The 72089-nt window shown below is 46.3% G+C and overlaps 1 protein-coding gene across 2 annotated transcripts; it reads left to right on the forward strand.

Annotated features, from left to right (window-relative positions):
* The first annotated feature begins 3075 nt into the window (after positions 1–3075).
* On the forward strand, positions 3076–46795 carry LOC141121844 (C-C motif chemokine 21a-like). 2 transcript variants are annotated; one of them, XM_073611594.1, is made up of 4 exons: positions 3076–3237; positions 36757–36883; positions 41890–41977; positions 46090–46795. In XM_073611594.1, the coding sequence occupies exons 1-4, from the start codon at positions 3171–3173 to the stop codon at positions 46099–46101; spliced, it is 294 nt and encodes a 97-aa protein (XP_073467695.1). In that variant the 5' UTR covers positions 3076–3170; the 3' UTR covers positions 46102–46795. The 2 variants fall into 2 exon arrangements, with proteins under 2 accessions (XP_073467695.1, XP_073467687.1); XM_073611586.1 differs by lacking the exon at positions 3076–3237 and adding an exon at positions 19992–20115.
* Positions 46796–72089: the final 25294 nt, after the last annotated feature.

A 72089-nucleotide genomic window follows, 5' to 3' on the forward strand; every position in this document is an offset into this window, starting at 1 on the left:
TACTTTCTAGATTGCCACTGCCTCAACCCTTGCCTGGACTGGACTACTCCCTAGATTGCCACCTACCTCACTCCCTGCCTGGATTGCTGCCTACACATTGCCAACCTCTGCTCATCTCTGGCTTTGATCCTGCTTGTAATTTGGTGCCTTCCTGCTTGTGATCTGGCTCTGCTCTCTACTGGACTTGGTGAATTCCCTCACCGCTTTCTTTACGCTTACCTGACACCGGCGCTTCCAAGTCCAAGTCTTCAGTTTTCGCTTTCTGGCACCTGCTGTTACCATAGCAGCCCTTGTACCAAAACTTCCAGGGGCACTTGCATGGGAATTGTGCAAGAGGCCACCCTCACCATCTAGCGCTTGGAGATGACACCATTGAAAAGAGCACGGTCTCATCAGTGACTTTTGTCATTGCTGTCATCTCCATAACATTCTGTAGCCTTCTGTGAATGTTGGACAACCTGCACCCCAACTCAATGATGCTTATAGGTGGGGTGTAGAATGGTGCAGCGGCAATAATTCACACTGACAGGTGCAAAAGAAAAATGTTATTGAAGTAATGCAGCAACAGTTCACAACAAACCCGGTGGAAGGCCGCCCAACTGGGTGCACTCATGGCTTCCAGCAATGTGAAGAGAACAGGTTTCAGCTGGGTTGTCATTGCCTGTTAACAGGGCAGAATGTGGCCTGGTGGTCTTGCCTAAGGAGGAAGGTGTCCAGAGGAGGTCCGACCCTACAATTTCCTTGCTCATCAGGATCCTTTCTCTACCGCTAGTACTGTCCCTAACCAATGTGGTACCTATCTCTACTCTACCAAGCCTTAAATAGGCTGTGCCTGACCCAAAATGGCTGCCAGAGTCACATGGGGGGGTGGGGGGCAACATCCAATCAGATTGCTACTCCAGTGACCCAAAAAACCACAGAGGAACTGTGTTCCTCTTGACTTTTTCTACACTACCCACACGCATAAAGAACACCAAGCCTGAACCAGGGCCTAAAATGGCTACCAGAATCACATGGAGCGGCAGCAGACAACCGGATTTCTTCCCCAGTGACCCAGGAAACCATAGAGAAACTATGTTCCTCTTGACTTCCTGTCCAGGTACAGGGCCACTGCTGATGAGCGCCACCTGCAGTGGAGAAAGTAGACTGCCCCTGCCTACATGTTTGGAATCCATTATTTACCTGCAATGGAAAAGAAGAAGAGTCACCACTTACGACTCATGTAAGTTAATAAAAAAAGTATGCCCACTTTTGCCCTCACATTTTACCGAAATAGTAGTTGATGCTTGGAACAGACTTCCAGTAGAAATACTGAGTCAGTCATCAAAAGTGAATTTAACCACGTTCAGGATGAACATACAGTCAGGTCCATAAATATTGGGACATTGACACAATTCTAATCTTTTTGGCTCTATACACCACCACAATGGATTTGAAATGAAACAAGATGTGCTTTAACTGCAGACTTTCAGCTTTAATTTGAGGGTATTTACATCCAAATCAGGTGAACAGTGCAGGAATTACAACAGTGTTTATATATGTGCCTCCCACTTTTTAAGGGACCAAAAGTAATGGGGCAATAGGCTGCTCAGCTGTTCCATGGCCAGGTGTTTGTTATTTCCTCATTATCCCATTTACAAGGAGCAGATAAAAGGTCCAGAGTTCATTTCAAGTGTGCTATTTGCATTTGGAATCTGTTGCTGTCAACTCTCAACATGAGATCCAAAGAGCTGTCACTATCAGTGAAGCAAGCCATCATTAGGCTGAAAAAACAAAACAAACCCATCAGAGAGATAGCAAAAACATTAGGTGTGGCCAAATCAACTGTTTGAAACATCCTTAAAAAGAAAGAATGCACCGATGAGCTCAGCAACACCAAAAGACCCGGAAGACCACTGAAAACAACTGTGGTGGATGACCGAAGAATTCTTTCCCTGGTGAAGAAAACACCCTTCACAACAATGTGTGTCAAAGTCAACAATCAAGAGAAGACTTCGCCAGAGTGAATACAGAGGGTTCACCACAAGATGTAAACCATTGGTAAGCCTCAAAAACAGGAAGGCCAGATTTGAGTTTGCCAAACAACATCTAAAAAAGGTCTTCACAGTTCTGGAACAACATCCTATGGACAGATGAGACCAAGATCAACTTGTACCAGAGTGATGGGAAGAGAAGAGTATGGAGAAGGAAAGGAACTGCTCATGATCCAAAGCATACCACCTCATCAGTGAAGCATGGTGGTGGTAGTGTCATGGCGTGGGCATGTATGGCTCCCAGTGGAACTGGTTCTCTTATATTTATTGATGATGTGACTGCTGACAAAAGCAGCAGAATGAATTCTGAAGTGTTTCGGGCAATATTATCTGCTCATATTCAGCAAAATGCTTCAGAACTCATTGGACGGCTCTTCACAGTGCAGATGAACAATGACCCGAAGCATACTGCGAAAGCAACCAAAGAGTTCTTTAAGGGAAAGAAGTGGAATGTTATGCAATGGCCAAGTCAATCACCTGACCTAAATCCGATTGAGCATGCATTTCACTTACTGAAGACAAAACTGAAGGGAAAATGCCCCAAGAACAAGCAGGAACTGAAGACAGTTGCAGTAGAGGCCTGGCAGAGCATCACCAGGGATGAAACCCAGCGTCCGGTGATGTCTATGCGTTCCAGACTTCAGGCTGTAATTGACTGCAAAGGATTTGCAACCAAGTATTAAAAAGTGAAAGTTTGATGGATGATTGTTAATCTGTCCCATTACTTTTGGTCCCTTAAAAAGTGGGAGGCACGTATATAAACTGTTGTAATTCCTACACCGTTCACCTGATTTGGATGTAAATACCCTCAAATTAAAGCTGAAAGTCTGCAGTTAAAGTACATCTTGTTTCATTTCAAATCCATTGTGGTGGTGTATATAGCCAAGAAGATTAGAATTGTGTCGATGTCCCAATATTTATGGACCTGACTGTAGATCTGTGCAAAAAAAAGGTTAAAAAGGGGCAGACTTGAGACTTGGTCTGTTCCTGCTGTCTCTTTTCTAAGTTTCAACTCCCCACCTTTTGGCCTGGGGACAAAAATCTTATAGGGTGGGTCTACTCCAGACACAGATAAAATATCAAATTCTTCCAGAAGAGTAGAGAAACATTATATTGAATCTCTTCCGACCCAGAGCGATGTCTCCTCTGAAACTCCTCGCCCTCGTAGCTCTTGGCATGGTGCTAATCTTGGCCCTTGGTCAAGGTAAGAACATTGGAGATTGTCAGACCGACTGCTTCAAGCTTCAGTGTTTTCCAAGGCTGGCCATAGATGCTTTGGGTTTTTTTTTTTTTGATCAGCCATTAAGGCTGATGAACGAATTCCCCCATCCACACGTGCAAGGAGGATGTAGGAACCCTCTCAGTTATTGCTATTGTCGATTGTTGGGTTCACTACTATTGAGTGGCAACGGCCATAGTTGGATCCTGCTGAACTGGCTGAATTTCAATCCATCTATGACCAGCTTAAAATATAAAATTGTGCAAATAAACAATCTTTCCTCATAAATTTAGGTCAAAATGTATTCTGCTACATTTCTTTGGTGAAAAAAACCCAAATCAGTGTATATAATTTAGTCTGTAGGAAAGTTATAGAGTCCACAAACTATGGGATATACGATATATAGCTAATTTCTTGAGGTCTGAAATCGCCAGGAAAGTACGAATATCCCCTAAATGACACCTTTTGGAAAGTAGACTGTCCAAGGTATTTAGTAAGAGGCATTGCGAGGTTTTTTTTTTGTCAGAATTTTTTGGAAAATGAAGACTTTTTTTTTTTAACTTACACCACTTGTCACCAGTGCAGTACAGCTTTATCATATGACTGGTGTGTCGGTTATCAGGGACACTGACTGGTGACAGTATGTAAACAAAAAAACAAAACAAAATGAATACATTTTTTAATTTTTTTTTTTCTTTTTTTTCTTTTTTATCATAATTGTTTCTTTTTTTCTGATTTTTTTTTTAACCACTTAAAGACCGGAAGGATTTACCCACAGCCTGACCGGGCCATTTTTTGCGACACGGCACTGCGTCACTTTGACAATTGCGCGGTCATGCGACCTTGTACACAAACAAAATGTATGTCCTTTTTTTCCCACAAATAGAGCTTTCTTTTGGTGGTATTTGATCACCTCTGCAATGTTTATATTTTGCGCTATAAACAAATACAGAGTGACAATCTTGCAAAAAAAAAAAAACCAATATTTTTTACTTTTTGCTATAATAAATATCCCCCCCAAAAAAAAATCAAAATCAAAATTTCTTCATCAGTTTAGGCTGATATATATTCTGCCACATAATTACATTTACAATTACATTTTTTGGTAAAAAAATAAGCGTATATTGATTGGTTTGCGCAAAAGTTATAGCGTCTACAAAATAAGAGCTAAAAATAGCCACTGATTACTGTATAAATTTCACTGGCAGGAAAGGGGGCGATCAAGAGGTTAAATGTTCCCTAGGGAGGTGTTTCTAACTGTGGGGGGGAGGGGACTGACTGGAGGAGGAGAGAGAGATTGCTGGGAACAGAAGATCTCTCTCCACTCCCCTGTCAGAACGGGGATCTGTTTGTTTACATACACAGATCCCCGTTCTGGCTCTCTGTGGAGCGATCGCGGGTGGCCGGTGGATATCGTGGCCGCCGGCCATGGGCATCAGCTCCAGCGTCGCGCCATTAAGCTTTAACAGGAAGACAATTATTTTAATTTTTTATTTTCTTTTTTTTTATTTTTTATTTTTTTCTTGTGTTTTTTGTGTTGTTTTTTTTCTCCCTCAATACACTGCTCATTATAAGTCATTTGTGTATCTGCTTCCATATTTATGCAGATGTGTGAATATTGATACATGTAATCTTATTTAATTTTACTTATTTTTTTTTTTTTGTATTAATTTTTATTTTTATATTTTACTATTATATACAGTTTATTACCTAACTGGTATGTGCCTACTCACCCTTACTAATTATCGAGGCCTTGCAATCACATACATCTATGAATAACTAATGGTAATTCTGTATTAATTCAATATATAATTTCATAATGAGGCAAGTATATTCAGATGGACTTTCTAAGCTCATCTGAATAATGGTACTACACTGACATCTACTGTCGTAACATGGCACTAGAAGCCTTAAATATCTTTCCTGACAGAATCCATGGCAGCCTACGTATGGGTTAATCCCGCCTCTCCTACCACATAGGACCCCACTCCCATAAATCTTTGCAACTAGACAGAGACCGTTCCTTTTTTGTCCTCCTCCTAGGACCAAGGTAGTCTTACCTTAAGATATTGTCGGTCCAGTCCTGGTGGTTTGCACGCGAAGATGATGGTTCTGGCGGTGTCCTTTTCTGGAGTCCATTTACCTTAGCTATTAGCAGGGTGGACGTGGGCAGTTAATGCAATGCCTTGAAGAGCTTAATAGCCAGCCATTGGCAGGCAAGCGGCAACATGGCCATTCGTCCCAGCTATTAGCGGGAGGCCCTTTCATTAAAATGCCCTGGTCGTGCAGTATGAGCAATGGCTCCCAGTCCCAGGCCGGATCGAATCGGTGGTGGTAATGTATATTGTTTTCTTTTACATGGCAGCTGTGTTTGTTTGTTGTTTGTCCCCTCTAGCTCCGTTCTCTTCCTGGTCATGGCGGCTGGGACGCATCTGCGTTCCAGTTCGCCGCTTCTTAGCCCTTCTGCGCATGCGCGAGCCGCAATTGAAATCGAGGCTTGGTTGCGCGTGCGCGGTCCGGGCAAGATGGCGGCGGTCGCGCATGCGCGCGGTGTCTATGGGGTGGCGTTGAACACAGCGTAGGTTCGCTGTGAGCGCGATGACATCATCATGGGCGGCAGATTCAAATAGCTGTCAGATTCAGCTATTCCTTGGAATGCTTTTCATGCTTCAGCAGCTGATTCCCCGTGCACATATCTTGGCTGTTCAAGGTAGGAGTTATGCTGCACGGCCTGCCTATGGTTTTTTCCTAACTGCTAAACCATCAGTTTCTTATATGCTGTCTTGATTGCTTTCAGTGTCTTTCTGGTCATTTATTTGCTATGGATGTGTCACCGCCCCCCCAGTGGCCAACCCTTACTCTGCAGGTAGGATGGAATTAATTTTCCCTCTGCCTGTTTTTGTTTTGGGTTTTATTATCAGGTGCATGTTAACTCTGTTTTTTCCCTCAGCCCTTCTAGGTCTGAACACCGTTCTTCGGCACCCGAAGCTAGTGACAAATCTAGATCACAAAACCGTCACTCTACGTCAAGCTCTAGACGTCCTAGATCATCCTCCAGGCGGTCCACGTCTAGTCGTCATTCTCACCGCCATTCCAGCCGCTCTGATAAGAAAGCATGCTGGGGATGTAGAGCTCAGGTCCCAGAGGGTAAATCTCTCTGTGAGTTATGCTATGCTCGAGCTGTTAAAGATCGAGGAGCTGGAGACCAACAGGTGGAGGCTCTGGTTAGAAGAGTGGTTCAAGAGTCTTTGAACAGGACAGATCCCGTTCGTACATCCAGCCCTCCTGCTGCTCCACCACCAGTTCCTGACAGGGTTGACCCTGAGATTCCAGTTCCCTCTCGACGAAGTCTCTCCTTGAGTGGTTCCTCGGACAGCGAAGCGGATGTGGAAGACTCCAGTACAGGCTTTGATTTTTCCTTGATTCCACAGATGGTTAAAGCGGTTAAAGACGCATTGAGATGGGAGGAGCCAGTAGAAGGACCCTCTAAGCAGAGGAAGTACTTCAAACAGCTCAGGAAAGAACGCCCAAATTTCCCCTTCCTGGGTGAACTTGGGGAAATTATTTCAGATGAATGGAGTAAAGTTGAGAGGAAGAACTCGCTGATTTCCAAGATAGCGAAAATGTACCCATTCAAAAGTGAGGAGGTAAAGCATCTGGAAGCTGCACCCCTCATTGATGCGGCTTTAATGAGGTTAGTGAAACATGTCACGCTTCCTCTGGAAGACACCGTTTCTTTTAAAGATGGTTTGGAGAGGAAGATCGACACTGACCTCAAACGCATTTATATTACGGCAGGCATGGCTTGTAAACCAGCCCTGGATCTTGCAGCTTTGTCTAAAGCTATGGAAGCATGGACGGATGATATGGATGCAGTATTGGGAAAGATCCCTGAGGAGTTGCTCAAGAACTCACCAGTACATGAGCTGAAGCTGGCATCAGCCTTTCTGGGGGAAGCATCCCTTGATATTATCCGCCTTGTGGCACGTGTCATGCTTTCTTCAGTAACGGCAAAGCGCACCTTGTGGTTGCGCCCGTGGGTTGCGGATCCTGCCTCTAAACAGGCATGGTGTAAAATTCCCTTTGAGGGTTCCTCCCTCTTTGGGAATAAACTGGATTCTGCCATTACCCGTGCTACAGGGGGAAAATCAGGGTTCTTACCCCAGGATCGCCGTCCCTTTGGTCAGAGAAAAACTTATCCCAGACAAGATCAGGAGCGTGCGAGGGATGCACGCCGCTACAGACCTGGCCGTGATTTCAGAAAAAACTGGAGGAGAAATCAACCTTCAGCGCAGAAGTCCTCAAACTCAGCCTCTTCTGGGGGACGTGAGGCTGCGAAGTCCTTTTGATATAGAGCCTGTCCAGACGGAGTGAGTCGGGGCTTGTTTACTCTGTTTCCAGCATGTCTGGGCAGCCTCGATTCGGGATTTCTGGACCGTCAAAACGGTCTTTTCAGGTCATACGTGGGTGTTCAGCAGTCCACCCACACACCGGTTTGTTCCTGCAGCTCTTCCACACTTAGAAGAGAAGAAACAGGTTCTTCTGTCATATACGGATTCACTAGTAGCCCAAGGGGCCGCCATTCAAGTTCCAACAGAAGAGAGATTTCTAGGGGTGTACTCCCCCCTTTTCATGGTCCTCAAAAAGAATGGGTCCTGGAGGCCGGTAATCGACTTGACTTATCTGAACTCCTTCATCAAGAAGGAAAAATTCAAGATGGAGACTCTGCTAACAATACGCCAGACGATACAACCGGGAGATTGGCTTGTCTCCATAGACCTGAAAGATGCCTACTTTTATGTGCCGATTGCAAAGGAATTCCAGGTGTATCTCCAATTCGCAGTAGATCTGAGGCATCTCCAATTCACATGTCTCCCGTTCGGGCTTACAACATCGCCTCGAGTGTTTTCAAAGCTCTTATTGGCTGTGGTAGCGTTAATCAGGGTCAAAGGTATCCGGTTACACCATTATTTGGACGGCCTACTTCTGCTTTCACAAGACAGGGGTCAGCTGTTGACACATCGAAATCAGGTCATCTCTACCCTAACAGAGTTCGGTTGGCTGTTGAACAAGGAGAAGAGTCATCTAGATCCATCGCAGTCTCTAATATTCCTTGGAACCCAATTCAACACCGTGGAGAGCACCATCTCTCTGCCTCTGGAGAAAATTCCGGTAATTCGGGAAAGAACTCATCTAGCATTATCATCACCTCTTCTCAGAGCCTCGCAATGTCTAAAGATAATCGGCACCATGGTAGCCACAGCCCCCATGGTGAGGTGGGCACAATGGAAGATGCGGCCCTTTCAGAAGAGGTTTCTCCAACAGTGGGATCCAGGGTCCCGAGACCATCTTGTACGGGTAACCACCTCCATGCGGGAGAGCCTCCCCTGGTGGCTGCAATGGAAGAATCTTCTCAATTGCCATTCCATAGCACCTGTCTCCTGGATCACGGTGACAACGGATGCAAGCAACAGAGGTTAGGGCGCTCTCTGTCTGACGGAGGTAGCCCAAGGCAGATGGGACTTCCCATCCCAAGGGATAGTCTCGAATATCCTGGAGCTTCGAGCTGCCTTCAGTGCGCTTCAAGCCTTTTCCCACCTGACATCAGGGGCCTCAGTCCTCCTGAGACTGGATACGACTGCAGTGTCTTACATCAAGAGGCAGGGCGGCACCCGCAGTCTCTCTTTACTGAAAGAAGTAAGTCCGATCATGTCCTGGGCCCAGGCGAATTTGACGAATTTATCGGCTGTTTATCTCCCCGGAATTCAGAATGTCCAAGCGGACTTCCTTTCAAGGGTCACCCTGGACAACAACGAATGGTCTCTCCACACCGAAGTGTTCAACTGGGTCTTGGCTCTGGAAACGATGCCGGAAATAGATCTGTTTGCATCCCCTTGCAACTCCAAACTGCAGAAATATTACACGAGGTGTCGTTGTCCCCAAGCCTTCGGAGTGGATGCCCTGACGGACCAGTGGAGATTCCACAAGGCCTATGCCTTTCCCCCGGTATCAGTCATTCTCCGATTTCTATCGAGGCTCAGATGGGAAGAAGTCGAAGTGGTGGAGATTGTTCCTTTCTGGCCCAACAGGCCATGGTTTCCTCTCCTGGTTCAGCTCAGTTAACAGGATCCGGTCCCTCTCCCGTCCAGATCAGATCTCCTGTCGCAAGGAACGTCTCTTCACCCATGCCCATCTCATCTCCATCTGATGGCTTGGTGGTTGAGGAGGGAAGGCTGGAAGCACTAGGATGTCCAAGTTCAGCGATTGCTACATTGTTGAATGCCAGAAGAGCGGGCACCAACAGAGTCTATCAAAGAATTTGGTCAGACTATGTGGCCTCCACTAATGGTTCCTGTATTGACCCAAAGATACAGGATATTCTGGGTTTTCTGCAGACAGGCCTGGACCTGTCTTTATCAGTTAGCTCCTTACGAGTCCAAGTTTCGGCAATCTCCGCCTTCACAGGTGTATCATGGGCCAGGCACCCCCTTACTAGACAGTTCTTCAGGGGAGCAATAAGACTTAGACCTCAAAGGAGACCAAGATTTTCTAAATGGGATCTTCCTCTTGTCCTGGACTTCTTCGCAGGAAGAGAAATACGTCATGTGGACCAGTCATCTATTAGGGAACTTTCCCTCAAAGTGGTCTTTTTAGTAGCCATAACATCGGCTAAGGGAGTTTCCGAAATTAGTTCCTTAGGATTCAAAGAACCATTCCTTACGTTCTTCCCTGATCGAGTGGTCCTGATTCCTATGTTAGGTTCAAATCCCAAAGTAACAACTGTCTTCCATGAAAATCAGGAAATTGTTTTTCCTACGTTCAAGTCTTCTGAGGACTCTAATATTCATCCTCTAGATGTCGGAGAAGTTCTAAAGCAATACTTGGAAGCCACAGCTTCTTTTCGCCAATCTGATCACCTGTTTGTCCTCTTCCACGGTAAAAACAAGGGAAAGCGTGCTTCCTCTAGAACCATTGCAGCATGGATTGTTCAGGCCATTCAGTGGACTTACAAGTCTTATGCCCCGTACACACGGTCGGATTTTCCGATGGAAAATGTCCGATCGGAGCGTGTTGTCAGAAATTCCAACCGTGTGTGGGCTCCATCGGACATTTTCCATCGGATTTTCCGACACACAAAGTTGGAGAGCAGGAGATAAAATTTTCTGACAACAAAATCCGTTGTCGGAAATTCCGATCGTGTGTACACAAATCCGACGGACAAAGTGCCCCGTTTATAGTCCCGACGTACGTGTTTTTCGTCACCGCGTTTAGAACGATCGGATTTTCCGACAACTTTGTGCGACCGTGTGTAGACAAAACAAGTTTGAGCCAACATCCGTCGGAAAAAATCCTAGGATTTTGTTGTCGGAATGTCCGAACAAAGTCCGACCGTGTGTACGCCCTATAAGGGTTTGGCTCCTACGGAGGCAGTGACCGCTCATTCTACCAGGAGCGTTTCTACATCGTGGGCAGCATCCCGGGATGTATCTCCGGAAGTGATCTGTAAAGAGGCCTCATGGTCATCAATTAACACCTTTATGACGCACTATTGTGTAGAACCGGCTTCCTTGTCTTCGGTGAATTTTGGTTTGCACGTATTATGTGTTAATGGTGCCAATTAAACCTTCTTTTCTTTAACCAGCAATTGCCCACCCGGGCGTGTATGGCTAGTTATTTCCCATACGTAGGCTGCCATGGAGTCTGTCAGGAAAACCGAAAATTTCTATCAAATACTTACCGTAATTTTCCTTTCCTGATGGACTCCATGGCAGCAGGAGTTCCCTCCCATTTGCTGGAGTAGGCTAAGTTACGGAACACGGTCTCTGTCTAGTTGCAAAGATTTATGGGAGTGGGGTCCTATGAGGTATGAGAGGCGGGATTAACCCATACGTAGGCTGCCATGGAGTCTGTCAGGAAAGGAAAATTACAGTAAGTATTTGATATAAATTTTCCGTTTTCTCTACACAGGCTTTTATTAGTCTCAATGCAGTTTTTTTAATATATTATACCATACCACAACAGTGCCATCTTGTGGCATATATTGGAAAGGCATACCAATGAAAAGTACCAGACCATAGACACCTTTTGCTCTCTTACAGGTATGCTTCTCACAATCCTCACTAGACATGCGCCCATGCAGCAACAGGGTTTGCATCTCTTAAACTAATCAACAGTTTGGCCTGGCCATCAGTAGATCAATATACCTATTGGGTATAACAGTTAATACTACAATTACACGCTTCATTCTCTGGTATGGTAGTAGTAATGCATATTATTCACTACGTATTAGTAAACAACCGTACAATAGATCTAAAGTTTGATCTGTATGTGTGTGCTCTTCAACATCACTAGACTTTTAGATCTATTTTTAGTTTGTTTTTTTTCTTAGCTTCCTTTTGCACAGTTATTAAAGCGGAGTTCCACACAAAAATGGAACTTCCGCTTTTCGGAACCCTCCCCCCCTCCGGTGTCACATTTGGCACCTTTCAGGGGGGAGGGGGGTGCAGATACCTGTCTAAGACAGGTATTTGCACCCACTTCCGGCATAGACTCCCATGGGAGTCTATGCCTCTTCTCGTCCCCACCGCGCTGTCTCCTGGGAACACACAGCTCCCAGGAGAGAGCGGGGACCACTTGGGACGCGCAGCGCGACTCGCGCATGCGCAGTAGGGAACCGGGAAGTGAAGCCGCAACGCTTCACTTCCTGATTCCCTCACCTAGGATGGCGGCGGCAGCTGCCGAGAACCGAGCGATTCATCCGCGTCCCCTGCCGACATCGCTGGACCCTGGGACAGGTAAGTGGCCATGTATTAAAAGTCAGCAGCTGCAGTATTTGTAGCTGCTGGCTTTTAATATTTTTTTTTTTTTGGCGGTGTGGGTGAACCCCCGCTTTAATAATAGATACATTTACACCGTCTTTAAACTCTAGTATACTAGATATAAGCTGCACAGTTATACTTTTCTATGACATCAGAGGTGGCGTCCCGCCTATGCCGACATGATTGATCCCCTCTCAGTCTCTACATATTTTCTCACTAGAGAAATGTTTTCTATTTTTCCTAAAAGATTATTGATGTATCTTTTTATGTTCTTATTAATGTTATCTCTTTTTAGACGCAAAAATTTTGTCTCATACTCAAAGATTGAGTTTAAATTCGATGGTTCGATTTAACTTTCTCGGTCGGTTGGAAAATTACCCTCTTTCCAACCCCATACAGTTTGTTCACTACAAATTTGGTTTACTCTTAATTAATGTTATGTCCCTTTTCGACACTATACAGAAAAATTATGGTACAATTTTTTTGTTATGCCTCAAGCTTCACTTGATTGTAAAGATTATTCACTGGATTAAATCCTCGTACGCCTGTTTTACCGTATCTATCTCTAATACAATTGGTCAATTATACACCATATTTCCCTTATTTTATCAAACCTTATTACTTCCTGATGAACCCCCAAAATTTTGTCTAACCACATGTCTATAACAATCTTATCTCACAATGTCCAAGGATTTAATTCACCACACAATAGGAAAAAAAGCTTTTTTCAATATAAAAAACGAAAGTATTATTGTTACAAGAAACACATTTCATGAAAGATGGACACCCCACATATTTCCATAAAACTTTTAATAAATCCTTTTATACCACATCCACCTCCAAAACAAAAGGTGTGGCAATTTTTATCCACCACCAGTGGCGTCGCTAGGGGGTGGCTTTTGGGGCTATAGCCCCGAATCTGGAGTCCATAGCCCCGAGTCTCTGCAGGGGTCCCCAAGGGGAGGGGAGGCTCTCTGGGGACCCTGATGTTAGTGGGGGGGGTCTCTGGGGACCCTGATGTTAGTGGGGGGGGTCTCTGGGGACCCTGATGCAAGGGGGAGGCTCTCTGGGGACCCTGATGTAAGAGGGGGGCTCTCTGGGGACCCTAATGTAAGTGGGACTCTCTGGGAACCCTGTTGTAAGTGGGGGGCTCTCTGGGGACCCTGATACAAGGGGGAGGCTCTCTGGGGGACCCTGATGTAAGGGGGGGATCTCTAGGGACCCTGATGTGAGGGGGGCTCTCTGGGGACCCTGATGTAAGTGGGGGGCTCTCTGGGGATATATATACACACACACACGTATATTACTGTATATACATCTGTATGCCCGCCCAAGCGTATGACTTTCTTTACTACGCTGCTATGGGCTCTAGCCCCAGATCTTTTGTAGACCTAGCAACACCCCTGTCCACCACTCTTTTCCATTGGAGGTTTAACAGGTTTACAAGGATCAAGATAGTAGGTACATCATCATAAAAGGAATGTTATCCGGTAGAGAACTAACAATTGCTAATGTATATGCACCAAATGATTCACAAACTACTTTTTTCACAAATTTCTTTAATATACTACAACAATACCACTCACCACATATTATTTTAGGTGGTGATTTTAGATCGGCCTGCCAACGTAACTTAGACCGCAGCAAACAAAATCAAAATTCCAAAACATTTTCAAAAACAACCATAATGCACATAAATAGTTTACAACTAATTGATACATGGAGATCATTGAATTTAGGTGCTCGTGAGTATACCTTTTACTCTCACCCACACGATTCATACTCACGTATTGATTACATTTTTTGCACTCCAATAATCCTTATCAATTCCCACGATGCCTCAATACACCCATGTGCTTGGTCAGACCATCAAATCACAACGTTTAACACTCAATTTATAGGCCTCACTTCTACTCCATATTCACGGAGAATTAACGAATCAATTCTAACAGACCCCATACACAACCAGGAGATCGCTTTAGAAATAAAAGACTAGTTCAATCTAAATTCTACCCCAGAGATCTCTCCAACTTCATTATGGTTAGCACATAAGGCTGTTTTGAGAGGCCTTCTCATCAAAAGAGCAGCAAGATGTAATAAACTAAAATGGGAAAAAATTCATACCCTTACCAAAGATCTTCACAACCTATACAAAATTCATACCAACAGGCACTACCCAAACATATATTTATTAATATCCCCAAAACGTAATGAATTAGACTCATTACTCACATATAAAGCAAAAAAGTCCCTTAGATGGTCAAAAGCAAATTTTTTCCTGTCTAGTAATGCATATTCGTCAATGTTTGCTCACAATATTAACCAATCTATAAAGCCCACCCATGTATATAAACTTAAAAATAACTCAAACCAACTAGTCACTCATCCACAAGAAATATTATCTATTTTTAAAAAATTCTACTCTGACCTACTTTCAGCCCCTAACTCATCGATCCCGCCCACAGCAATGTCCTGGTTGGAGAAAATCCCTTTCCCAAAGCTAACCCAAACACAAATAGATGCTTTAAACGCCCCATGCACAGAGGAGGAAATACATCATATAATAAAATCCCCTAAAAAAAACTCAGCCCTGGGCCCAGGTGGATTCACCTCATTCTTTTATAAACAATATCAACAATTATTAACACCAAATTTAGCAAAATTATATAACAACATTCTTAAAGGAGATATAAAAAAATTCTGCGCTATAAATAGAAACATAAAAAAGAGCTGCGACTAAAAGTGTTATACTACACCAAACACATGTAAAGATAGAGCAAAAAGTCGCGCTAATCAATGAATAATACAAAAATGAAAAGCAAAAAAATTGAACGTGAATATCAAACAACCCATATCATAAATGAATATTAATGCATGAAAATATCCAAAAATTGAAATTGGTGTATCTAACAACCCATATCGTGATTGTGCACCAGATGTGCAAGTGGCAAAGGTAAATAAAATAAAAATTAAAATGACAAAAATCCATAAGAATCAGTCCATAAATAAACAGAGTCTGTATGAGTAAGCATCAGAAAATCCAATAGTGAAGGTAAGTCCACAGTGATGAGTAGTGAAGGTTCACACCGAAGTGACAAGTGCAATATGAGAATCTCCTCCACCACTGAGAAATACTGCCGCTTACCAGAAGGAGAACAGTTCCCAGAAGAAATGCTTCTTGCAAATATGTCTCTTATCCCAAAAACCAAACAAAGACCACACATTGCCACAAAACTACAGACCAATTTCTGTAATAAACAATGGCCTTAAGATATTCTGTAGACTATTAGCCAAAAGACTTGCATTAATAATTCCCTCACTAATCTCCCCCTACCAATCAGGTTTCATACCAGGGCGACAATTTACAGACAACATTAGATTAGTCACTAACATAATATAAGACGCAAATATCAACTCCAAATCTGTTTTACTTCTTAGTCTCGATATCAATAAAGCATTCGATAGTGTATCCTGGGATTTCCTTGACTTAGTTCTGAACCCATCTACTAGGATTAGATTACCAGGCTGTAATTCAGACTTTTTCAGACTAGGCAGAGGAACGAGACAGGGTTGTCCCCTATCTCCCTTATTATTCGCATTAGGGCTTGAACCCTTAGCTACAGCAATACTGCACAACCCAGATATAAAAGGTTATAAGTCTAACAATAATACCTATAAATTGAGTACCGTATATACTCGAGTATAAGTCGTTCCGAGTATAAGTCGAGGCCCTAATTTACCACAAAAAAATGGGAAAAACTTATTGAGATGCAGACAAGCAAAGAAAGTGTTTCCACCGCTCAGGCTGACACTGACCCAGGTGTAAGTAGAAGTTTCAGAGCAGAAGAGCTCCAAGTGCTGGCTGAATGCTAGGCAAAGCAGGCTTGAATGGAGGAGAAGATTTGGATGCCGCACACTGGATGTAGTCAAAAAACTTCACTTTATTGAAAAAATGGGATCATCAAAACAACAAGACTGTCATGCAGAAAGTACAGGTAAGCTGACGCGTTTCGCACTCAGGGCTGAGTGCTTACTCAGAGCTATGAGTAAGCACTCAGTCCTGAGTGCGAAACGCGTCAGCTTACCTGTACTTTCTGCATGACAGTCTTGTTGTTTTGATGATCCCATTTTTTCAATAAAGTGAAGTTTTTTGACTACATCCAGTGTGCGGCATCCAAATATTCTCCTCCATTCAAGCCTGAAAAACTTATTGACCCGAGTATAAGACGAGGGTGAGAAATGCACAGCTACTGTAAGTGGAAAAGAGGGTCAACAATGCCCATTTGCAGCCTCACTGTGCCCATTTGCAGCCATAGGTCCCCCAAACTTCAAACTCAGTAGTTAAGGGTTCCTAGATGCCCCCTAGCTGCAGCCAAAATTTGGGGTCTCTGAACACAAAGGGTCCCGAAATGACATTACTGCAGATGGACACAGTTGACCGACTTTGGGGCCCCGTATCTCGGGGTCACTTAGTGCTAGGAATCCCAAATTTGGTGTACAAACCCAGTGGAACTAGCACCATAAACTAGCCAAAGCTGGGGTTCCTAGCACCAAGTGGTCCTGAAATACGGGGCCCCAAAGTCGGTTCAAAAAATGTCAAGCACTTTTCTGCAGCAGAGAATGACATTTTCCGAACCGATTTTGGGGCCCCGTATCTTGGGGCCACTTGGTGCTAGGAACTCAAGCTTTGGATATATTGTGGTACCAGTTCCTCTGGGTTTGCACACCAAATCTGGGATTCCTAGCACCAAGTGGCCCTGAGATATGGAGCCCCAAATTCGGTTCGGAAAATGACATTTTTTGCTGCAGAAAAGTGCTTGACTCAAGTATAAGTCGAGGGGGCACTTTCAGCACAAAAAAATGTGCTGAAAAACTCGACTTATACTCGAGTATATACGGTATGTATGCGGACAACATGGTATTATTCCTCACACAACCCAATATTGCTTTACCAAATTTACTACATACTCTTAAAACTTTCGCCTCACTATCTGTCCTAACAGTGAATGTCACCAAATCTATAGGAATGCCAATTAACATCCCATCATCCCAATTAGACTCCTTACGTTCCTCATTCAATTTCTCATGGTCAATGGATTCTCTCCCTTATCTTGGTATATATCTTACACCAAATATTAATGACCATTCCTTAAAAAACTACACCCCATTAATACAAAAAATGAGATTGACGCTCAAATTATGGAAATCTTTTAAAATATCGTTTCTTGGCCGAATTACAGCGATTAAGATGACAATCTTACCAAAAATGTTATACCTATTTAGAGCTCTCCCAATCAGATTAAATAAAGTAACTATTACTAAATTCCAAACAGAAATCAATAAATTTATCTGGTCAGACTCCCGTCCACGTCTATCTAGATCAGTATTACACAATCCACAGAAAAACGGTGGTCTGGGTCTCCCAGACTTCTGGCTTTATTACGTAGCCGCCAGATGGTCACAAATAGCACAATGGCACATTCCCAACCCCAAAGTCCCATGGGTTAGATAAAAGACTCCATCCAACCATATTCTATCTCAAGTATATTATGGGGTAATAAAGTATCAACTCACATCCTAGACAACCTTAATCAATTAGTCTCACATTCATATCAATTATGGAAACTACATAACAAAAAATATAACTTAACCTCTAACACACCTCCACTTGCATCCTTTATTGGTGACCCAAAATTCCCCCCTTCCTCAAATGAGAGAGGAGACTTTTCATGGTGGACAAATAATAACCTAATATCCCTCTTTAATTTTTTAGAAAACAACAACTTCACTTCATTCTCTTCATTGAAATCTAGACATCACATCCCCAATACTGAGTTTAATAAATTTCTCCAAATTAGACATTTTTTTAGTACATATTTCCAAACAGTAAACTCACTCCCACCATCATTTTTTGAAAACATTTGTCTAAAAACACCTAGGAGAGCAGGTCTGATATCTGAAATCTACTCTAATCTAGTCAATAATGCAGAACAATCCAAACTTCCCTATATGCTTAAGTGGGAACAAGAATGTGATTTCTCATTTACAATGGAAAATTGGGACAAATGTATCTCTAACTTACACAAATGCACAAGATCAATCACGATCAAAGAAACTGCAATCAAACTTTTCACAAGGTGGTATTATACTCCAGTAAAAATTCATGCTATTTTCCCTGACACCCCCCATACATGTTTCAGAGGTTGCAATTCATCAGGATCCTTTTCTCATATCTTCTGGGATTGTGATAAAGTTACTCAGATATGAAAACAACTTGAAAAATTTGCCTCCAAAATTTCACATAGTAACATAAACCTCACTAAATATAACTGTCTCCTATTTTCCCCTATCATCGGTCTTTCCATACATAATATGAGATTGATCCACACAATATGTGTTGCTGTACACTGGTTGATAGCATACCATTGGAAATCCCCCACAGTTGCTCTTTCACATTTGAAAGCCAGAATTAAAAATATTAATTTAATGGAAAAAATATTCCACACAATACAAAACACTAACCAATTCTACACAAAGAAATGGGACCCATGGTTTAACCATGCTAATCTCTTCTTTAACACTGAATAATTCTACCAAATGCTGAAGTTCACTGAAGAGTATTATATTAATATAGAGCTTTATGTATAATAGGAATATTTATATTTTTATATATAAATCTGTACTCCATTCAAGAACCACTTAATATATTTTGTTATTCCTTTTTGTAAAAATTACTTTGAGTGTACATTGTATGGCATATGTCAATAAGCTTTTTGTACTATTTCTTTGTACCAAATAAAAAAGTTTGTAAACAAAAAAAAAAAAAAAAAAAAGAGAAAGATATTTAAGGCTTGTAGTGCCATGTTGCGACAGTAGATGTCAGTGTAGTACCATTATTCAGATGAGCTTAAAAAGTCCATCTGAATATACTTGCCTCATTATGAAATCATATATTGAATTAATACAGAATTACCATTAGTTATTCATAGATGTATGTGATTGCAAGGCCTCGATAATTAGTAAGGGTGAGTAGGCACATACCAGTTAGGTAATAAACTGTATATAATACTAAAATATAAAAATTAAAATTAAACAAAAAAAAATTAAGTAAAATTAAATAAGATTAAATGATATGGAATTTGCAAAAACACACAAAATTACATGTATCAATATTCACACATCTGCATAAATATAGAAGCAGATGCACAAATGACTTATAATGAGCAGTGTATTGAGGGAGAAAAAAAAAAAACACAAAAAACACAAGAAAAAAATAAAAAATTAAAAAATAAAAATTAAAAATTAAAATAATTGTCTTCCTGGAAACTAAAAAATGTTTGTAGATTTTTCTAGCTCCATTGAGCGGGATCGTGTCTGTATCTGCGTCTGTCTCCACGTGAAGCCGGGGTGTTCCAGATAGGAGCTGGGCGGGTTGTAGAAGGAGTACGTGGGAGGTTGCTGGGATCTAGAAGACCTAATTTTGTCAGGATGTCTTGACCTTCGGTGATGTTGGTGGCTATGTAGGTGGTACCGTTATGAGGAATTAGGGGAAACCCCATCTGTACCGGATCCTTGCTGTGGAGAGAACTGAGGTGATTTCTTTCATTTTTCTGCGTCTATCAAGCGTTACCTGCGAGATGTCCAGATAAATCTGTAACTGAACTCCATCTAACGTGATGTTTCTTATGCCCCGTGCAGCACGTATTATTTCTTCTTTAATTAGGAAATCTTTCATACAAAATACAATATCTCTGGGGGGTTTATCAGGCGGAGGTTTAGCTCTAAGTGCTCGATGTATGCGGTCACATTTGAAGGATTCGGGGTTTTGCTCTGGTAATAGAGACTGGAATAATTTTGTGGAGTATGCGATTAAATCTGTGACAGATTCTGGAGCTCCTCTTATTCTAAGATTATTCTTTCTGTTTCTATTGTCCAAATCCTCCACGTGTGCTTGCAACTGGGTAAAAGCTGATGCAAGAGATTCATGTTCTCTGGAGAGATCATTATAAGCAATTGATCGATCATCGTGCTTATTTTCTAGCAGGTCAGTACGTATTCCTATTGCTGCAATTTCCTGGGATAAGGTACAAGTGGATTTTGGTATCTCTGTTTGGAATTTAGTGAGCAATTTAGTGTATAAAGCTTCTAAATTGTTGTCCAAATCTGATTTAGATAAGGGAGTGTACTCACTGCTTTTTGAAGATCCTGTGTCCGTCTATTGTAGGTCTTTAGCAGGAGGATGGGCGGCAGATGATGTAGGCAGGGTGCCAGCGCCATATTTAGCCATGCTTTTCTCCTGTGATCTAAGCAGATAGGGAGTTGGAGACTTCTGGTGGCTCCATCGTCTTTTCTTCCGCGAATTCGGCATGCACAGATGATAGTCTGCGGGGGTATCTTACTTTCAGGCCGTTTTTGTGTGATTATGACCCCGTTTAGGTGGCTTTAAGCCCTGAAGGCGCCGGAGCTCTGATTAGAAGCCACCGCTCCGTCCCATGCCGCGCATGCGCTCCCGCTTTAAAGTGTTTGTAAACCCTTTTTTGGGACTTCTACCTATAGGTAAGCCTAGAATAAGGCTTACCTATCGGTAGTGGAAATATCACCTAAATGTGTGCTGTTTAGGAGATATTTCACTTGTAGTCCGCTGATAAAGTGAACGGTGCATGCACAGGGAAGAAACGAACCTCCGTGCCGTTTCTTCCGTAGCGTGTGGCGTTACTGTGCGCATGCGCGGCGAATCACAGAGCCGGAATCCACGGCCCGGAAGGAAGAGGGGCTTGAAGATGGATGCTGCCTACACAGGGGACATCGCTGGATTCTTTTGCAGGTAAGTGTCACATAATGGGCTAGTATGTGATGCATACTAGCCCATTATGCTTTTAATTTGCAGGCTATACAGGGAGCAAAAGAGGAAGTAAAACCCATCAGGGTTTACTTCCTCTTTAACTGACAATTGCGCGGTTTTGCGACGTTTTACCCAAACAAAATTGACGTCCTTTTTTTCCCACAAATAGAGCTTTAGTTTGGTGGTATTTGATCATGCGTTTTTTTTTGTTTTTTTTCTGCATTATAAACAAAAGAAGAACGATAATTTTGAAAAAAAAAAAAACACAATATTTTGTACTTTTTGCTATAATAAATGTCCCCATTTAAAAAAAAAAAAAAAAAATTTTCCTCAGTTTAGGCCGATATATATTCTTCTACATATTTTTGGTAATAAAAATCGCAATAAGCGTATATTGATTGGTTTGCGCAAAAGTTATAGTGTCTACAAAATAGGGGAAAGTTTTATGGCATTTTTATTATTATTATTTTTTTTACTAGTAATGGCGGCGATCTGCGATATTTTTATTGGGACTGTGACATCATGGCGGACAGATCGGACACTTTTGACACTTTTTTGGGACCATTGCAATTTATACAGCAATCAGAGCTATAAAATGCACTGATTACTGTGTAAATGCCACTGGCAGGGAAGGGGTTAACAGTAGGGGGCAATCAAGGGGTTAATTGTGTGTCCTAGGGAGTGATTCTAACTGTGGGGGGATGGAACTGCCTGAGTGAGGAGAGCGATCTGTTGTTCATACTTAGTATGAACAACAGATCGCTCTCCTCACCCCTAACAGCATGGAGATCTGTCTGTTTACATTTACATTTACATTGACTGTACACGTCACTACATAGAGTACTAACCTGGCACTATACCACTCCAGCCTGCCCTATGCCACCGCAACCTGCCCTGTGCCACCCCAACCTGCCCTATACCATGCCAGCCTGCCCTATACCACCTCAGCCTGCCCTATGCCACCGCAACCTGCCCTATGCCACCGCAACCTGCCCTGTGCCACCCCAACCTGCCCTATACCACGCCAGCCTGCCCTATTCCACCCCAGCCTGCCCTATGCCACCGCAACCTGCCCTATGCCACCGCAACCTGCCCTGTGCCACCCCAACATGCCTAATGCCACCCCAACCTGCCTAATGCCACCCCAACCTGCCCTATACCACTCCAGCCTGCCCTATACCACCCCAACCTGTCCTCTGCCACCACAACCTGCCCTATGCCACTGTAACCTGCCCAAAGCCACCCCAACCTGCCCTATACCACCCCAGCCTGCCCTATGCCACCCCAACCTGCCCCATGCCACTGTAACCTGCCCAATGCCACCCCAACCTGCCCTATGCCACCCCAACCAGCCATCCCAACCTGCCCCATGCCACTGTAACCTGCCCAATGCCACCACAACCTGCCCTATGGCACCCCAACCAGCCACCGCAACCTGCCCTATGCCACAGCAGCCTGCCCTATACCACCCAAGCCTGCCCTATATCACCCCAGCCTGCCCTCTACCACCGCAACCTTCCCTATACCACCGCAACCTGCCCTATACCACCCCAACCTGCCCTATATCAACCTAACCTGCCCTATACCACCCAGCATGCCCTATACTATCATTCACAGGGGCCATTCGGGGATGCGCCCCGTGACTGTGCATTGCCTGCAGGGCACTGGGCAGGATAGACAGGAGGGGGGGTGACACTATGTTTTGCTGCACCAGGTGACACCAACCCTAGTGACACCACTGTAGTGGCGTTGCTTTGGGGGGGCGGGCTGCACCGGGTGACACCCACCAGAGGGGTGACACCGGCCCGGGCTGCCGCCCACCGCTACATACTGTACTAAATTGCTAGTGGTTGCGAGTGTGAGCAGGGCACCAAGCCGTGCGGGGGAGGCTGCCTGTAACCACTCCCCCATCTTAAGCTGTGGCTGTGTGTCCCTGTGTGATCTCCATTGTCTCCGGAGGCAGCCGGAGTTGGTGGGCAGAGCTGGGGGTGTGGCTGCCTCCTCCACTCCTCCCACAGACTTCTTCACTCTGGCTGATCCCGCAGATGCAGGAGAAAAAGGTGAGAACAGTCCGTGTGTCTTCATCTCCGGGCATGCTTTAAGTTACTGTACACATCACTACATAGAGTACTAACCTGGCACTATACCACCCCAACTTGCCCTGTGCCACCGCAACCTGCCCTATACCACGCCAGCCTGCCCTATACCACCCCAACCTGCCCTGTGCCACCCCAACCTGCCCTATACCACGCCAGCCTGCCCTATACCACCCCAACCTGCCCTATGCTGCCCTATGCCACCGCAACCTGTCCAATGCCACCGCAACCTGCCCTATGCCACCGCAACCTGCCCTAAGCCACCCCAACCTGCCTAATGCCACCCCAACCTGCCCTATACCACGCCAGCCTGCCCTATACAACCCTTAACCCGCCCTATGCCACCGCAACCTGCTCTATGCCACCCCAACCTACTCTATGCCACCCCAACCTGCCCTATGCCATCCCAACCTGCCACATGCCACTGTAACCTGCCCAATGCCCCCCCAACTTGCCCTATGCAACCCAACCTGCCCCATGCCACTGCAACTTGCCCAATGCCACCCCAACCTGCCTTATACCACCTAGCCTGCCCTATGCCACCGCAACCTGCCCTATGCCACCGCAACCTGCCCTATGCCACCGCCACCTGCTCTATGCCATCCCAACCTGCCCTATGCCACCGCATTCTGCCCTGTACCACCCAAGCCTGCCCTATATCACCCCAGCCTGCCCTATATCACCCCAGCCTGCCCTATACCACCGCAACCTGCCCTATACCACCGCAACCTGCCCTATAGGGATGAGCTTCGTGTTCGAGTCGAACCCATGTTCGAGTCGAACATCGGCTGTTCGTTCGTTCGCCGAATTGCGAACGATATGGGCCGTTCGCGCCAAATTCGTGTGGCGCGTCACGGCCCATAATTCACTGCGGCATCGCAGTGCATTGCTTGCTGATGATTGGCCAAGCATGCACTATGACCCGCATGCTTGGCCAATCACAGCGCCGCCTTAACAGAGAGCCGTAATTGGCCAAAGCCAAGGAGGCTTTGGCCAATTATGGCTCAGGGGATTTAGTACACGCCCCACACCATATAAGGCCGCCTGCACAGCGGCCCTGTGCAGTGTGTTCCGGTGTGCTGAGAAATAGAGAGAGAGAGAGACAGTGTCATTTCATTTGAGTTAGCTAGATTAGGCTGGACAGTCAGTCAGTTAGCTGCACTTAAAGTGTATTGTGTATATATATGCATCCCAGGTGTTGCATATATATATATATATACACTGTATTCAGTTTAGCTAGATCCGTTCCTGTTATCTTCTAGACTATTTACATTTAGTGCAGTGCGTCCTGCTCACAGTGTTCAGCTAGATCCGTTCCTGTTATCTTCTTACTGACAGGCAGGCTTGTCTTGTTACAGTAAATACAGCTACCTGAAGAAAATTGCTGGTGTTCTTTTGATCCTATTAGTACCACAGTCAGGCAGCTAGACTATTTACAGTTAGTGCAGTGCGTCCTGCTCACAGTGTTCTGCTAAACCTACAAGTTAGTAGGGTGCGTCCTGCTCACAGTGTTCTGCTAAACCTACAAGTTAGTGGGGTGCGTCCTGCTCACAGTGTTCAGCTAAACCTACAAGCTAGTGGGGTGCGTCCTGCTCACAGTGTTCAGCTAGATCCAATTCTGTTATCTTCTTACTCACAGGCAGGCTTGTCTTGTTACAGTAAATACAGCTACCTGAAGAAAATTGCTGGTGTTCTTTTGATCCTATTAGTACCACAGTCAGGCAGTTAGACTATTTACAGTTAGTGCAGTGCGTCCTGCTCACAGTGTTCTGCTAAACCTACAAGTTAGTGGGGTGCGTCCTGCTCACAGTGTTCTGCTAAACCTACAAGTTAGTGGGGTGCGTCCTGCTCACAGTGTTCAGCTAAACCTACAAGCTAGTGGGGTGCGTCCTGCTCACAGTGTTCAGCTAGATCCGTTTCTGTTATCTTCTTACTGACAGGCAGGCTTGTCTTGTTACAGTAAATACAGCTACCTGAAGAAAATTGCTGGTGTTCTTTTGATCCTATTAGTACCACAGTCAGGCAGCTAGACTATTTACAGTTAGTGCAGTGTGTCCTGCTCACAGTGTTCTGCTAAACCTACAAGTTAGTGGGGTGCGTCCTGCTCACAGTGTTCTGCTAAACCTACAAGTTAGTGGGGTGCGTCCTGCTCACAGTGTTCAGCTAAACCTACAAGCTAGTGGGGTGCGTCCTGCTCACAGTGTTCAGCTAGATCCGTTTCTGTTATCTTCTTACTCACAGGCAGGCTTGTCTTGTTACAGTAAATACAGCTACCTGAAGAAAATTGCTGGTGTTCTTTTGATCCTATTAGTACCACAGTCAGGCAGCTAGACTATTTACAGTTAGTGCAGTGCGTCCTGCTCACAGTGTTCTGCTAAACCTACAAGTTAGTGGGGTGCGTCCTGCTCACAGTGTTCAGCTAAACCTACAAGTTAGTGGGGTGCGTCCACCTCACAGTGTTCAGCTAAACCTACAAGCTAATGGGGTGCTTCCTGCTCACAGTGTTCAGCTAGATCCGTTTCTGTTATCTTCTTACTGACAGGCAGGCTTGTCTTGTTACAGTAAATACAGCTACCTGAAGAAAATTGCTGGTGTTCTTTTGATCCTATTAGTACCACAGTCAGGCAGCTAGACTATTTACAGTTAGTGCAGTGCGTCCTGCTCACAGTGTTCTGCTAAACCTACAAGTTAGTGGGGTGCGTTCTGCTCACAGTGTTCAGCTAAACCTACAAGTTAGTGGGGTGCGTCCACCTCACAGTGTTCAGCTAAACCTACAAGCTAGTGGGGTGCGTCCTGCTCACAGTGTTCAGCTAGATCCGTTTCTGTTATCTTCTTACTGACAGGCAGGCTTGTCTTGTTACAGTAAATACAGCTACCTGAAGAAAATTGCTGGTGTTCTTTTGATCCTATTAGTACCACAGTCAGGCAGCTAGACTATTTACAGTTAGTGCAGTGCGTCCTACTCACAGTGTTCAGCTAAACCTACAAGTTAGTGGGGTGCGTCCACCTCACAGTGTTCTGCTAAACCTACAAGTTAGTGGGGTGCGTCCTGCTCACAGTGTTCAGCTAAACCTACAAGCTAGTGGGGTGCGTCCTGCTCACAGTGTTCAGCTAGATCCGTTTCTGTTATCTTCTTACTCACAGGCAGGCTTGTCTTGTTACAGTAAATACAGCTACCTGAAGAAAATTGCTGGTGTTCTTTTGATCCTATTAGTACCACAGTCAGGCAGCTAGACTATTTACAGTTAGTGCAGTGCGTCCTGCTCACAGTGTTCTGCTAAACCTACAAGTTAGTGGGGTGCGTCCTGCTCACAGTGTTCAGCTAAACCTACAAGTTAGTGGGGTGCGTCCACCTCACAGTGTTCAGCTAAACCTACAAGCTAATGGGGTGCTTCCTGCTCACAGTGTTCAGCTAGATCCGTTTCTGTTATCTTCTTACTGACAGGCAGGCTTGTCTTGTTACAGTAAATACAGCTACCTGAAGAAAATTGCTGGTGTTCTTTTGATCCTATTAGTACCACAGTCAGGCAGCTAGACTATTTACAGTTAGTGCAGTGCGTCCTGCTCACAGTGTTCTGCTAAACCTACAAGTTAGTGGGGTGCGTTCTGCTCACAGTGTTCAGCTAAACCTACAAGTTAGTGGGGTGCGTCCACCTCACAGTGTTCAGCTAAACCTACAAGCTAGTGGGGTGCGTCCTGCTCACAGTGTTCAGCTAGATCCGTTTCTGTTATCTTCTTACTGACAGGCAGGCTTGTCTTGTTACAGTAAATACAGCTACCTGAAGAAAATTGCTGGTGTTCTTTTGATCCTATTAGTACCACAGTCAGGCAGCTAGACTATTTACAGTTAGTGCAGTGCGTCCTACTCACAGTGTTCAGCTAAACCTACAAGTTAGTGGGGTGCGTCCACCTCACAGTGTTCAGCTAAAGCTACCTGTAGAAGGCTGGTGGTGTTCTCATACTACAGGCAGGCAGTTGATTTTGCTAGCTGCAGTATCAGTACATATATATATATATATATATATATATATATCCCAGCTTAGGGCAGCTACAGGCCATTAGTATGTCTGGAAGGCCAAGAAGGAGAGGCAGACAGTCACAAGCCAATAAGAGAGGGCAAGCAGGCTCTGTGTCTAGTGCTGGTCGTGGAGACGGTGCATCCTCATCAGCACGTGGCCATGGGACACGCTTGGCCTTTTTTTCGGCAGCTGGCCATGTTGAGCCGCAACATGCGGAAGACTTGGTCGAGTGGATGACCAAGCCGTCCTCATCCTCCTCATCCTCTCTCACCCATGCCCAGGGTACTTTGTCTGGCAAAGCAGCGGCCTCTTCCCTCGGCTCAATGTCATCAGTGACTCCTTCCCTAGCCCCACCATGTCCTCCTGAGGAGTCCCTCGAACTGTTTGACCACAGTGTTGGGTACATGCTCCAGGAGGATGCCCAGCGTTTGGAAGGCTCTGATGATGATACTGAGCTCGATGAAGGCAGTAACACGAGCACGGACAGAGGGGGTGCCCAAGAAGGACAGCAATCTGGCAGTCATGCTCCCCCTGCTGCAGCATACTGCCAGGTTTGCTCCAGTGATGAGGAGGGAGGGGATGATGAGGTCACTGACTCAACGTGGGTGCCTGATAGGAGAGAGGAGGAGGAGGAGGAGGAGGCGGCACATCACCAACGAGGCAGGATGCCCTCCAGGGGCCAGCCTAAGGGCAGCACATTGACTGCATCACACCCCAAAGCTCCACGTGTGCAGGGCGCTGCAGTCTCTGCGCGTTATTCAAAAAGTTCTTTGGTGTGGGCCTTTTTTGAGACGAGTGCATCAGATCGCACCGCTGCTATTTGCAACATATGTCTCAAGCGTATCTCGCGTGGCCAAAACATCTCCCGCTTCGGTACCACATGCTTGACCAGACATATGTTGACCTGCCATGCAGTTCGTTGGCAAGCGTATCTAAAAGACCCACACCAAAGAACAAAGAGGACCTCTCCTTGCTCCTCATCAGCTGAGATTTCCAACCCCACTAGACCTTCAGTCCTCTCTGAGACCTGCACTGAGAGGAATGAAGGTGTAGAATTAGGTGTGTCACAGCCAAGTACTTGTGGGCAATCTGCTTTTGGTACACCGACGTCAGATTGGACCAGGCAAATTTCTCTGCCCCAGCTGCTGCACCGCCAAAAGAAGTTTGCTCCCAGCCATCCACATGCCCAGCGGTTGAATGCTAGCTTGGCAAAATTGCTAGCACTTCAACTGCTGCCTTTTCAGTTGGTAGACTCTGCCCCCTTCCGTGAGTTTGTGGAATGTGCGGTTCCTCAGTGGCAGGTACCCAAACGCCACTTTTTCTCACGGAAGGCGATTCCGGCTCTCTACCAGCATGTGGAAGGCAATGTCCATGCCTCGCTGGACAGGGCGGTCAGCGGTAAGGTGCATATTACCGCTGACTCATGGTCCAGCAGGCATGGACAGGGACGTTACCTAAGTTTCACGGCGCATTGGGTGACTCTGCTGGCAGCTGGGAAGGATGCAGGACAAGGTGCAGTAGTGTTGGAGGTTGTTCCGCCACCACGCCTCCAAAATGCTAATGATTGTGACACACCTCTCTCCTCCACCCCCTCCTCTTCTTCTTCCTCCATGGCCTCTTCCTCGGAACCAGCGGTGCTCCGTAGTCGTTCAAGGGGCTACGCAAGTACGCAGGCCAAAAGATGCCATGCGGTGCTTAAACTGGTGTGCTTGGGGGACAGGAGCCACACTGGGGCAGAGGTTCTGTCAGCTCTGCAGGGGCAGGTTCAGAGGTGGTTGACGCCACGCCAACTTAAGGCAGGAATGGTGGTTTGCGACAATGGCACCAACCTCCTCTCTGCCCTCCGACAGGGACAAATGACCCATGTGCCCTGTTTGGCTCACGTCCTTAACTTGGTGGTGCAGCGGTTCTTGGGCAGGTACCCGGGCTTACAGGATGTCCTGAGGCAGGCCAGGAAAGTCTGTGTGCATTTCCGCTGGTCATATAATGCCAGTGCTCGGCTGACGGACCTCCAAAAGGAGTTTAACCTGCCCAAGAACCGCCTAATCTGTGACATGCCCACCAGGTGGAACTCAACGTTGGTCATGCTGCAGCGGCTGCACACGCAGCAGAGGGCCATCAATGAGTACCTGTGCGACTATGGCACCAGGACAGGGTCAGGGGAGCTTGGTTTTTTTTCCCCACGCCAGTGGGCCATGATCAGGGATGCATGCACTGTCCTGTCACCATTTGAGGAGGCCACGAGGATGGTGAGCAGTGACAGTGCATGCATCAGTGACACTGTCCCCCTTGTCCACCTGTTGGAGCACACGCTGCGTGGAATAATGGACAGGGCACTTGAGGCAGAACAGAGGCAGGAAGAGGAGGACTTCCTTGGCTCTCAAGGCCCCCTTTATCCAGACAGTGTTCCTGCGTGCCCGCCGATCACACAGGAAGAGGACGAGGAGGAGGAGGAGGAGGAGGAAGATTGTGTCAGTATGGAGGTGGAGCCTGGCACTCAGCATCAGCAGCAGTCTTTAAGGGATCAGTCCCAAGAAACACATGGACTTGTACGTGGCTGGGAGGAGGTGGCTGAGGACCATGTCGTCCTTAGTGACCCAGAGGACTCCGGACCGAATGCCTCAGCAAACCTACGCTGCATGGCCTCCCTGATCCTGCAAAGCCTGCGTAAGGATCCTCGTATTCGTGGTATCAAGGAGAGGGACCAATACTGGCTGGCAACCCTCCTTGATCCACGTTACAAGGGTAAGGTTGCGGACCTTATCTTGCCATCGCAGAGGGAGCAGAGGATGAAACATCTTCGGGAGGCCTTGCAGAAAGGTCTGTGCAACGCGTTCCCAGAGACTGGGAGGTTACAAACTCCTGTTTCTGGACAACGTGTTGCTGAGGCTTCGGTCAGTCAAAGAAGGAGCGGTGGAGAAGGTGGCCGTCTGACCGATGCGTTCAGACAATTTTTTGGTCCGCAGCCCCAAGGTATGATCGGTTCCAGCAACCATCGCCAGCGTCTGTTTTACATGGTGCAGGAATACCTAGGGGCAAGATCAGACTTGGACACCTTTCCCACCGAAAATCCTCTGGGTTACTGGGTCTTGAGGATGGATCACTGGCCAAAGCTTGCACAGTATGCAATTGAGCTACTGGCCTGTCCTGCATCCAGCGTTCTTTCGGAACGCACATTCAGTGCTGCTGGAGGCGTCGTAACCGATCACAGGGTGCGTCTGTCCACTGACTCAGTCGATCGACTGACCTTCATAAAAATGAATCAGTCTTGGATCACCACCAGCTACCAAGCACCTGATGCTGATGTAACCGAATAATTTTTTTTGAAATCTCAGATCCCTTCAAAGACTGTCTATGCTGATGCTGAGTGACTATCCCTGAGTAATTATCCTCTTCCTCCTCAATCATCACGCTGATAGCTTGTAAGAACATTTTTGGTTCTGGGCGCCACCACCAGTGCCTAAGGCACAATTTTTCAGCCCCTGTTTAACAGGGGCGTGTAATTACAATTTTTGATGTAATACTTTGCAGCAGGGCTCGTTCCTGCATTCCAACTAGAGTGTCTGTGAGGGGTTGCAGTGTTGTGGCACCAGCACCAGTGCCTAAGGCCCATTTTTTTCTGCCCCTGTTTAACAGGGGCGTGTAATTACAATTTTTGATGCAATACTTTGCAGCAGGGCTCGTTCCTGCGTTCCAACTAGAGTGTCTGTGAGGGGTTGCAGTGTTGTGGCACCAGCACCAGTGCCTAAGGCCCATTTTTTCTGCCCCTGTTTAACAGGGGCGTGTAATTACAATTTTTGATGCAGTACTTTGCAGCAGGGCTCGTTCCTGCGTTCCAACTAGAGTGTCTGTGAGGGGTTGCAGTGTTGTGGCACCAGCACCAGTGCCTAAGGCCCAATTTTTCAGCCCTTGTTTAACAGGGGCGTGTAATTACAATTTTTGATGCAATACTTTGCAGCAGGGCTCGTTCCTGCGTTCCAACTAGAGTGTCTGTGAGGGGTTGCAGTGTTGTGGCACCAGCACCAGTGCCTAAGGCCTAATTTTTCAGCTCCTGTTCAACAGGGGCATGTAATTACAATTCTTGATCTAATATTTCACAGCAGGGCCCTGTGGGGGCTTACAGTGTTGTGGCCACAGCAACACCTAAGGCCCAAATTTCTGCTGAGTATATAGGGCAGGACCCTACTTTCAAACAACTAACTTACAAACGACTCCTACTTGCAAACGGAAGCAGACAACAGGAAGTGAGATGAAATCTACCCCTAGGAAGGGAAATTCTCTCCTGTAAGAGTTAATATAGGAAAAACATTTCTCCTTTCCACTGATGCTTTCCAATCCATTGGGACAACCCTTCCCTATGTTTTCCAAAAAGCTTAAAAAAGATTTTTTGGCTGGAGCTAAACACGTTAAAAATGTACCCGTTCAAAATTACAAAGAGATTCTACTTAACAACAAACCTACAGTCCCTGTCTTGTTTGCACCGCCTGTATACTGCTGTTCAGAGTATATAGGGCCTGGTGGCCCCACACCTTTCCTTATTTTAATTTGGGTGCGGGGTTCCCCTTAATATCCATACAAGACCCAAAGGGCCTGGTAATGGACTGGGGGGTACCCATGCCGTTTGTCTCACTGATTTTCATCCATATTGCCAGGACCCGACATTACATTAAACCCGCAAGCAGTTTTAAATGAGATTTTTTCCTTTAAAAATGACATTTGGTGCAGGGACTGTTCTAAACACGGGAAACACGCGTCACTTTACAGGCATACTATAGACACCCCTCAGGTACGATATTTAAAGGAATATTTCACTTTTTTTTTTTAACTTTAAGCATCATTAAAATCACTGCTCCCGAAAAAACGGCCGTTTTTAAAAGTTTTTTTTGCATTGATACATGTCCCTTGGGGTAGGACCCGGGTCCCCAAACCCTTTTTAGGACAATACCATGCAAATTAGTTTTTAAAATGAGCACTTTTGATTTCGAACGTTCGAGTCCCATAGACGTCAAAGGGGTTCTAACGTTCGTGCGAACTTTCGGTCCGTTCGCAGGTTCTGGTGCGAACCGAACCGGGGGGCGTTCGGCTCATCCCTACTGCCCTATACCACCCAACCTGCCCTATACCACCCAGCATGCCCTATACTATCATTCACAGGGGCCATTCGGGGATGCGCCCCGTGACCGTGCACTGCCTGCAGGGCAGGATAGACAAGAGGGGGGGTGACACCATGTTTTGCCGCACCAGATGACACCAACCCTAGTGACGCCACTTCAGTGGCATTGCTATGGGGGTGCGGGGGGGCGGGCCGCACCGGGTGACACCCACCAGAGGGGTGACACCGGCGGGGCCGCCGCCCACCACTACATACTCTACTAAATTGCTTGTGGTTGCGAGTGTGAGCAGGGCACCAAGCCGTAACCACTCCCCCATCTTAAGCTGTGGCTGTGTGTCACTGTGTGGTCTCCAATGTCTCCGGAGGCAGCCGGAGTTGGTGGGCCGAGCTGGGGGTGTGGGTGCCTCCTCCACTCCTCCCACAGACGCCTTCACTCTGGCTGATCCCGCAGATGAAGGAGGAAAAGGTGAGAACAGTCCGAGTGTCTTAATCTCCGGGCATGCTATAAGTTACTGTACACGTCACTACATAGAGTACTAACCTGGCACTATAATACCCCAACCTGCCCTGTGCCACCCCAACCTGCTCTATGCCACCCCAACCTGCCCTGTGCCACCGCAACCTGCCCTATGCCACCGCAACCTGCCCTATGCCACCCCAACCTGCCTAATGCCACCCCAACCTGCCCTATACCACGCCAGCCTGCCCTATACAACCCCAAACTGCCCTATGCCACCCCAACCTGCTCTATGCGACCCCAACCTGCTCTATGCCACCGCAACCTGCCCTGTGCCACCTAGGGTTGCCACATCATCCCTTTAATCCAGGACACACATGAATTACACAGGTTCTGTGGCTGATTAAGGCGGTAATTAAACTCACTTGGTGCCTTATCTGCATTAAATCAGCCTCAGAACCTGTGTAATTCATGTGTGTCCTGGATTAAAGGGATGATGTGGCAACCCTAGTGCCACCCCAACCTGCCCTATGCCACCCCAACCTGCCCTATACCACGCTAGCCTGCACTATACCACCCCAACCTGCCCTATGCTGCCCTATGCCACCGCAACCTGCCCTAGGCCACTCCAACCTGCCTAATGCCACCCCAACCTGCCCTATATCATGCCAGCCTGCCCTATACAACCTCAACCTGCCCTATGCCACCGCAATCTGCTCTGTGCCACCCCAACCTGTTCTGTGCCACCCCAACCTGCCCCATGCCACTGTAACCTGCCCCATGCCACTGTAACCTGCCCAATGCCACCCCAACCTGCCCTATACCATCCCAGCCTGCCCTATGCCACCCCAACCTGCCCCATGCCACTGTAACCTGCCCAATGCCACCCCAACCTGCCCTATGCCACCCCAACCAGCCACCGCAACCTGCCCTATGCCACAGCAGCCTGCCCTATATCCAAGCCTGCCCTATATCACCCCAGCCTGCCCTCTACCACCGCAACCTTCCCTATAACACTGCAACCTGCCCTATACCACCCCAACCTGCCCTATATCACCCTAACCTGCCCTATACCACCCAGCATTCCCTATACTATCATTCACAGGGGCCATTCGGGGATGCGCCCCGTGACCGTGCACTGCCTGCAGGGCGCTGGGTAGGATAGACAGGAGGGGGGTGACACCATGTTTTGCCGCACCAGGTGACACCAACCCTAGTGACGGCACTGCAGTCGCGTTGCTATGGGGGTGCGGGGGGGGGGGCGGACCGCACTGGGTGACACCCACCAGAAGGGTGACACCGGCCGGGCCGCCGCCCACCACTACATACTGTACTAAATTGCTTGTGGTTGCGAGTGTGAGAAGGGCACCAAGCCGTAACTAATCCCCTAAGCTGTGGCTGTGTGTCACTGTGTGATCTCCAATGTCTCCGGAGGCAGCCGGAGTTGGTGGGCGGAGCTGGGGGTGTGGCTGCCTCCTCCACTCCTCCCACAGACTTCTTCACTCTGGCTGATCCCGCAGATGAAGGAGAAAAAGGTGAGAACAGTCCGAGTGTCTCCGGTCATGCTATAAGTTACTGTACACGTCACTACATAGAGTACTAACCTGGCACTATACCACCCCAACCTGCCCTGTGCCACCGCAACCTGCCCTGTACCACCCCAACCTGCCCTGTGCCACCCCAACCTGCTCTATGCCACCACAACCTGCCCAATGCCACCCCAACCTGCCCTATGCCACGCCAGCCTTCCCTATATCACCACAACCTGCCCTGTGCCACCCCAACCTGCCCTATGCCACCCCAACCTTCTCTATACCATGCCAGCCTGCCCTTTACCATCCCAACCTGCCCTATGCTGCCCTATGCCACAGCAACCTGCCCTATGCCACCGCAACCTGCCCTATGCCACCGCAACCTGCCCTATACCACGCCAGCCTGCCCTATACCACCCCAACCTTCCCTATGCCATCGCAACCTGCCCTGTGGCACCGCAACCTGCCCTATGCCACCACAACCTTCCCTATGCCACCCCAACCTGCCTAATGCCACCACAACCTGCCCTATACCACGCCAGCCTGCCCTATACCACCCAAGCCTGCCCTATATCACCCCAGCCTGCCCTATATCACCCCAGCCTGCCCTATATCACCCCAACCTGCCCTATACCACCCAGCATGCCCTATACTATCATTTACAGGGGCCATTTGGGGATGCGCCCCGTGACCGTGCACTACCAGTAGGGCGCTGGGCAGGATAGACAGGAGGGGGGGTGACACCATGTTTTGCCGCACCAGGTGACACCAACCCTAGTGATGCCACTGCAGTGGCCTTGCTGTGGGGGTGCAGGGAGTGGGCCGCACCGGGTGCCACCCACCAGAAGGGCGACACCGGCCGGGGCCGCCGCCCACCGCTACATACTGTACTAAATTGCTTGTGGTTGTCAGTGTGAGCAGGGCACCAAGCCGTGCAGAGGATGCTGCCTGTAACCACTCCCCAATCTTATGCTGTGGCTGTGTGACACTGTATGATCTCCAATGTCTCCGGAGGCAGCTGGAGTTGGTGGGCGGAGCTGGGGGTGTGACTGCCTTCTCCACTCCTCCCACAGACTCCTTCGGATGAAGGAGAAAAAGGTGAGAACAGTCCGAGTGTCTTCATCTCCGGGCATGCTATAAGTTACTGTACACGTCACTACATAGAGTACTAACCTGGCACTATACCACCCCAGCCTGCCCTATGCCACTGCAACCTGCCCTATGCCACCGCAAACTGCCCTATGCCACCCCAACCTGCCTAATGCCACCCCAACCTGCCTAGCGCCACCCCAACATGCCCTATACCACGCCAGCCTGCCCTATACCACCCCAACCTGCCCTATGCTACCACAAGCTGCCCTGTGCCACCGCAAACTGCCCTGTGCCACCGTAACCTGCTCTATGCCACCACAACCTGCTCTATGCCACTGCAACCTGACCTATGCCACTGTAACCTGCCCAATGCCACCCCAACGTGCCCTATACCAACCCAGCCTGCCCTATACCACCGCAACCCTCCATATGCCACCGCAGCCTGCCCTGCCCTATACCACGTCCGCCTGCCCTATGCCACCCCAACCTGTCCTATGCCACTGTAACCTGCCCAACGCCACCCCAACCTGTCCTATACCACCCCAGCCTGCCCTATGCCACTGCAACCTGCCCTATGCCACCGCAACCTGCCCTATACCACCCAAGCCTGCCCTATACCACCCCAGCCTACCCTATATCACCCCAGTCTGCCCTATATCACCCCAACCTGCCCTATGCCACCGCAACCTTCTCTATGCCACCCCAACCTGCCCTATGCCACCCAGCATGCCCTATACTATCATTCACAGGGGCCATTCAGGGATGCCCCCCGTGACCGTGCACTGCCTGCAGGGCGCTGGGCAGGATAGACAGGAGGGGGGGTGACACCATGTTTTGCCGCACCAGGTGACACCAACCCTAGTGACGGCACTGGAGGTGGGAAGGGAATGAGGGTGGCTGGTGCAGAATGGAAGGTGAATGATGTGGAAGTCGGGGTGAATGATATGGAAGTTGGGGTGAATGATATGGGGGGAGGGGTTAATGGGGGGGGTTTGGAATCGCATCCTGGTGGTGATTAGATCTGAAAATGTTTCTTAGCCTGGATTGTGTTTAAGTTGAGGTTTGGGGTTTGTAGTCTCTTTTTTTGTTGTCATTAAAATACGTTTCTTTCTATGTTATCTGGTCAGGAACCATTTTTCTTTACTTGCTGATGTAAGCACGCTTGTTCTTGTTTAGTTGTTTATTTTTGTGTAAATATGTTTTTATTCATAAGCTGTATGTTTGTATGATTTTTTAATAAGCAAAAATGTACACTCTAATGTCCCCCCCCCCACAATCACACACTATTTTATACATTTATATAGCTCTCACATATACTGCAGTGCTGTACAGAGAACACTGAGACATTCATATCAGTCTCTACCAGAGGAGCTTACACTCTAATGTCTCCCCATAGTCACACACTATTATTATACATTGATATAGCTCTGACATATAGCGCAGTGCTGTACAGAGAACACTGAGCCAGTCACATCAGTCTCTGTAGCAGAAGAGCTTACAATCTAATTTATACATTCTTTTTTTTCTCTCCTAGTGTCCGCCGCTAGCAGAAACCCCTCTGGTTGTTGTTTGGCAACAAATGATAAAAAGATCCCCTACAAAATCATCAGCACCTACAAGCATCAGGGCCTGTTCTCCGGCTGCGACATTCCAGCTATTGTGTAAGTATCTGAAAATTATAAAAGTCCATAACTAATAAGGGATTAGACCATTGGGGGTCAACTTTCATGATATGGGGGGCCTCAACTGAAGCCACCAACATCACCGCAGGGCCACATATAAAATTCACTGAATATCATTATCAGAGATACTGTAAAGTCAACAACTATGGGCATATGACAGGAGATGGTCAGAGACTGCAGACATGATACAGGAGATGGTCAGAGACTGCAGACATACTACAGGAGATGGTCAGAGACTGCAGACATACTACAGTAGGGTGCCCACGTGTCCCGGATTGCCCGGGATTGTCCCTTGATTCAAGTTTGTGCCCCGTGTCCCGGGCACCTTCATTCCGGGACAATACAGTGTTCCGGAATGAAATAAGCACGCACATCCACCCTGATAAACATTGCCGAACTGGTTGCTAGGGCCGCCCCGACTCGCGTCTAGCAACCAGTGACGTCGGCTGAGCGTGGCCTTATCCAGAGCTGCCCTGCGCAGCACTCCGAGTCCACCCACCTCCTCTCCTTCTCCGCCTCCAGCCGCACCGCAGCAGCAGAGAGCAGCCGGACTCAGAGCCCAGGCCTGCCAGAGAGCGTCTTCTGTAGCTCCTTCTCCTGAGTCCTGACTCCAGTCCAGCGGCATTCTGCAGTGCTGGTAAGCCAGGATCCACGGCAGCCAGTGCCCAGTGCCGATCCCGGGGCTTACTCCCTTCTGCTCGGGCGGCAGGGGTTGGGTCCAATAGTACTGGCAGAGTGGCAGTGCAGAATCCCTGATCCCCGGCTAGCAAAACAGTTGCAGAGGTTTCTTGGCTGACATGAGTGAAGGAGGACGCGGTGTCAGGATTCCTGTCCCAGCGCTTTGGCTGATGTGTCATCTGTAGACCGGACTTCTCCCCCCCCTCCCTGCACTCCACCAGAAAGACGGAAGACACCTGCTGCTGGAGGTGATGCCGACAACAAGAAGCCACAGTAATCCACAGTTAGAAACATACACCACAAGCTGGAACAAGTGAATGTGGGACCGTAGTAGGGTGAAGGTGAGAAGGACGGAACTAGGATGGCTGGCAGGTAGGCAGCGTGCTCTGCTCCTCTTAACACTAACATGATCATAACAGACTGGTCTGCATGGCATGCATCTATGGCAGCCATCGCTCCTCAGGGCTCTCTGCAGGGGGCACTCTGGAGGTACTAACTTAGTGCTACCAGAGTGCCTCTTTACATCCTCCTCCAGAGTGACCCCTTAGTTCTGCCTCCAGAGTGACCCCCATTAGTTCCTCCTCCAGCATAACGCCTTAGTTCCTCCAGAGTGCCCCTTACATTCTCCTCCAGAGTGACCCCTTAGTACCTCCAGAGTGACCCTTACATCCTCCTCCAGAGTGCCCCTTACATCCTCCTCCAGAGTGCCCCCTTAGTACCTCCAGCGTGACCCCTTAGTACCTCCAGAGTGACCCTTTACATCCTCCAGGGTGCCCCTTTAGTACAGTAATACTAAGGAGGCACTCTGAAGGAAGATGTAAGGTGGCACTCTGGAGGAGAATGTAAGGTGGCACTCTGGAGGAGGGTGTAAGGTGGCACTCTGAAGGAGGATGTAAGGTGGCACTCTGTAGGAGAATGTAAGGAGGCACTCTGAAGGAGGATGTAAGGAGGCACTCTGGAGGAGGATGTAAGGTGGCACTCTGGAGGAGGATGTAAGGAGGCACTCTGGAGGAGGATGTAAGGTAGCACTCTGGAGGAGGATGTAAGGAGGCACTCTGAAGGAGGATGTAAGGAGGCACTCTGAAGGAGGATGTAAGGTGGCACTCTGAAGGAGGATGTAAGGTGGCACTCTGGAGGAGGATGTAAGGAGGCACTCTGAAGGAGGATGTAAGGTAGCACTCTGGAGGAGGATGTAAGGAGGCACTCTGGAGGAGGATGTAAGGAGGCACTCTGAAGGAGGATGTAAGGTGGCACTCTGGAGGAGGATGTAAGGAGGCACTCTGAAGGAGGATGTAAGGTGGCACTCTGAAGGAGGATGTAAGGTGGCACTCTGGAGGAGGATGTAAGGAGGCACTCTGGAGGAGAATGTAAGGAGGCACTCTGTAGGAGAATGTAAGGAGGCACTCTGGAGGAGGATGTAAGGTAGCACTCTGAAGGAAGATGTAAGGAGGCACTCTGGAGGAGAATGTAAGGAGGCACTCTGGAGGAGGATGTAAGGAGGCACTCTGGAGGAGAATGTAAGGAGGCACTCTGGAGGAGAATGTAAGGAGGCACTCTGGAGGAGAATGTAAGGAGGCACTCTGGAGGAGAATGTAAGGTGGCACTCTGGAGGAGGATGTAAGGTAGCACTCTGGAGGAGGATGTAAGGAGGCACTCTGGAGGAGGATGTAAGGAGGCACTCTGGAGGAGAATGTAAGGAGGCACTCTGAAGGAGGATGTAAGGTGGCACTCTGGAGGAGGATGTAAGGAGGCACTCTGGAGGAGAATGTAAGGAGGCACTCTGAAGGAGGATGTAAGGTGGCACTCTGGAGGAGGATGTAAGGAGGCACTCTGAAGGAGGATGTAAGGAGGCACTCTGGAGGAGAATGTAAGGAGGCACTCTGAAGGAGGATGTAAGGTGGCACTCTGGAGGAGAAGGTAAGGAGGCACTCTGGAGGAGAATGTAAGGAGGCACTCTGGAGGAGGATGTAAGGAGGCACTCTGGAGGAGGATGTAAGGTGGCACTCTGGAGGAGGATGTAAGGATGCACTCTGGAGGAGGATGTAAGGATGCACTCTGAAGGAGGATGTAAGGTGGCACTCTGAAGGAGGATGTAAGGTGGCACTCTGGAGGAGAATGTACTGAGGCACTCTGGAGGAGAATGTAAGGAGGCACTCTGGAGGAGGATGTAAGGAGGCACTCTGGAGGAGAATGTAAGGAGGCACTCTGGAGGAGAATGTAAGGAGGCACTCTGGAGGAGAATGTAGGGAGGCACTCTGGAGGAGAATGTAAGGAGGCACTCTGGAGGAGAATGTAAGGAGGCACTCTGGAGGAGAATGTAAGGAGGCACTCTGGAGGAGAATGTAGGGAGGCACTCTGGAGGAGAATGTAAGGAGGCACTCTGGAGGAGGATATAAGGAGGCACTCTGGAGAAGAATGTAAGGTGGCACTCTGGAGGAGAATGTAAGGAGGCACTCTGGAGGAGAATGTAAGGAGGCACTCTGGAGGAGAATGTAAGGAGTCACTCTGAAGGAGGATGTAAGGTGGCTCTCAGGTGGATGTAAGGGGGCACTCTGAAGGATCTAATGGGGGCCCTCTGGAAGTACTGAGTTAGTACCGCCAGAGCACCCCCTTAGATCCTCCAGAGTGCCCCCTTAGTACCACTCTGGAAGATGCAAGGGGGCACTCTGGAGTTACAGATGTAAGGGGGCACTCTGGAGTTACAGATGTAAGGGGGCACTCTGGAGTTACAGATGTAAGGGGCAATGATGTAGGGGGGCATGCTGGAGGATGTAAGGTGGGACTCTGGAGACAGGTATGTAAGGGGGACTCTGAATTATAGAGGGAATGCTGTGGACTTTGATGTAAGGGAGGACTCTGATGGGAATGTAGCACTCATCCTGACTGCTGCACTCCATATGTTGTTTTCTTTGTTACATATTTCTGACCCTGCACTCTATACTATGTATGTTCTATATTATGTTGTACATAGACCTGGCCAAGGTGTTCATTGTCTCAACAGTTGCTTTATCAATGAAAAAAATTAATTGGGGGTTGGCAACACTTGACAAGAGGGAAGGGCGCCGGGTTGGGGGCGGGGAATGTCAGGGGGGCCCTTCATGGTTTCTTGCACTGGGGCCCTGAAGGTTCAAGTTACGCCACTGCTGCATTGCCACCGTTTGCCAGTAGCCAGACTTCTTCTCTCCTCCTGAGCCTCCTCCCGCCTACAAGGACCGCGACCAACACCCGAGCCGCCCGAGTGCCTGAGGTTTGTGCTCACTAATCTATGAGAACATGCTTGCTTGCAATGCAATCATGTATTGCTTTTAACAATGTTCCTTCTAGATACTGTATGTTCATAACAATAACATTTCCTTTTTCTTTTTTTTGTTACATATGTATTTCTGTGTGGCACCTTTAAATTCTGGCTATCTATTCCAAATCAAGTTCTATTGAGCTGAAAACCACTGTTTAAAATATCAAAACCATCTTTTTTTGGGCGGGTGCGGGGGGGGGGGGGGGTCACCCTATACTACTATGTGGTCACCCTATACTACAGGAGATGGTCAGAGACTGCAGACATAATACAGGAGATGGTCAGAGACTGCAGACATAATACAGGAGATGGTCAGAGACTGCAGACATATTACAGGAGATGGTCAGAGACTGCAGACATACTACAGGAGATGGTCAGAGACTGCAGAAGACATAGTACAGGAGATGGTCAGAGACTTCAGCAGAATTTATTAAGAATTTTTTTTTTATTATTTTTTTCATTGGATTTGTTTTATAACACAAAGTAGAAAATATTGTTTATTTTTTTCCCAATATGTTTTATTTTTTATTTTTTATTTCTATAATAAAAAAATTTAAAAAATGATAAATTCTAAAAATTGTATTTGGGTACAGTGATGCACGGCTACGCAATTGTCAGTTAAAGTAGCAAAAAATGGTCTGGTCATGAAGGGGGGTAAAACCTTTTGGAGGTCAAGTGGTTAAAAACCTCTTAAAGGGCCAAACAGAGCTTGCTGGAGGGATTAAAAAATGTTGACATGCTTGCACTAAAAAAAAACTTATTTTGGTAGAGCAGGAGAACTAAAAAATAAAATGATCACTGTTTATATATATATGTAATTGGTTTAAAATTACACTGGTCTGGGACAAATTACACATGGTTTTTTATTTTTTTTTTTGCGTTTAGATATACGAAAAAAAAAACAAAAAAAAAAAGATTGTAAGAAAATAGAACCAAATGAAAGTAAAAAAAAAACAAAACAACAAAAAACAAACATCTATTTATGTAACTATGTCTAAAACTGTCTGTCTAGATTCACAACAAACAAGAACAAACACCTCTGTGCCCCCACAGATTCAGACTGGGTGAAGAAGTATATGGTCTGCCTAGACCAAAAATTGGTAAGTAACACTGATTTTAATATGGAAAACTGAGATTACACTGATCAATAGTCATTTATATAACTCTGACATATACCGCAGCGCTGTACAGAGAACACTGAGCTAGTCACATCAGCCTCTGTACCAGAAGAGCTTACACTCTAATGCCCCCCCCACCCCACCCCACAGTCACACACTATTATTATGATACATTTAAATAGATTTAAAGATTTTTTACAGGTTACCAGTTTAGAGTTACAGAGAAGCGCTAGATATTTCGTTCTCGCTATAACATTCGCAGAGATACCCCACATGTGTGTGCGAGACCTACGTATGCGTTCGATTCTGCGCACGAGTACAGTGGGACAGATGCACTTTAATAATAAAAAAATATGTATTATTATTTATTTTATTATTTTTTTACTTTTTTAGAGTCCCTTTTTTAAAATTTTTATCACTTCATTTAAACATCCCTTGTGATAGGAATAAGATATGACAGGTCCTCTTTATGAAGACATCTGGGGTTGTATAAGACACTAGATCTCTCCTCTAACCTGGAAAGCATGAGATAAAAAAATAAAAATAAAGAAAAATTGATCTCATGCTTTCCAGAACAAACAAAAAAATGGCAGAACCAGACGTGACGTCATGATGCCACTTCCAGCCTCCCAGGACCATAGAAATGGTCGGGGGGACCGTCAGATCGGATCCTGGGCTCCCCGATCGCACGGGAGAGACTGGAGAGGCGCTGTTGGGCAGTGGGAGGGGGAGGGGGCGGGGTTTAAGCCCCATTCCATGCAGTTGCTCACCTGTCGGATAAAACGTGTCCTGCATAGTTACATAGTAACGGCTAGTTTACACTTGCTTCAAAACTAGGCTTCGGACACACTTTGTTAAAGCTTTCCAACCACCAGTCAAAGCTCCTGTCGCTGAAAAAAATGGTTAGCTTACAGTCCTGTTTACACCTTGCTTTGCTTGGTGCTTCGATGAGGCTTTGGTGGAGCTTCGATGAGGCTTTGGTGGAGCTTCAATGGGGCTTCGATGAGCCTTTGGTGGGGCTTTGGTGGGGCTTCGATGAGCCTTTGGTGGGGCTTCGATGAGGCTTTGGTGGAGCTTCAATGGGGCTTCGATGAGCCTTTGGTGGGGCTTTGGTGGGGCTTCGATGAGGCTTCAGTGGGGCTTCAAGCGAGCTTTGCCATAGACTTCTATGGACGCTTTGAAGACGCTTTGAAGCACCACTAAAGCTACTTGAGTTATCGTTTTTGAAGCAAAGCAAAGAAAAAGCAAGGTGTAAACAGGACTGTAAGCTAACCATTTTATTTAGTGACAGGAGATTTAACTAGTGTTCAGAGAGCTTTAACAAAGCCTGTCTAAAGCCTTGTTTTGAAACAAGTGTAAATTAGCCGTTAATGTGTGTTGAAGTCGAAGCAAGTGTAAATGACCCCTTTTTGATGTGTTTTTGATGCTTAAGTGGTGCTTTTATCGTGCTTCGGTGGTGTTTCAGTGGTACTTTGGTGGAGCTTCGATGAGGCTTTGGTGAAGCTTCAATGGGGCTTCGATGAGCCTTTGGTGGGGCTTCGATGAGCCTTTGGTGGGGGCTTCAATGAGGCTTTGGTGGAGCTTCGATGAGGCTTTGGTGGAGCTTCAATGGGGCTTCGATGAGCCTTTGGTGGAGCTTTGGTGGGGCTTCGATGAGGCTTCGGTGGTGCTTTAAACGAGCTTTGTCATAGACTTCTATGGAGGCTTTGAAGATGCTTTGAAGCACCACTAAATCAACATGAGGTATAATTTTTGAAGCAAAGCCAAAGCAAAGCAAAAGCAAGGTGTAAACAAGGACTGTAAGCTGACCATTTTATTTAGTGACAGGGGCATTGACTGGCATTCAGAGAGCTTTAACAAAGCCTGTCCGAAGCCTTGTTTTGAAGAGTAAACTAGCTCTTAGGGCTCATGTACATTTGCTTCGGATTCAACGCACATTAATACGCCTACCGCTTCAACAAGCTTTTATGATGTGTTTTTGATGCTTCGTTGGTGCTTCGATGAAGCTTCAGTGATGCTCTTTTGAAGCTTTGTTGAAGCTTGGCAGATGTCCTGTGTGTGTGTGTTGATATCTCATACCTGCAAGTTCCCCAAAACAAAGCAAAGCCTCTCAAAAGCTGCAGGTGCTTCAAGCGAGTTTTGCCATATACTTATACATAGACTTCTATGGAGGCTTTGAAGACGCTTTGAAGCACCACTAAAACGACATGGGGTATAGTTTTTGAAGCAAAGCCAAAGCAAAAGCAAGGTATAAACAGGACTGTAAGCTAACCATTTTATTTAGGGACAGGGGCCTTGACTGGCATTCAGAGAGCTTTAACAAAGCCTGTCTGAAGCCATGTTTTGAAGCATAAAATAGCTCTTAGGGCTCATGTACACTTGCTTTGGCTTAAACACACATTAATACGCCTACCGCTTCAAAAAGCTTTTATGATGTGTTTTTGAAGCTTCGGTTGTGCTTCGATGAAGCTTCAGTGATCCTCTTTTGAAGCTTAGCAGATGCCCTGTGTGTGTGTTGATATCTCATACCTGCAATTTCCCCCAAAACAAAGCAAAGCTAAAGCTGAATTAAAGCCTCTCAAAAGCTGCAGGTGCTTCAAGCGAGCTTTACCGTAGACTTCTATGGAGGCTTTGAAGATGCTTTGAAGCACCACTAAAGCTTCATGGGGTATCATTTTTGAAGCCAGCACAAGCAAAGCAAAAACAAGGTGTAAACAGGACTGTAAGCTAACCATTTTATTTTGTGACAGGGGCATTGACTGGCGTTCAGAGAGCTTTAACAAAGCCTGTCCGAAGCCTTGTTTTGAAGCGTAAACTAGCTCTTAGGGCTCATGTACACTTGCTTCGGCTTCAACGCACATTAAAACGCCTACCGCTTCAACAAGCTTTTATGATCTGTTTTTGATGCTTCGGTAGTGGTTCGATGACGCTTCGGTGATGCTTCGATGAGGCTTCAGTGATGCTCTTTTGAAGCTTTGTTGAGGCTTGGCAGATGTCCTGTGCGTGTGTGTTGATATCTCATACCTGCAATTTCCCCAAAACAAAGCAAAGCCTCTCAAAAGCTGCAGGTGCTTCAAGCGAGCTTTGCCATATACTTATACATAGACTTCTATGGAGGCTTTGAAGATGCTTTGAAGCACCACTAAAGCGACATGGGGTATAGTTTTTGAAGCAAAGCCAAAGCAAAGCAAACACAAGGTGAAAACAGGACTGTAAGCTAACCATTTTATTTAGTCATGTTTTAAGGGCTAGTTTACACTTGCTTTAAAACAAGGCTTCGGACAGGCTTTGTTAAAGCTCTCTGAACGTCAGCCAAAGCCCCTGTGACTAAATAAAATGGTTACCTTACTGTCCTGTGTACACCTTGCTTTGCTTTGCTTTGCTTTGGCTTTGGCTTTGCTTCAAAAATTATAACCCATGTTGGTTAAGTGGTGCTTCAAAGCATCTTCAAAGCCTCCATAGAAGTCTATAACAAAGCTCGCTTGAAGCACCACCAAAGCACCACTGAAGCATCATTGAAGCACCACCGTGCTGTCCTGTTTACACCTTGTGTTTGCTTTGCTTTGCCTTCGGCTTTGCTTAAAAAAATGATATCCCATGACGCTTTAGTGGGGCTTCAAAGCATCTTCAAAGCCTCCATAGAACTCTATGGGAAAGCTCCCTTGCTTAAAACACCTGCAGCTTTTGAGAGGCTTTAATTCAGCTTCAACTTTGCCTTGTTTTGGAGAATATGTAGGTATGAGATATCAACACACACACACACACACAGGACATCTGCCAAGCTTCAACAAAACTCCAAAAGAGCATCACTGAAGCATCACTGAAGCTTCACTGAAGCCTCAACAAAGCTTCATCGAAGCACCACCGAAGCATCAAAAACTCATCATAAAAAGCGCGTTGAATCAGTAGGCGCTTCAATGTGTGTTGAAGCCGAAGCAAGTGTAAATGAGCTCTCAGTCTGGTTTAAAAAAGACCATCCAGTCCAACCGATAAAAGGAAAAAAAAAAGAAAAAGAAAAAAGAATTTGCATGTTAACAACATTTGAATTTCGAAATCCTAACTATTGTTGTTTTTTTTATTTTTTTATTTTCTAGAAAATATGTTGAAGCGGCAGAGATCTGGTGGAGGATCCCATGGCTGTGTCCGGGGTGGTGCCACCTCACTGCTTCTAGAGTCACCATGGCTGATACACTGAATTCTGATCTGTCCTTCTCTGCTATCACCGGGTGTGGTTTCTATCATTGATATGTATCTGTCTCCGTAGGTTTGTTACATTGTAGGGAGTTTTCTTCTCATAAAATGTTGCAATTTGATCGATTTGTAACGTCTACCTGTCTGTAGCACAAGGGGAAGGTGTCCAAGAGGTGGACCTGGCTTGTATCTCCGAGAATGTGATGGTCACCTTCCCCTAAGTAAATCGCCAGGGGGGTGTACACTATTCCACACCGGCCGTGGCTGCTTCCTTTGCACCTAGTATCCGGCATACTTTAGGGCCCCGCCGTGCCATTTCACTTTCTGGTGCTTTGCTTCTCTTTTTCGTGTGTTATGATTGGGATTTGCTTAAGTTGACCGTCACGGGGAGGAAACCACTTTTTTGAGAAGTTTAAACATTTGCTGAATGGCACATTAAACTTTTTTTTTTTTTTTAAAGGAAGAAGAACTTTTAATTAATTTGGTTTGGGGGTGGAAAAGTTTTAAGCTGCTCTTAATGTCTATGGGCATTGATTTTGTAGCTCTCCTTCAACTCAATAAACCCCATATTAGCACCGTGGGGTGTATTTATTTAAAAAAAAAAAATTTCATCCTATCAAACTGCATATTCGTTTGCTCTTTTCTTTTGCTATTTTCTCTCCAGGTTGAATGTTATTCTTCACACAGAAAACAACTCGTATTGGCCACTAGATGGAGCTGATGATCTTAGTATGTTTTTAGCATAATCATCGGCTCCATCTAGTGGTCATAATGCTGTATTTGCCTAAATCATTCTATGAAGGACATTCAACCTGGAGAGAAAATAGCCTTGTTTTGCCCCCCAATTCACACAGAATGAATAAATTTGTCCAACTTCAACATGTACTAATGTACTAAGGTTCCCTTTTTTTTTTTGCAAGCTTGCTGAAATAAAAAAAAAATATATATATATTTTTCCAATGGGTGGGGCCTATGTCCAATAGGTGGAGCTGGGAACTCCCACGCAGAGCTAAATTCTACCTGAGTAGTAGCTAGGGGGTCTTGGTTTTGGGTGGAGTGACCTTTTAAGATATAGCATGCTATTCTCGTTTTTGACAAAAGATGCAATTTTTTTTTTTTTTAATATATAAATATACTTCAGATCTATATTTTACATTTAAACATCTGATTTATTATTGTGTGAGACAAAAATATTTTCAGTACTGTTAATGAAATTAATAAATATAATCTTTCTGCATGATATCAAGGTTTATATATTGTTTGTTTTTTCAAGCTTATAGAAGCCCTGTCATAGAGCAGAACACCTGTGTGGACAGGCTCGATGGAAGCAGACAATCCCTTTCCTCATAATATCGGAGCAGAGGGGAACTTGGCACACAAGTCTAGGACTTGCAGCTTCCATCATTGCCTGTTCACACAGGGATTTTGCTTCCTGGCATGGTGGACACCATGGTAACTTGGCTCTATGAAATGATTTGGCATGTACTACTCTTTAGAAACTGGGCTTCCACTAGTTGAGTTTGTACACTACTAGTAGTTAGTAACATTGAACTAGACTTGTGCCTTGGTTAGTCAACTACTAGTAGGGGTTAGTGATATTCAGCTACACTTGTCCCTTATTTGGTGTATACTAGCAGTGGTTAGTAGCATTGAACTGAACTTGTCCCTTGTTGATACTAGTAGTAGTGGGTAACACTGGACTGGACTTCCACTTGTTTAGCCCGTATACTACTAGCAATTTAGAACCATGGGACTGGGCCTGTGCATTGTGAAGCCCCTATGCTACTAATAGTTACTAACATTGAACTGGACTTGTTTCTTGTTTAGCCCATACACTACCAGTAGTAGTTAGAAACATTGAACTAGATGTGTCCTTTGTGTAGCCCGTACACTACTAGTAGTTGTTATTAACAGTGAGCTGGATTTGTCCTCTGTGTAGCCCGTACACTACTAGTAGTTAGAAACATTGAACTAGATGTGTCCTTTGTGTAGCCCTATATGGTCATAAAAGAGAAATAACATCCAACCATGCCACATGAAATTGCCAACATCACTTGTATATTCAGTGTAGAAAAGGATGTACCCCCTCAAAAAGAGCTGGGACTTTAACGGCAATAAGTATACATACATACAAAAATATAAATTTTATTAAATAATTATACATATATACAAAAAAATCAAACCACTAAAAAGTAGATGACAAAATTAGATGAATTCCCATGGAGTCCAGAAAGCCCAATGCGTTTCAGGACACAAATGTTCCTTCATCGGGGCAAAAAGTCAGGAAGGAATTACACTGTATAGAAATGCAAATACATAAATAAGAAATAATAATAACATTCTCCCTGTCACTCTGCTCTTTCCTTCCATCAGCATGCTCCTTGTCAGCACATGAACTGATTGGCTCTTCAGCTTGTACTTTAGCCCTGCTCATACCCGGCCACATTTCTGTACTTACACGTCTTGCATTTAAAATTGCATTAATGATGTATTGATGATGCCAGAGCTGCATTAATCACGCCTGGAGTTCAACTTCGACAAAAGTCCAAAGGAAGGCAAAACAAACACCATAAATGTTGGGGGGGAGGGGGGACCTTGCTGACCCCAGAATGGTAGTAATTCCTGATATCAAAGCTTTTCCTTCCTCTGTTATTCAGTAATAAATACCACGTTTGTCACTTTCATGTGTCCAGTCTGGGTGTCCATTACCGACAGTTGATACATTTTATAGGCACAGCTGCTGTGGGATCACCATCCCGACCACAATGTCTACTTTATAACTCAGATATATTATTGACCACTTGCATTCCGGGCACTATTACCCCCCTTCCTGCCCAGGCCAATTTTCAGCTGTCAGCGCTGTTGCACTTTGAATGACGATTGCGCGGTCATGCTACAATGTACCCAAAATATTTTTTTTATCATTTTTTAAAACAGAGAGAGCTTTCTTTTGGTGGTATTTAACCACTTCCATGCCACGCGAAATCCAGCACTTCTCTCCTACGTGTAAAAATAATTTTTTTGCTAGAAAATTACTAAGAACCCCCCAAACATTATATATACTGTGATCAGCAGTGATTGGACACAGCTGATCATGTGGTAAAGAGCCGCTGTGATAGGGGGTGCGTGAGGAGCCTGGTTCTGGGAAAACATCCATGGACGCCCTCCCAGAACAACAGAGCTGCGCGGTAGCCATCTTTCTTCTATGGCGTGGTAAGGAAGTGGTTAATAGTGGACTCTTGTACCTTGTTAGCTATGGATTATTGCAGAACCTTTAAACCAGCCTTTCTCAACACAGAGGAACCCTTGAAATAGTTCTCCAGTCTCTGGGAACCCCTGCTAAAAATGAGTAATCTACAACTCATGATACATTAGTGTGATGGTCAGTGGGAAGAATGGTCCTTACACTTGTGGTCATTGGGAAGATTTACCTCCTTACAGTTAAAAAGATCAATGGTGTCAGTGGGAACTTATCTGAGAGGCAGAAATTGCCCAATGCTGAAAGAACCCCTAGCAACCTCTGGAGGAACCCTAGGGTTCCACTGAACCCTGGTTGAGAATCACTGCTTTAAACTATCTGATACAATGTTACAATAAGGTTATGGTGGGAAGGGACTAAAGAAATCAAAAAACCCTCCAACCAAATCAGTCTCTTCTCACCATAACCCATACAGTTATATTGTGCCATTGGGTCTCAAGTTCTACTCCATACAAACTATGGTTTCCACTGATGATGGACAAAAGCCTGAAACAGCTTGTTGCCCTTTAAGTTAAGATCAAATGTAGTTCTTATAACTGTACAGTAGGGGTGCTTCCCCATCATTCTGGCCTACTGGTAGTAGGGGCTCACTGTATGGTATTCCTGCTGGCATGATTGGGGTCCTGAGGGACCTTCCCCATGGGAAACAATCCAAATTAGGGCACTGTCCAGGTAAGGTGAAGGTTGGTAGTACTTCCAAGTGTCGCCTGATTTGAGTGGTGCTACCTGGTCTGGCTAAAGACTGGGAAGACAGAGAGCCGGTGTTAAGGGAGTGGTGACCCGGGGTTGTTCCTTCTATCACCATGCGTTTGAGACCAAACTGTGAGAACGGGCACTAAGTCACAATAACACTTTCTGCATATTTCTGCATATTGCCTCAAGGGCGGCACAGTGGTGTAGTGGGTAGCACTCTTGCCTAGCAATAAAAAGGGTCACTGGTTTGAATCCCAACCATAACACTACCTGCCTGGAGTTTGCATGTTCTCCCTGTGTCTGCGTGGGTTTCCTCCGGGTACTCCGATTTTCCTCCCACACTCCAAAGACATGCTGGTAGGCTAATTGGCTTCTGTCCAAAAAAACTGGCCCTAGTATATGAATGTGAGTTGGGGACCTTGGATTGTGGGCTCCTTGAGAGTAGGGACCAATGTGAGTGTGCGATGTATGTGTTCACACTCACTCAGGTTGAACTGGATGGACTGGTGTCCTTATTCAACCTTACTAACTAACTATGTGGCTAGGCCCTTTGGCCAAGACAAGGCCATTTTTGTTACCAGGCTGAAGGGTCTAGCCATTGTTTTGCACATTGGCCTCCTATTTATTCTGTATTTTTTGTCAATGCACGTTTTAGATATGTCCCTTTTCACTCACCGAGATTGGTAGGGTGCGGATCTTCAGGCCAGCCCTAAAGTCTAGGGGGAGAATTTGTGACTTTAAAGTTCCTACCTCCTCTGCCTGGGGGCCTCTCTTTGGCAGAGCTACTAACCTGGTATTTGATGGTTGGCTTCGACTAGTCGTGCAAAGAGGGGGAGTGGACCAGAGTGCCTTGCTCCCATCAGGAGTCTTGTTGTCCCCCAGGGTAGGGTTACCACCTCATCCCTTTAAACCCAAATACATATGAATTACACAGGTTCTGAGGCTAATTTAATGCAGATAAGGCACCAAGTGAGTTTAATTACCACCTTAATCAGCCACAGAACCTGTGTAATTAATATTTTTGGGTTTAAAGGGATGAGGTGGCAACCTTACCTCAGGGGGGTCAGGGAGGTCCTCAGGGCTGGACTGGGACAAAAATTTGGCCCTGGACTTCACCCAGAGCGGCCCACTTTAATTTTGCAAACATGCACAAAAACAGTATATAAAACTATACGCAGTTGCGCAATATGGATACTTACATTGTAATACATAATGAAATAATTCAACTCACCAGAATGCAGGATCAGTCGGAACCATTGCTTGTTACCAGATGAAGCATGTCATTTGCCACCGCCACCTGCCACCAGATGCAGCGTGTCACTTTCCACCATTGCCTGCCACCAGATGCTGCATATTACTTGCCACCACATGCAGTGTGTCACATGCCACGTCGTCTGCTGCCAGAGAGAGGGCAGGGAGAGAGGGAGCAGAGAGAAAGAGAAAGAGAGAGAGGAGGGGGCCGAGAGAGAGAAGGGGGGGCAGGGAGAGAGAGGGGGGACACAGGGAGAGAGAGTGGGGGGACAAGGAGAGAGAGAAAGGGGGAGAGAGAGAGAGAAAGTGGAAGGGGCAGAGAGAGAGAGAGAGAGAGAGAGAAAGTGGAGGGGGCAGAGAGGGGGGGGGGGAGACAGGCAGAAAGAGAGGGGGGCAGAGAGAGAGAGGGGGGACAGGGAGAGAGAGGGGGGGACAGGGAGAGAGAGAGGGGGGAGGGGGACAGGCAGAGAGAGAGGGGGACATGAGAGAGAGAGAGAGAGAGGGAGGGAGAGGGAGAAAGAGAGGGAGAGGGAGAGAGAGAGGGGGGGCAGGCAGAGAGAGAGGGGGACATGGGAGAGAGAGAGGGGGACATGGGAAAGAGAGAGGGGGGGGCAGGGAGAGGGAGAGAGGGGGGGGCAGGGAGAGAGAGAGAGAGAGAGAGAGAGAGGGGGACAGGGAGAAAGAGAGAGGGGGACAGGGAGAGAGAGGGGGACGGGGAGAGAGAGAGGGAGGGGGACGGGGAGAGAGAGAGAGGGGGGCAGGGAGAGAGAGAGAGGGGGGACAGGGAGAGAGAGAGAGAGAGAGAGAGAGAGAGAGGGGGGGGGGCAGGGAGAGAGAGGGAGGGGGGACAGGGAGAGAGAGAGATAGGGGGGCAGGGAGAGAGAGAGGGAGGGGGGACAGGGAGAGAGAGAGAGAGAGAGAGAGGGGGGGGGGACAGGGAGAGAGAGGGAGGGGGGACAGGGAGAGAGAGAGATAGGGGGGCAGGGAGAGAGAGAGGGAGGGGGGACAGGGAGAGAGAGGGAGGGAGACAGAGAGAGAGAGGGGGAACAGGGAGAGAGAGAGAGGGGGACAGGGAGAGAGAAAGAGGAGGGGGACAGGGAGAGAGAGAGGGGGGGCAGGGAGAGAGAGAGAGAGAGGGGGGGCAGGGAGAGAGAGGGAGGGGGACAGAGAGAGAGAGTGGGAACAGGGAGAGAGAGAGGGGGACAGGGAGAGAGAGAGGGGGGGGACAGGAAGAGAGAGAAGGGAGGGGGCAGAGAGAGTGGTCCGGGTCTGGTTAGTGACAGTGCTCGGCTCACACACTTGAATGGTGCAGGAGGGGCTTTAATGTGGCTGTCGACTACTTGCTTAATCTTCCCGCTCCTCTTGCTCTTCATCGATGTAACGCACAGGCAGGGAGAGAGGGGCGGGAAGCGGTGTTTCACAAGCTGGCTCATCTACAGCTGAACATAGCAGTGTGCGAACCCCCTCTTCTAGGGCAGCTGTACCGAGCCGCTGCCCACACACTGGCACCAGGGATGTTCCGGAGGATGCAGCGGCCGTCGGAGGACTTCTGTCCACGCCCACCAGCGTGACCTTTCAGACGCCTATTGCAGCAGCAGAGCCCTCGGCTCTGTGCAACAGGTGGTGGGCGGGCTGGAAAAAGAAGCAGCGATACACTTAAGCACCATCCCGACCCAGTCCACTCCTGAATTGCCGCCATGGTAGGGCCGGCCCTAGGCAGTGCAGCAGTGCTCAAAATAATGGCTGCGCGGGCCGCGCATTCCATTATTTTGACAGGCTGTCACTGATACTGGCCCACTATGCTATCGGCCCACCGGGAAACTCCCGGTAGTCCCGATGGCCAGTACAGGCCTGGAGGTCCTTCTTATTTGGGAAATAACCAGCAACCCACTGTCTGCGTGTTCACATACACTTTTTTGGTTCACATTTTGTTTAGTTTTTGTCCACCGCAGGCTCGAAAAAATACCAAAAAGCCTGAAATAGCTGTATGGAACAAAGAATAAATGGCTCTATAAAATTAGGTTATATTAGCAATATACACCCACGGTTCTGGATGTGCATCTAGCTGATGGGGCATAAAGTAACAATTAGCATGTGTACACAAAATGTCCTGAAATGAGGAATAGTCCTTTTATTTTTGGGATATGTTATGGAATGAAGCATGAGAATACAGCAAAGTGAAGCAAAATTGATGGGTCAGAGGTACGTCACGTAGAGCAGTGGTTCTCAACCTCAGTCTTCAGGTACCCCCAACTGGCCCTGTTTTGGGAACTTCCCTTAGATAAAATAACTCTTATCAATGCCATGTCATTAATATTGATTTATAGCAACTGTGCAAAGTAAAGGAAAATGTGAAAACATGGCCTGTTGGGGTTACTTGAGGACTGAGGTTGAGAACCACGGATGTAGAGGGTGCAGAGGTCAGCACAAAGGAGCATTGCCTTGAGCCGAACCTTTCAGGGCCCCAACAGAAAAAAGCCAGCAGCAGGATCTGAGGATCCATAGACCAAGAAGAAGGAGGTAATCCAGACACAGGGGCCCCCTGGTGTCAGTTGAGGTCTGGATTTCCAGGGATTCCAGAAGTTCAGACAGGCAGGGAACACACCTTGGGATTCGTCTCCATTGTGAGATGAATAGGTGGTCCCTATTTTTTATTTTTTTGCACAAAGCAGTCTTGTACCTCCTCTTTTCGGGTCCCCTTCCTGACCCCTCCCCACTGCTGAGTGCCCTCATAGCAAGCCACTTGCTATGGGGGGCTCTCATATGTGCTCACTCCCAAATTGGCTCTGTGTGTCCATAGACACACACAGTGGTAGAGAGTGACTAGGTGTCCAAACTTCAAGTCAAGACCTGCTGTACGATACTGAAGTCTCAGCCTGGACCCCCTGCCAGGCCACGCCCCCAATGTGTTTCACTCTGCCCACTGGAGCTTACTCATGGGGCTCAGCTCCGCTCCCCTGCTACCTCCTCACTGGCTGTGATTGACAGCAAATGGTGCCCACTGCTGTCTCTGAGCCAATGAGGTGTCAGGGCTGAGCTCAGGCCTTCCTTCTCTGAGCTGGCCGCTCAGCTGTCGGCTAATTACCAGCTCCTATCTCTCCACAGGTACTCAGCTGTTAATGATATCCTGCTCGTCAGTCCTGCCTACTTAAGTTGTCCAGCCCAGAGGATCTCTGCCTTCTCCTTGGTCAACTTCACAGAGATGGTCTCCTGCATTCCTGTAAAAAGACTTGCTTGACTGACATCCCTTCTGGCTCCAGATCCTGCTTGCTATTTTACTACACTCATCTCCGGCTCCCTGACGTTTGGCTTGTCTGACTATCCGTTCCGGTTCCTGAACTCTGGCTATGTTTTGACTATGTTTACTCTGTTTACTTTTATTATTAAACAAGTGTGATTTAACTGTACTTCTGTCTCGGTCTGATTTCATGGTTTCTGACATCAGGAGAGAGAGAGAAGGGAGAGCAGCTGCTCTCTTGCACACCGCTGGATCAAGATCGGGCTTAGGTAAATATAAGTGGGGGTCCTGGAGCTGCATACTGGAAGTTTTATACCTTCATGCATAGAACGCATAAAGGTAAAACACCTTCAGCCTTTAGAACTGCTTTAAAAGAAAATCAAGCACTATTTGGTTGTGAAATTAGAAAAATGTGTCCAAATGAAATCAGTTCCTAAAAATCATATCAATAAAATTATATTACATTTTATGAACAACCCATACTATTATCCTGAACTGACCCAGTCAAATAAGGTCAATTTTTTTATGCTGTGCTTTATTTAACCACTTCAATACCGGGCACTTTCGCACCTTCCTGCCCAGACCAATTTTCAGCTTTCAGCGCTGTCACTTTTTAAATGACAATTGCGCGGTCATGCTACACTTTACCCAAACTAAATTTTCGTCATTTTGTTCCCACAAATAGAGTTTTCTTTTGGTTGTATTTGATCACCTCTGGGGTTTTTATTTTTTGCTAAACGAATAAAAAAAAGACCGACATTTAAAAAAAAAAAGTTTTTCTTTGTTTTTGTTATAAAATTTTGTAAATGAGTAAGTTTTCTCCTTCACTGATGGGCACTGATAAGCTGCACTGATGGGCACTGATAAGGCGGCACCGATGAGGTGGCACCCATGAGATGGCACTGATTGGCACTGATAGGCAGCACTGATGGGCACTGATAGGTGGCACTGATATGCGGCACTGATATGTGGCACTGATGGGCACTGATAGGCAGCACCGATGGGCACTGATATGCGGCACTGATATGTGGCACTGATGGGCATTGATAGGCGGCACTGATGGGCACTCATAGGTGGCACTGGTGGGCACTGATGGGCACTGATAGGCAACACTGATGGGCACCGAAAGGCTGCACTAATGGGTACTTATGGGTGGCACTGATAGACGGCATTGCTGGGCACTGATGAACACTGAAAGGCTGCATTGATGGGCACTGATGGCTGGCACTGGGTTTCACTGATAGGCATCACTGGTGGCACTGGCACTGGTAGGCATTTTTAACTGGCACTGATTGGCAGCTGCCAGGGCACTGATTGGCATTTCCCTGGTGGTCTAGGGTGGCATACCTGGTGGACCAGTGTGGTGGCCATCCCTGGTGGTCCTGGCGGCATCCTGGTGGTCCTGGTTATGCATCTGAGGGGGGGCTGCGCTGATAAACAATCAGCACAGACCCCCCCTGTCAGTAGAGCAACCAATCGGCTCTCCTCTACTCGCGTCTGTCAGACGTGAGTGAGGAAAAGCCGATAAACGGCTCTTCCTGTTTACATTGTGATCAGCCGTGATTGGACATGGCTGATCACGTGGACTCTTTACCTAGATCGGAGTTGCAGTGTGTCAGACTGACACACCGCAACAACGATCGCCCCCGGGGGCGCGCAGCTGCTTGATATCCTGAGAACGCCATATAACGTCCAGTCAGGAAATCGCAACCACTTTGCTGACGTCATTTTGCTATATGGAGGGCGGCAAGTGGTTAAGAGAAAAAAATAGACAGAAAATTAATCATTCCAATAATAAAGGATACATTGTTTTTGTTGGCTTTATATGGGTTTTTCAGGCTGCTTCTTCGTTTGGCTCTCAAGTGCACAACCATTCTTGGCGAGCCGGTCACAATATTACAAAATTAATACCTTTGAACCCCTTTAAGAGAGCAGAAGGTAAAAAAAAAAAAAAATCAGGATTATTTGGATGTTCAAAGAATGCAGCAACTAGGTGCACACCATATGCATTGAACATCAAAGGACAATTTGTTGGAAATTTTCAGGGATGGTGATCGCTGTACGTACGTTCCTTGGTGACTTCATGCAGGAGTACCATAGCAATGTACACTCGATGGCCACTTTCTTATGTACACCTGCTCAATTGCTTGATAAATTGCTAATCAGCCAATCACATGACAACAACACAATGCATTTAAGCATCTAGACGTGGTGAAGATGACTTGCTGAAGTTCAAAGTGAGCATCGGAATGGGGAAGAAAGGGAATTTGAGTGACTTTGAACGTGGCATGGTTGTTGGTGCCAGACGGGCTGGTCTCGGTATTTCAAAAACTGCTGATCTACTGGGATTTTCACACACAACCATCTCTCAGGTTTATGGAGAATGGTAAGAAAAAGAGAAAATATCAAGTGAGCAGCAGTTGGGTGGGGGGAAAATGCCTTGTTGATGTAGCAGAATCTCTAACCTCTTCCAGTCTAATGAGAACCTTTGAGGCCACAGACCGCTGATATTCTTCAATATGTAGTGGGCTGGGAGGCGAAGTGGGTGCAATGGTGGTGTTTCTTTTAACAGTCCTTTTATATTCTGCAAGGGAAAGAGAGTTAGGGCCAGGACACCATTAAGTAGGTGCAATTTCAATAGACAGACTCCGAGGCTTCAATAGGAGGACAGCCGTACAGGGAAAGGCCCCAGCAAGGTGCCACTTCTGCACGTGCAGGTTTGCTGTCCCCTATGGCTACAGTACTTAACAGTTCCTAATTCAAACCTAACAGTTCTCTCAGTTTTACTACAACTTCTTCTTGTAGTTCTTCAGCCCCTTGAGCTCCTAGTCTCTCACCGGACACTCTGATTCAGTGACTCTGAATCCCATGAGCTCCTCAAGGCTTTTGTGGTGGTATCTCCCTCAAGCGTCACCAACGCATCCCTGCTAGGTCCCTGGCTTGGCACTTCAGATACCTTCAAGCTTCACCCCAGCTGACCGGCTCGGTCCCTGGCTTGACACACAAGGCTGCTCTGCAAGCGTCACCTCCGCTGGTTGGGTCCCTGACTTGATCACCGCCTGAAGTTTCCCGATTCTCCACCGTGCCCATTCGGTGAGAATACTGCCCCGGTACTTGCTTCAGTTACTCACGGTGGTCCCTGGTAGAAGTGGTTGGTCCCTTACTGGTGACAGCTCCCCTTCTACCTCCGACCACGGCAGGTTCTCTGGCTGGCAGAACCGTCACTTTTGTTTGGACTGCAAGCCACAGTCCCAAATCTGCGCTGCCCTCTTACTTCAGGATAGGCCCTCACACAGCCTGGCAGCCAAATTCCCCTGGGATAGGCCCAATCTCCAGCCTAGCAGCCCGGGGCAGATGACACATGTCCACCCAGAGGGCAGTCCGGGTGGCACAGAACATAGATCACCTGACTTCACCCAAATATATAGGTGCTCCCAGCAGGCCAAGGGATTCAGGAAAACCCCTGCCCATTGGCTGAGATACCCCACATACCCATAACCTGACCTTGGGTTGTCCTTCTCATATCTAATACCACCAAGTGCCCAGCCACCTAGTGGTAGAAGAGAAAAGTACAACAAGGCCAAACCTAGGAAGAAATCAATGGATTTCTAACAATTTAACAATGATAGCTACCCCTGACAAGATATTTGGTGAGGAGCTCCCTGACTAAGGGTGCTACATCAATGTCAGATGTCAGAGGAGAATGGACAGACTGGTTCCAGATGATAGAAAGGCAAACAGTAGTGCGCATGTGCGTGGGCACGGGAGCGGACATGTTCTGACCTGCTCCGCACGCCGCCAGCCTTTCTAAGCCTTAATAAGCCGGGGGGAAGCCGCAGAGTTTTCTGCCTTTTTGGGGATCAAATTATGAATCGCAGAGGAGGGGGGACAATGAAAAAGAAACCCCCGACATCAAGCTACTCGTTCCGTTCGGGGAGCGCTGCAGCACATACCCCCCCTTCCAAGATGGCGTTGGGCCGGAGGACAGAGACAGATGCAGCGAGGCAGGTGAGCGGGACCCAGCACAGCCAGGCCCCCCCTGCACAAAGAGCCTCCTCTCATAACACAGCGGCTGCTGACATAGAGGGCACACGGGACCCCTTCTCCTCCCAGTCACAAGAAGACATGATAAGATCACAGAAAGGTAAGTCCCCACGATTTTCTCTCTCCCCCTCCCACACTTACCAGGGGGAGGGAATGGATGGTGCTGTTTCCCCAGCGTCCTCCATGGAGAGGAATATGGCTGAAACAGCTGAACTCGCCCTAAGCCAAAATAGCACAGTGAGTGAACAGCCTCCCCCACCTCCAGCACCATATTCAGGGGATACTGTCCTCCTTGCTCGCTTCTCAGTATTACTGCAACAAGAATTGACTAAAGCCTGTCAATCAATTACAGCTGAAATGAAACATGACTTTAATGATATAGGAGAAAGACTGGATACTATTGAATCTAAAATGGATGGAACAGTGCGGAGGGTTAACCAGAACTCAAGCATGATATCTTCATTACAGGATCAATTAGATGAAGCCAATGCCAAAATTGAAGATCAAGAAAATAGATCCAGGCGCTATAATTTCCGAATCCGCGGTCTACCGGAAATGGTGACTGACTTAGAAGAAGCAGTACATACACTGATGCAGGATCTGATCCCAGACATCACGCCACAGCACATGGAAATAGATAGAGTCCATCGAGCTCTGATGGCCCCAAGACAAGATGGTCCCCCAAGGGACGTGATAGTCAATCCGCACTTTTACAGAATTAAGGAACAAATAATGACCGCAGCCCGCGGTAGGAATGAAATCAACCTTATGGGACATCCAATACAGATTTTCTCGGACATTTCGCAAATGACTATCCAAAAAAGACGAGCCCTAAAGCCACTACTAGCACAGATCACTAACCGCCAAATCAAATACCGTTGGTCATTTCCTTTTCATTTGTCGTTCACCTTTATAGGAAAGACATATTCTTTTGCCAATTTTCCGGATGGAGAAGACATCCTTATGGGCCTTGGCTTAATATCCAAGGAGCCATCATCCCCAAAAGCACGACCAGAATTGGATCGCCCAGTCTCGCCCCTGTGGGAACAATGCCAACGTTATTCTTCTAGAAGACGACATCCAGCTGCTGGACCAGATGGTTGACGGAGCAAAACACTCCTCTGAGAAGTATTTTTTCTACAGTGACAGATGATATCACTGCAAGCCTGTACAAGGCTCCCCTTCAGGGATTTGGAACTTACACAGTTGGCTATGGTTGAGCCAGTTTAGGTTGTCTTTAAGACACCAATGTGACTTCGTTATTTCTGGAGGGATGTGACCCCCTCTCCTTATTGGGAGATTAGAATTAAAGCTCCTTTAGCAATATTTGTTATTTTAAGATGAAGGTTTTATAATATACTTGAAAATGACCCCCTAGTTTCGTTTAGTCTAGCCCAGTTAACATGAAATGTTAGTTTATTAGAATTGCTAGACCCCCCTCCCTAATGGAACAATGTTTTATAAGGAAAGTGTCAGGGCAGAACCACATGCCACTTCTTAGCGAGCTTGTCGTCATCAGTGGTGACAACCTCGCTCAACTCGACGGAGACTTTGGTCTCCTGGACCTTTATGCACATGTTCTCAATTTCATATCAGTTGTTTATGCACTTAATTTCTGGGGGGACAGATGGACAGTGGTCCAGTTCATCTTACCCCAACACTGTTTTCTCATTTCTTCTCTCTTTTTCTATTTCCCGGAGTGCACCCCTATAATCGAAAAATGAAGAATCTCACCGAAACATCCTCTCTCAGATGGAGATGGCGAACAACTACAACGGGCAAGTACAGTCTGTCGAACCATAATGCTAAGATCATTAGTGCCTAATTCCCATTCTCACATATTAACGCACAATGTCCAAGGCTTAAACTCCCCTACGAAGCGTGCTAAAGCATTCCAAAATTATCATAAATTAGATATAGACTTCTTACTTCTCTAGGAAACGCATTTCTCACGTACCTCAGCTCCCCGATATCTAAATGCTAGATATCCCACCTTCTATCTATCGAACGGCCCAGACAAGAAAAGAGGGGTAGCGATTTACATCGCAAAGAGAGTCCCATTTATCCCCACCCTGGTCATTAGGGACAAAGAGGGGAGGTATATCATGGTTGTGGGGAAAGTGAATGAAAGTGCTCTCACACTTATATCATATTACGCTCCCAATACAGGTCAGGTAACATTTTTCGAAAATATGCTAAAAACTCTGATGCCACATGTACAAGGTAGAGTTATACTAGGTGGAGACAGTAACGTCTCCCTAGATCAAATTCTGGATAGGTCTAATGCACACAAACCTGTTGTGAAACATATCCCCAAACAGGGCGTTAAACTAGCCCGGATAATATACTCCTACGATTTCGTAGATGTATGGAGAGACTTTAATCCCACAACCAGAGATTTTACTCACTATTCACAAGTCCACAAAACATACTCGCGCATAGACCACCTACTCACACAATCCTCACTATTGCCATCGATTAAGTCAATTGAAATAGTGCCCAGCTCATGGTCAGACCACTCACCAGTACTAATGACACTATCCGACCTATGGATGAGACCAAAATTCTCAACCTGGCGGCTTAATGCTACACTACTTAATGACCCCATAGTATACGCTGAAGTAGAGAAAGCCCTTCGACAGTACTTTACTGATAACCATGCTAGCGACACTTCCCCTGGCATTAATTGGGCAGCGCATAAAGCCACCATTTGCGACAAGCTGATCCAAATAGCCTCCAGAAATAAACGTGAGAATGCTCAGAAGATACAGCAACAGAAAGAAGAGCTATATAAAATAGTTCAGGAACAAAAATCTAATCCTCAACTAGACTTACCCCATAAAATAGATATAGCACGGTCAGCATTGAATTTTAGCCTCACAACCAAGGCTGAGAAATACCTCCGCTGGTCTAGACATCGTTTCTACACCAGGGGAGATAAACCAACAACCCTTTTGGCTAGAAAACTCACCCCTCGTCCATTTAATCCTGCCATGCCGAGAATTCAGACGAGGGATGGGAAACTTACCCAAAATCCCCAAATGATAATCCAAGAATTTTCGAGGTTCTTCACTAAGTTATACAACAAACCAAACTCATTTCCTAAAGCCATGGCAGACAAATTTTTCCATGATATTCCATTACCACAAGTTGCACAAGAACACATAGAACTAATGGAAGCAGATTTTACAGAGGGGGAAATTTTGGCAGCTATTAAATGTTTGAACCCTGCGAAGGCACCTGGCCCGGATGGTTTCACAGGTCACTATTATAGAAAATTTGCAGCCATACGGACCCCTCATTTATGTTCATTTTTTAATGCGATACGGAAAGGAGACCCACTAGTTACGCACGAAAATGAAGCCCTTATACAAGTAATTCCTAAACTGGGGAAAGACCATGGGGACCCTGCCAATTATCGCCCTATTTCGCTAATTAATGTGGATCTGAAACTGATGACTAAAGTGTTAGCGACCAGAATGAACACCTTCCTAGCTAACTATATCCATCCAGACCAAGTGGGATTTGTCCCCAGTCCTCAGGCCCTGGACCAAACCCGACGGGTGATAGACATTATAGCAGCGCTTAACTCTAATTGGGACAATCATGGTGTAAGGAAGGGAATGCTGTTATCATTAGATCTTTGTAAGGCGTTCGACTCGGTCACATGGGAATACATATATTACGCACTAAGGAAATATGGATTTAGGTCTCATTTCCTGACAATAATACAGACATTATACAACGCACCAACGGCTAGACTCCAGATAAAAGGCTATAAATCACATACAATAGACATACACAGAGGAACGAGGCAAGGGTGCCCTCTATCTCCTATTTTATTTATTTTGGCACTAGAACCCCTAGTGATTAAGATAAGACACAACCATGATATAAAGGGCATATATTGTGGTGATGGTGAGCAGAAATGCTCTTTGTTCGCCGACGATATTTTGATGTTCATCTCCTCCCCGGTTACGTCTCTTCCCAATCTCTTTCAGATCCTACGACGCTTCTCGGTCTTTTCGGGTCTCACGATTAACCATTCCAAATCCGAGGCTTTAAATCTCACATTAGAACAGCAGACAGTTCAACAGCTCCAAATGTCATTCCAGTTCAAATGGCAAAAGGATAAGCTCCCATACCTAGGGATATTTCTAACCCCCACTATACAGACCCTATATCAAGCCAACTTCCTCTGTATGGAAAATTAACAACAGATTTATTGAGATGGGCTGTTAGCCCTCCGTCATGGTTCAGCAGACTGTACTCCATAAAAACGAACATTTTGCCAAGGCTGTTGTACTTGTTCAGGACTCTTCCCATTAATAGATCTGATCTCGAGGTGTTTCAGAAAAAGATAATGAAGTTCATTTGGGGGAACACAAGACCTAGGGTGAATAAGCAAACCCTCTATACCCCCAAAACTAAAGGAGGCCTGGGAGTTCCTGATTTGGTTAGATATTTTGAGGCAGCCCAGTTGGCCCAATTAATCCGCTCCCATTCTGGGGCACCAGCTCACGTCCTGGATGAAAATGGAATCAGCCCCCAATCCCACAAAACCCATTAGCCATATGATGTGGCTCCATATGAAGGACAGACCGACCATATTGTGCCCTACACTATCCTTTTCAATGAGTGTATGGGACAGATTACAAAAGCCTTTCGTTTTTCGCTCTACGCATGCTCCTTTGGCCCCCCTAACGGGTAACCCAGATTTCACCCCGGGTCTTAATCCTCAAAGTCTATCATGGTGGACTAACAAGGGTCTGATACGTATAGCTTATATGTGTGATCATAAAGGTATATTATCGAAACAAGCACTCATAGAAAAGTACCAGCTACCTAACACAGAATTTTATCATTACCTCCAAATACTTCACTTCCTGCATACCCTACAGCGTAAGACCGACATTATGTCCTCCACCCCCAATGGAATATCTATGCAAGTCTTATGACAAACATAAAGGTCATATATCACAAATTTATAGTATCCTGACTTCCAAAACGGGGAAATTATTTCATATGCAAAAATGGGAACAGGATATGGAGGTAACGATGGAAATGGATAAATGGTTTAAGATGGCACAGTCAGCTTCAAAAGGTTATATCAATACCTCCCTGATAGAGGCGAATTATAAAGTCTTATTACGGTGGTATATGGTCCCGGCGAGAATCGCGACATATATCGCTGATGCCTCTCCTCTGTGTTTCAGGGGATGTGGCAAAGAAGGTGCAATATATCATACTTGGTGGACCTGCCCTAAGGTCAAACGATTTTGGATACGCATTTATAACTTCATATACTCACTGACTCAAGTTAATCTAACCAAATCTCCACAACAAGCATTACTGGGGGATCAAGTGGAGGGAATACCTGGACATACCAGGAAGCTCATATCTTTTATATTTACAGCATCTAGAATAGCGGTGGCTAGATCCCGGAGAAAGCCCCTGATCCCCTTTGAAATGGTTAAAGCAAAACCGACGTGGATCATGATTAATGAACGCCTTTCGGCAATTCTTTTAGATAAGCAGAGGGCTTTCGACAGGATTTGGGAACCATGGTTGTCCTATCTGTCTACGGGTTTTGACAGTTAATGGATCCTGAGAGGGATCCCTAGGGGTGCACTCAACCCCAACTCTTCCCTTACCCTTTCTTCTCTTCTTCATTTCCCCCCTTTATTGTTCTTACTCTTTCCTTTCCTTCTCTGGTCTATTTTTGCAGGTTTTCCTGCCTTATGTCGTTGTCCTAATGCCAGATACGGAGGATCACGATCTGAGATCTGAATTATTAGTTGTGGGGGAGGGGGGGTGTGGGGCGGGGGCCCTGCCGTCCACAGTAAAGATCCCAAATGGGGTGGATGGTTGGGTTCCTGTCGGCACGCCTTCTCTCCACGTAATACAGAGAGGTGTGAGATTAACGCTAGAAATGATAAATAAATAAAGCAAGATAAATATATATCCAAATGTATGATGCTCTGTACTCAGCCTAGATACATATGTAAATAAAGGAAATGTACCTGACCATGTACAGTCAGATAGATGCATCCACCTCATATAGAGAGAGAAAATAAGGATGACATAGTCTGTTTATGGGATTCCTGCAGGCCATATTGGCTGAGATTTGTCCCCCCCCCCCATTCTTTTCCTTTTCTATTTTTGTATTTAAAGGATATATGTTGTGTATTTTGTATATGCTATTCTCAATAAAAATCATTGAAAGGAAAGGCAAACAGTAGCTCAAATAACCACTCGTTACACCCAAGGTATGCAGAACACCATCTCTGAATGCACAACACATCCAATCTTGAAGCAGATCGGCTACAGCAGCAGAAGACCACACCGGGTGCCACTCCTGTCAGCTAAGAACAGGAAACTGAGACTATAATTTGCACAGGCTCACCAAAATTGGACAATAGAAGATTGGAAAAATGTTGCCTAGTCTGGATTTCAGCTGCGACATTCAGATGGTCGGGTCAGAATTTGGTGTACACAACATGAAAGTATGGATCCATCCTGCCTTGTATCACCGGTTCAGGCTGGTGGTGGTGGTGTAATGGTGGGGGGGATATTTTCTTGGCACACTTTGGGCTCCTTAGTACCAATTGAGCATTGTTTAAACCCCACGGCCTATCTGAGTATTATTGCTGACCATGTCCATCCCTTTATGACTACAGTGTCCTCATCTTCTGATGGCTCCTTCCAGCAGGATAATGCACCATGTCACAAAGATCAAATCATCTCACCACTGGACAATGAGGTCCTTGTACTCCAATGGTCTCCACACTCACCACATCTCATCCAATAGAGCACCTTTGGGATGTGGTGGAACAGGAGATTGGCATCATGGATGTGCAGCCAACAAATCTTCAGCAACTGCGTGATGCTATCATGTCACTATGGACCAAAATCTCTGAGGAATGTTTCCAACACCTTGCTGAATCTATGCCACCAAGAATGAAGGCAGTTCTGAAGGTACAGTAAAAGGGGGTCCAACCCGGTACTAGCAAGGTGTGCGTAATAAAGTGGCCGGTGAGTGTAAATCTTGGTTTTCCTTTTAGTCCTTCATCTCTATGGCCCATAAATAATGTAATAAGATGTAGGAGTTAAGGCTGTTTCTTTAGAGTTATCAGATTGGGTTATTATTGTTCTGTAGTAGGCTGACATCTAGTAGCAGTTTTGGGCCACTACAACTTCTTTACCATGTGGACTTCAGCAAAATGGTGGCCATCTGCACACAGACACCAATTCCCTGTTGCATAAATGTGAATGAGGTGGGTAAAAGATGGCTTCAGCTCCCATTCACCACCTGTAGAAAACTCCTCAGCAGTAGCGGCCCGTCCATAGAGGGCGCACAGGTGCCAGCTCCCCTATCCATGCATCCAGCCCCCTGATCTACATATCAGGGCTCCGAACTATGGATTCCAATGCGGACTGGGTGTTTTTTTTGAAGCACCTGATTGGAGCCAGAGGCTCCAGTAGGCTTCAAAAAAGTTGTGTGACCATAGCGAATGAATTTTCACTATTTTCACACTAAAGTTCCTCCCCGGTAATCAGGAGGCAGGACCTGTTTCCCGATTGGCCAAAGCATCAGGTGATCCTATTGGATGCCTAGTGCTTTGGCGGTAGAGGAGACACGCGGTGGAGGAAGGTTGAGGAGTGGACACCGTAGCCACCGCTGCCCAAACTCCAGGAGAGGAGGAGAGGACACCACAGCCCGCCACATGAGCAGGTACGTGCCAGACCACCCACGGGGGGGGTGTTGTTTGTGTGCCCCCCCCCTAAAAGAAAAACCCACCCGCCGCCACTGCTCCTCAGACTTGTTTCACCCTTTTTGGTGCTCAATTATGGAGGCCTCTACAATTAAGCACCCAAAAGAGTGAAGCACGTCTGAGGAAGGGGCCTCTCTCTTAAAGGCCTCTATGAGTAAGCCCCAAAAAGGGCAAAAGACATCTGAAGGATTCTCTACAGGTGGAGAACAGGAGCTGAAGCCATCTTTTACCCATCTCATTCACAATTATGCAACAGGGAGTCAGTGTCTGTATGCGGAGGGCCGCCATTTTGTTGAAGTCTACTGGAGCCTGGCAATCCAATTCTGTCTGTCTTGCACCAGTCTTTTCACATGCTGATCCAACTGACACAGGTTTGCATACCTCCCAACTTTTTGAGATGGGAACGAGGGACACCTTTTAGCAAAAGTATGTAGGCCCCTGCCACGTCCCATTAAAGGAGAAATGTACAATAAAAATGATTTGTTAAACCCGCAAGTGCTTGTTTTACCACTACTATTCCTTTATACTCACTTCTGAAATTTACAAATGCAGCAATTTAAAAATTGGATGAAAGGTTTAGCACTGGGAAAGACTTTTTGATAGATAAGTAGTGAATTTATACTGTATCCAACTATATACTGTAGATCAAACCAAAATAAAGGACAAATAAGGAGGAAATAAGAACGGAGGGACTTGTTCCAAATCAAGGACAGTCCCTCCAAATCAGGGATAGTTGGGTTTGGGGGAGGGGCATTTAAGTGGTATTATTTTCATTCTTTACCATGTGATTTGGTTCCTCTCTCTGTGTTCCCCTTCTGTTTACTGCCAGTTAGTTATATCCTAGCTAGACCCTCCCCATTTCGTCCATTATCTCTCAGTCTTTCACGAGTCAGGACTGGAACAACATCCTCTGTACTGGAATTATCTGAAGTTTAAGTGTGTTCGACTCAACCTCCCTGATTTATTGAAGAAATAAGCTGCCTATGGATTCTGCCAAGTCAGCAGGTGACCATACTTTCTGTACTGACTGGGTTTAAGGAGGTGTGTCAATGAATTGAAATAGAAAAAAGATGCACTTCCAACCATGTGGTAGCAGTTTGGGGAAAACCGTTTCCTGTTCCATCCTCCTGACTGTGCCCCTGTGTACCATAAAAACATGGTTTGATCAGTTTGGTGCCAAGGAACTTGAGTGTCCTGTACAGAGATTTGGCATCAACCCTACTCAGGGCTGGGACAAGGGGTGGGCAGGAGGAGAAGCTTCCCTGGGCACAATGGTCTATTGCAGGTATAGGGGTGCCCTGACCCTAACCCTAAGGGAAAGGGGGGGGCTCAGTTTGGCATCTTTGCCCTGGGCACTGGATGACCTTGTCCTGGCACTGACCCTACTGAACACCTTTGGGATGAACTGAAATATCTGCAGCCATATCCTCTCATTCAACATCAGTACCTTTTGGTTGAATGAACACACCCTTCACACTCCAAAATCTTGTGGAAAGCCTTCTCAGAAGATTGGAGATTCTTATAGCCACAAAGGGAGGCCAACTCCATATAAATGCCCATGATTTTGGATTTAGATGTCCAACAATTTTAATATAGGTGTCGATAAACATTTGGCCATATGTCAAAGCTGATAATTTACCCAAGCTGAACTCTGTGATAGAATCTAAATCCATTTACCATGCGTATTCTTCCTTGAATCTTGGCGTGCTGTGCGCGCTTCCTCCAGAATGGTGCAGTCATCCAGTGTTAGGCTTCCTGTAATAAAAGACCTCTTACTGCTGCTCTCTCTTCTTGTGCAGGATGTCTGGTCTTGTCTCCGCCCCCCCTGCCATAGTTTTCTACAGGCATCCTGTAGAGGGTGGGTCTTCTGGGGCCCTTCCCACAGCTCTGCACAAGTGAAGTAGAGACCAGTGATGATGTTCCTGCTACTTTTACAATATAATAACTACATTTATAAAGGAATTGGGGGCACATAAAATGGAATAATATCTAATGATATTAAAGGAACATAATTAATTTTTAACTGAAAATGTAATTAAATGAAAATTAAGGAACATTGCAAAACAGCCTGAGCTTGACTGAAATTCTAAATTAAGATTACATCAATGATATATATATATATATATATATATATATATATATATATATATATATATATATATATATATATATATATACACACACACACACACACACACACAGATAGATAGATAGATAGATAGATAGATAGATAGATAGATAGATAGATAGATAGATAGATAGATAGATAGATAGATAGATAGATAGATAGATCGATCTATATATAGATATAGATATACATCTATATCTATATATATGTGTGTGTGTGTGTGTGTGTGTGTGTGTGTGTATATATATATATATATATATATATATATATATATATACAGTATATATATATATCATGTAATTAATGTTAAAGCTGATGACTACTGGTGGCTCAGTAATTCAGGAAGGTTACATAATGATCTGAAAATAGTTGCAAGTGATCTGAAGAGTAATCTTCTTCATTACTTTAATCTTGAAGGCCTTCAGATAAGATTCATCTTTCATTCCTTTGTCAGTTTTGTTCTTCTGCCAACTTGGAGAGTTATGTTGAAATGAAATGCCAGGAAAAGAAAATGAATGATTTATACGTTTCACAAACAGGGAACACGGAACTTGTTGCTGTTTCACGCGGATCTTGTCAATAGATGTTTATAATAGGGAGCCATAGGGCTGTGGCTTATTAAGGCCACCAACATGTCTTCATCCACGTGACTAGGCTATTGGAGAAAAAAAGTTTATGTTTTATGACTGCAAGAAAAGGGGCTGTAAGGGATTCCACATCGGCATCTTTCTCTTAAAGCTGGGGTCTCCAAACCAAAATTTGATCCAGCCCATGTCAACCCCGGCTGGGTGGCAGTGGATGTGCAGGTCTGTTTATCATGATATGGAATATCACACATCCACTGACAGCCAGCCATGACAATCTCTTAATCAAATAGAACAATATAGAAAAAAAAGAAGATTTAAGAATCCCTTAATGCCCAGGGCAAATCTTAGAATCAGAATCCCCAGCCACTTTGGGATTGGGAGGTGTGCAGCAGTACAAGCATGTGGTCCTTTGAGGCTGGGGGAGGGGTACAGCAGTACCAGCTTAGAATGGATGGAAGATGAGTCTAGCAGTAGCAGAAAGGGGTGGCTAAAGGACGAGGGGGGGAGGGGTTACAGCAGTACAAATGTGGGGTCGCTGGAGGCGGGGGGGGGCAGGGTTCAGCAGTACCAGCATGGGGTGGCTGGAGGATGGAAAGGGGTGGTTGGGCAGCAACATGAGCGTGGGGTGGCTGGAGATAAGGGGGGGGGGCAACAAAATGTACCTTTGCCGCTGCTCCTAGGATGCCCGATCCCCGCCGCTGCACTTCGGATGCCCAATCTCAGCCGCTCCTCGAACATCTAGATGGGTTGGGGGGGGGTTTAGTTGCCGTGGGGGGGTTCGATTGTTTTCCGCTCCCCCAAACAAAAACCCACCAGCCACCACTGCTTGTATAGTGCTGTCAATTTACACATTGCTTTACATATGCATTGTACATTCTAATGAGACCCTGCCCTCAAGGATGAAGGTAATCTGGTTACAAAGGATGGGGAGATGGCGAAGGTATTGAATTTATTCTCCTCCTCAATCGTATGAGGGAATCGGGGGGGCTTCAGTAACCAAAACTGCAGGGTTTAACCTCGTGACACATCACGGGAAGCACCTCCATGGCTAACAGAGGACAGAATTAGAATCAGACTTGAAAAACGTAACATTAATAAGTCAATGGGACCAGATGGCTTGCACCCAAGGGTCCTTAACCCCTTCCCGACCAGCCGCCGCAGTTGTACTGTGGCAAGTTGGCTCCCCTGGGCGAACCGACGTAGCTGTACATTGGTTCGCGTTTTCAATACTAGGGGGCACGTGCACGCCCCTGGAGGTGCCCACAGCACGACACCAGAGCCGATGTGCATGCCCGGCGGTCGCTATGAACCCTCGCTTCACACAGAGACAGAACAGACAGATCTCCGTGCTGTCAGGGGTGAGGAGAGCGATCTGTTGTTCATACTAAGTATGAACAACAATCGCTCTCCTCACCCGGGCAGTCCCACCCCCCCCCCAGTTATAATCACACCCTAGGGAACACAGTTAACCCCTTGATCGCCCCCTAGTCCGTCACAATGTTGCAGTCCCGATAAAAATCGCTGATCACCGCCATTACTAGTAAAAAAAAAAATAATAATAATAAAAATGCCATAAATCTATCTCCTATTTTGTTGATGCTAAAACTTTTGTGCAAACCAATCAATATACACTTATTGCGATTTTTATTACCAAAAATATGTAGAAGAATACATATTGGCTTAAACTGAAGAAAAAATGTGCTTTTAAAAAATAAATTGGGGTCATTTATTATAGCAAAAGGTACAAAATATTGTGTTTTATTTTAAATTGTCGCTCTTTTTTGTTTATAGCGCAAAAATTAAACACTGCAGAGATAATCAAATACCACTAAAGAAAGCTCTATTTGTGGGAAATAAAGGACATACATTTTGTTTGGGTACAGTGTCGCACAAACGCGCAATTGTCAGTTAAAGCGACGCAGTGCCGTATCGCAAAAAATGGCCTGGTCATTGAGCAGCTAAATCTTCTGGGGATGAAGTGGTTAAGGAACTCAGTCAAGTAATTGCCAGACCATTGTTCCTAATTTTTACTGACAGTCTACTCACAGGAATGGTACCAGCTGATTGGAGAAACGCCAATATAGCACCTATATTTAAAAAAGGGCCAAAATACATCCCTGGAAATTACAGACCAGTTAGCCTAACATCAATAGTATGCAAGCTCTTGGAGGGGATGATAAGGGACTATATACAACAATGAAAACGGTGTCATTAGCAGTAGTCAGCATGGATTCATGAAGAATCGTTCTTGCCAAACCAATCTACTAACCTTCTACGAGGAGATGAGTTGCCATCTAGATAAAGAAAGGCCCATAGACGTGGTATATCTGGATTTTGCAAAAGCATTTGACACAGTTCCCCATAAACGTTTACTGTACAAACTAAGGTCCATTGGCATGGACCATAGGGTGAGTACATGGATTGAAAACTGGCTACAAGGGCGAGGGTGGTGATTAATGGGGACTACTCGGAATGGTCAGAGGTGGGTAGTGGGGTCCCCCAGGGTTCTGTGCTGGGACCAATCCTGTTGAATTTGTTCATAAATCACCTGGAGGATGGGGTAATCGGTTCAATCTCTGTATTTGCGGACCATACTAAGCTAAGCAGGGCAATAACTTCTCCGCAGGATGTGGAAACCTTGCAAGAAGATCTGAACAAATTAATGAGGTGGACAACTCCATAGCAAATGATGTTTAATGTAGAAAAATGTAAAATAATGCATTTGGGTGGCAAAAATATGAATGCAATCTACTCACTACAGGGAGAACCTCTGGGGGAATCTAGAATGGAAAAGGACCTGGGGGTCCTAGTAGATGATAGGCTCAGCAATGGCATGCAATGCCAAGCTGCTGCTAACAAAGCAAACAGAATATTGGCATGCATTAAAAAGGGGATTAATATCAGAGATAAAACGATAATTCTCCTGCT

Source organism: Aquarana catesbeiana, linkage group LG01 (assembly GCF_042186555.1).
Source record: "Aquarana catesbeiana isolate 2022-GZ linkage group LG01, ASM4218655v1, whole genome shotgun sequence".
Classification (NCBI taxonomy): domain Eukaryota; kingdom Metazoa; phylum Chordata; class Amphibia; order Anura; family Ranidae; genus Aquarana; species Aquarana catesbeiana.

Bases quoted from the DNA above. Each gene is read 5' to 3' on its own strand.
- LOC141121844 (XM_073611586.1), top strand. From the start codon at position 20,043: ATGCAAGAGATTCATGTTCTCTGGAGAGATCATTATAAGCAATTGATC. The intron at 20,116-36,756 runs GTCAGTACGTAT...TTTCTCTCCTAG, and splicing joins TCGTGCTTATTTTCTAGCAG to TGTCCGCCGCTAGCAGAAAC. The intron at 36,884-41,889 runs GTAAGTATCTGA...CTGTCTGTCTAG, and splicing joins TGCGACATTCCAGCTATTGT to ATTCACAACAAACAAGAACA.